At 38.6% G+C, this 72,089-nt stretch overlaps 3 protein-coding genes and 1 long non-coding RNA gene across 5 annotated transcripts in view; 2 read left to right on the top strand and 2 right to left on the bottom strand.

Annotated features, from left to right (window-relative positions):
* The first annotated feature begins 14,394 nt into the window (after positions 1–14,394).
* On the top strand, positions 14,395–16,228 carry LOC114321440 (uncharacterized). The gene is made up of 3 exons (XM_082904775.1): positions 14,395–15,004; positions 15,090–15,486; positions 15,586–16,228. The coding sequence occupies exons 1-3, from the start codon at positions 14,395–14,397 to the stop codon at positions 16,226–16,228; spliced, it is 1,650 nt and encodes a 549-aa protein (XP_082760901.1).
* A 21,515-nt stretch (positions 16,229–37,743) lies between these two features.
* On the bottom strand, positions 37,744–39,475 carry LOC114321486 (uncharacterized). The gene is made up of 2 exons (XM_028268642.2): positions 39,265–39,475; positions 37,744–39,097 (listed from the first exon to the last, which is right to left on the bottom strand). Exon 2 carries the CDS (start codon positions 38,925–38,927, stop codon positions 37,902–37,904), a length of 1,026 nt encoding a protein of 341 aa, XP_028124443.2. The 5' UTR covers positions 38,928–39,097; positions 39,265–39,475; the 3' UTR covers positions 37,744–37,901.
* Positions 39,476–40,118: 643 nt separating this feature from the next.
* LOC114316130 (uncharacterized) lies at positions 40,119–41,241 on the bottom strand. Of its 2 annotated transcripts, XR_014350638.1 has the most exons (3): positions 41,173–41,241; positions 40,971–41,012; positions 40,119–40,609 (listed from the first exon to the last, which is right to left on the bottom strand). It is a non-coding gene; the product is annotated as an uncharacterized LOC114316130 (long non-coding RNA). The 2 variants fall into 2 exon arrangements; XR_014350637.1 differs by lacking the exon at positions 41,173–41,241 and having other exon boundaries at positions 40,848–41,166.
* A 29,202-nt stretch (positions 41,242–70,443) lies between these two features.
* LOC145806919 (uncharacterized) overlaps positions 70,444–72,089 on the top strand; it is a 4,347-nt gene continuing 2,701 nt past the window's right edge. Inside the window, exon 1 of the mRNA XM_082904776.1 lies at positions 70,444–72,044. Coding sequence (XP_082760902.1) covers positions 70,444–72,044 — 1,601 coding nt within the window. The remainder of the gene's footprint in view (positions 72,045–72,089) is intronic.

A 72,089-nucleotide genomic window follows, 5' to 3' on the forward strand; every position in this document is an offset into this window, starting at 1 on the left:
CAGGTAATGAAATAATAATGCGGTCTACGTAATCAAAATATGCGGTCTACGCAAGTAATGAAATTGAACAATTATGCGGTCTACGCAAGCAATACATGTGGTCTACGTAGGTAAAGAAATTGAACAATAAATATGCGGTCTACGCAAGGAAAGAAATTGATCAATTATGCGGTCTACGCAAGCAATACATGCGGTCTACGCAGGTAAAGAAATTGAACAATAAATATGCGGTCTACGCAAGTAATAAAATTGAACAATTATGCGGTCTACGCAGGTAAAGAAATTGAACAATAAATATGCGGTCTACGCAAGGAAAGAAATTGAACAATTATGCGGTCTACGCAAGCAATACATGCGGTCTACGCAGGTAAAGAAATTGAACAATAAATATGCGGTCTACGCAAGGAAAGAAATTGAACAATTATACGGTCTACGCAAGCAATACATGCGGTCTACGCAGGTAAAGAAATTGAACAATAAATATGCGGTCTACGCAAGGAAAGAAATTGAACAATTATGCGGTCTACGCAAGCAATACATGCGGTCTACGCAGGTAAAGAAATTGAACAATAAATATGCGGTCTATGCAAGGAAAACATGCGGTCTACGCAAGTAAGAAATTGATAAATATGCATGACAATGCAAAAGTGGATGCAAAATGATATGCGATATACAAAACAATGTATGAACAATGCAAACGAGGCACGCATGCTAATGAAAATGAGGCACACGTGCCGATGCGGAATGAGGCACACGTGCCGATGTGGAATGAGGCACACGTGCCAATGAAAATGAGGCACACGTGCCGATGGAAATGAGGCACACGTGCCGATGGAAATGAGGCACACGTGCCGACGCAAATGAGGCACACATGCCGATGCAAATGGGAATGAGGCACACGTGCCAATGAAAATGAGGCACACGTGCCGACGGAAATGAGGCACACGTGCCGACGCAAATGAGGCACACATGCCGATGCGAATGGGGCACACGTGACGATGCGGAATGAGGCACGCGTGCCGATAGGAATGAGGCACGCGTGCCGATTAGGAATGAGGCACACGTGCCGATGAAAATGAGGCACACCTGCCGATGAAAATGAGGCACACGTGCTGATGGAAATGAGGCACACGTGCCGATGAAAATGAAGCACGCGTGCCGATGCGGAATGAGGCACACGTGCTAATGGAAATGAGGCACACGTGCCGATGCGGAATGAGGCACACGTGCCGATGCGGAATGAGGCACACGTGCCAATGGGAATGAGACACACGTGCCAATGGGAATGAGGCACACGTGCCGATGTAAAATGGGGCACGCATGCCGATGAAAATGAGGCACACGTGCCAATGAAAATGAGGCACATGTGCCAATGGGAATGAGGCACTCGTGCCGATGAAAATGAGGCACACGTGCCCATGGGAATGAGGCACACGTGCCGATGAAAATGGGGCACGCATGCCGATGCAAAATGGGGCACGCATGTCGATAAAAATGAGGCACACGTGCCAATGAAAATGAGGCACGCGTGCCAATGGGAATGAGGCACTCGTGCCGATGAAAATGGGGCACGCATGCCGATGCAAAATGGGGCACGCATGCCGATGAAAATGAGGCACACGTGCCAATGAAAAATGAGGCACACGTGCCAATGGGAATGAGGCACTCGTGCCGATGCAAAATAATATAAATGAAACAAATGAGACACGCATGCCTCACGAGATGCAAAATGATGCTCAGTGCGACACGTATGCCACACAGAATGTAAACGATGCTAAGTGTGACACGCATGCCACACGAAATGTAAAATGATGCTAAGTGTGACACGCGTGCCATACGGAATGTAAATGGACTTAAATGCGTAACAACGCACGTGTTTCGGAATGCATGACAATGCATGGAATGAAAATGCAATGACAATGCATGAGAAATGTGCATGATAATGCAAAGGGGTGCGTGTTACAACGCATGTAGTATGTGCATAACAATGCGAATGTGAGGCGCATGACAGCGCGATGTAATGTACCGAAGTAGTGCGATGAACGCGTGCAACGCACATAGGGCAACTTTTGAATTTAAAAGGATACAAAAAGGATACACCTTACACAAATTTGAGTGCCACGCACAGGAGACACGACCCGAAGTCAAAACGAAGGCCGGTTGAGCGTCGGGGATGCACTTTCTTACACTTTATTGAGCTATGAAGACCACAAACTACTCATATGGCCTAAACAAGGCTGTGGGAACACCACCGGCCGGAAGGGGAGGCCACCGGCTGTCCACCGGCTGCATAATAACTTCATCAGCACAAAATACTGCCGGCCGGCACAAAATATTGCCGATCGGCAGAAAGTTGCTGAGTCGGGGCAGATTCGACTTTTCACCTTGGGTGTTTTAAAATAGGGTTTCAAACCCTAATTTCTCACTTCCCCACCGCCGAAAACTCTCACTCACTCTCTCTAGAGCGTTTTCCTCTCCCCGTTTCTCCGTTTCTTCGCGTTCTACGCCCGTTTCGTCGTCGGATTCGCGATTTTCTTCGCTTTTCGGGCATTTTCAACCGATCACATCTTTGTTTCGGTGCCTCGTTTGGCGTTCCCGCCTTTTTGGGGTTTGTTCCCCTTACTTTCCTCTTCATTCCCGTGCCTTTTCAGATTTCGGCCTTTCCGGCCATTTCCGACCCTCTCGGGAGTTGACTTTTCGGTTGACTCTTCGCATTCCAGCCCGGTTTCCCTTCCTCTGGCCATTTTCACATCGTTCCTGACATAGCGGACGACATTTCACGTGGCGGGACTCCCCCGGACCACGAGATGGATCCCGGGGTCGAGCTCCTACCGTTGAGTGAGCGCCCGTTCGACCCGGCGACCTACCGACCGGCGATCCATGTTCTGCCCCTCGACGGCTTGCGTCAGTTCCGGAGCTTCGAGAGGCACGTGGTGCCTGAGTTACTACTGCGCGAGCCTACCTCCCACCTTTCCTTCAGCGTTTCCGAGGTAACTCTCTTTCTTCTGCTTTACTTTCCGCAATGTAGGATACAAAACTGTCATAGTTAGTTGTACTCTTTAACTGCTTGAATCTGACATGCTATACACCGTAGTTGACTGTAGACATACATACAACTGATATCTGCTTGAGACTGACACATGCACACACACTGCACTAGCCCCGAATCACTCAAACACACTGCACTCACTGTATTTCACTGCATACACACTGGCACCCAGTATTTGTCTGAATCTGTTAAATTTGCACACATGCTATATCTGTTCGGAACCACCCAAACACGCTGACACGTCATACGCTGTAGTTCACTGTAAGCACACCGGCACCCGATATTTGTCTGAATCTGTCAAACTTGCACGCATGCTGTATCTGTATGCTTTTCAAAACTGCATTTTGAATGTTGCCTTGCACTTGTTATTTTCTGTTTACAGGAGGATTCCCATACCATTCGCGGGTATGGGAACACTGGCGCTCGGGAGTGGTACAATGAGCTCCCTGACGCGGTCCGACGCATAGTGGACCGGGCGGGCTTCGGCGCCTTCTGCCGAGGACTCTCGCGACTCACTACTTGCAGACCTCTACTCGCCGTTCTGGCGGAGAGGTGGTGGGATACCACCGATTCGTTTCACTTCTCCGCGGCAGGGGACATGACGATGACCCCTTACGATTTCTCGATGCTCACAGGCATCGGGGTAGGAGGGGATTCGATCCCTTTTGACATAGCCATGGATGAGTGGACTGCCGCTCAGGTCCATTTGCTGGGGGAGGCCCCACCTCTTGCTCGTCCAGGCTTCGTGCGGTACTCCTGGTTCGAGGTACAGTTTAGGGTCCAGCCCGTGTTGGAGGAGGAGGCACAGATGACTCAGGAGGACGTGGAGAGGTACGCCCGCGGCTTCCTGATGTTCTTATTCGGGACGACCATCTTCGCCGACCGGGCGAACACCGTGCCTCTCTGCCTTCTCAGCGCACTGGTGGACGTCCGGGACATTTTGCATTACGACTGGGGTGGCGCCGCTCTGGCCACTCTCTATGGGTACATGAGCTCGGCTTCTCGCGGCAGCGGCCAGTTGCTCGGAGGCTATTGGCGGGCTTGGGAGGTACATTTCTTCTCCGCTTTTCATTTCTGTCCGATATTTCTGTACTCTGTACACTGCACACACTGTAGTCTGCTTTATACTTGCTGTATACTGTACACACGGCACACACATACATTCTACTTCACACTGACTGTACACTGCTCACACTGTACACTGCACACAATACACTGCACAACACACGGCTCTGCCATTTCTGCTTTATTCTGTATTCTGCTTTATCCGATAGTCATACTGACATCTGTTTTGCAGTTGTGGGTTTACGCCTACTTTCCTAGGCTTGCTCCCGTACCAGTCACGGAGACCCCCCTGGTTGTCCCCTTCTCACGACGCTTTGACGGGAGATGCACCCGGCGGCCGCGAGAGACTTTCGGCTTTTTCCGTCGATACTTCGACACTATTACCCCGGCCGAGGTATGTTTTACTTGCAGTTCATTTAAGTTTCGCTTTTCCACTGCATTTTTCAAAAATAGTAGATAACAAACTGTATGTCTCTTTCAGATCACTTGGCGGCCGTGGGCTCCATTGCCGGCGGTGACGCGGGACCGTTTTGCCGGTGCGGAGGAGACTTCGCGTTTCCGGATCTTGCTAGAGGGCCCGGTCTGTCGGGCTTGGTACCTGGGTGAGCGTTTCCTACGCCAGACCCTGGGGTTACCTGAGCAGATAGTCCCGATTCACCCTCCTGCGGACATGAGGGAGACCGAGAGGCTCACCACCGAGCAGATGGACGACTACACCATTGGCTGGGAGGAGGCCGGCTTCCGAGGCACCGGCGACTATCGGGAGTACGTGTAGACGTACCTGATGCGACCCCTGAGCGGTGGCCGTCGAGCGGAGGGAGCTAGGCCCGTGGCGCCAGCGGCCGGGGCAGGAGTAGGAGCGGGAGCTAGATCTTCGAGGAGGGTCCGAGTCCGTGGCAGGGGCGGAGCTCAGGGAGGACGGGGGGCTGGTTGCCCCGCCCTGCCTGCTGGATTAACCTTCCGGGGGCAGGGTGGGGCGACCTATCAGATCCCCTTCGCCCCTCCGCCAGCTGATCACGAGTTCATCGGTGTCCCCGACTTACCTCCGGTATGTATTACTACATTTCTGTACAGTCATTTCATTTCAGTTTATTTGATATTCCACAGAATACTGATGCATCTGATATTTTCGCAGGCCTCTTCTGCGTACACCCGGCAGTCATTGGAGAGGAATGCCTCCATGATGGGGATGCTCCAGCGGACCTTTGATCTCCTGGCCCTCTACAGCATTCCGGTATGTTCTTCTGATACTGGCCTCAAACCATTCATACACTGCTTCATATAATCTAATGCATGGCACAACACCGGATACACTGATCTCACAGCATCTGACACACTGCATACACTGCATTCTGCACTGTACTCTGCATTCTGGACTGACAAACTGCTCACGGCATTCACTCACTGTACTCACACACTGCATTCTGCACTGTTAAACTGCCCACGGCATACACACACTGTACTCATATACTGCATTCTGCACCGTTAAACTATCCACAGTATACTGATGCATTTCCCTTTTGTGTACCTTTTCAGCCTCCTTTCCAGATTCCTATGGCAGGAGGTGCTCCGGCTGGACCTTCCGTCCCTGCCCGAGGGAGAGATGAGGAGGGCCGAGTATTCCCCCGCTCCAAGGCGGGGCGCGTTCATGTCGGAAGCAGCTCGCGAGCTCCGGTCCCGGATGATGATGATGACGAGGAGGCCGAGGCGGAGTCTGAGTCATCGGAGGAGGAGACCGGAGACGGTTCTAGCTCGGGCTCTGACGACGACGCTGATGATGCTCCTGGACCCTCGTCTAGGAAGAGGACTAGGACAGACTGATGGCCCCCCGGAGTGTTTGACACAGATGCGGATTTTTGTTATTTTTCTTCTTTCTTGTACTTTTCTCTTTTGTTGGTAGTTAGATTACCTTGTACTGCCGCAGGCAGATTTTTCTTTTCTCAAAACTTTGTACTTGAAAAAGATTATGAAATGAACAGATTTTTGCTTAAAAAAGTGTTACATTTACATATCTCATGTATTGCATTGCATCCCATCATGTTACACCTCAATGTAGATGAAATTGATTGGTTGTCTGAAAATTGAACACTTGCACTGTAATAATCAGATAACTAAACAACCAACAGCAAAACAGCCCACTGCCTGATTCTGGACACACAGCCCTTACTCTGTTGGGGATTAATCTGCATACAGCCCATAACACAGCATTCGGTTCATTCTGCACACAACAAATTCTGAACAAACGGCCCAATCTGACAAGACGGACTACAGCGGTGAAACCAGCTGGAATTGAAATACAATCGGATATAGAGAATGGCACAACATTCTGAGCGTAAACGATTAACTTTCGGAAAAGGGGTTTTCTTAACCGAGGTATCAAGCCTACGACTGAACACAGCAGGGAGGACTCAAATATAGGTACACGACCTAAACATAACGAGACACGCTCGGGAAAGACTAAAAACAAAAGACGAGACCATCAAATCAAAAAGACACGACACACAGACGCGTCAATGAAGACGGGGGATCTCTGATCACGAAGAGCCAGTTTCTTTGGGTATTGCTCCCCACCCTTTCTGATTTGTGATTCTCGCATCACTCGACTCTCAAGCTCGGATTTTCTCTCAAACCCTTTTCCTCGCTTTTCCCTCAACTCACACCTCTCTATTCTTCATTCTCTCGTTTTTCGTCCCTCCCCGGGGTGATTGATGGATAAATAGAAAGGTGTGGGTTCATGCTCAACACCGTTAACTCACAGCTATTTCTTCTGGCGGGTAGAGTGCCCTTCTGGCAAGTATGTTGACGACCCGGGGAGACAGAGCGCCTGGCTCAACTGTGCCCTTAGTTCATCATTTTAACCATTCTTTGTTTTTGCTTTCTACTAAAACAGTTTTGATCAAGATGAGAGTCGGGTTAACGTACTTGTTCGATTTTTGATTCGAAAACCGTGCAAGTCAGGCTATAAGCACTGAAAAATTTCCTTTTTGGGTCCAAGAAAATGGTCCAGTTTTGGAAAATGGAATAGTTTTCAAGAAAATAGTCAACCTCAGTAAAAATTTTCAAAAACTATTTTGCAAACAGTCAATGCTCGACGAGCACGGAACTTACTCTTCGAGATGCGCAACCTCGGATCGGAGGCAATGGAAAATTGCCCCTGGTTTGAAAAGGGGGGGAGGCAACGGAAAGTTGCCCCTGGTTTGAATGGCGTCTCGCGACGATTCGTGGCAACGGAAAGTTGCCCCTTGTTTGGATGGTGCCGCAGCAGTCCGCAAACTCTCGGACACAGAGATGACGAAGACGGTCACAACAAATATATGGACACAGTCACCTTGGAAGGTGTTGACGACTGGACTTTGAGATGAAATTGAAACCATTGCATGGACTGAGACGCTATGAAAGCGTTAGGGGCTAGACTTCATGATGAAGTTGCCTACGTATCCCAAACATGGGAATCAAGCCTCGCGTAGTTCCGGTTAAGGTACACTCGGGTATTTTAACCTTCACTTTTTTAGGCTCTCACTTTTGCCAAGGTGCCCAATGCGGGTTTTCGACCTTGCGAGTTTCTTTTATTCATTTTCTTTTGTTCATTTCTTTTCCTTTCTTTTTTCGCATTTTTTGCTTTTCTTTTCTTTTTTTATTTTTTTGCTCTTTTCTTGTATTTTTCTCTTGCTCTAACTTTTGCCTGGGCCGCCCTTCCGAGTTTTCGGCCCAGCGAGCCTCTCAAAGGGTAAAAGTGTAACAAGTCCATACCAAATGGTTTTTGAAGTTGAAGCCTCTCTGTATTCAGGAGAACGGCTGTTGCAATGATTTGTAGAAGACTCCGTCATGGCTACTCCACGAGCTTCTTCTGGTGAGATCTACTCGTTTTGATTCGGCTTTGATGCCTCTTGCTCGAGGGCTGCTTCTGATCTGGCCATGCGGGCCTTGCATGACGTTTGACCGTTGAACTTTCTGAACGTTCTGGACGGGTTCAAAGTTTGAAAACGAACGGGTTGAATCTTGAGGCTGAGAGCGATCCTAGGCTGCGCAATCTCAAGAGCGATTCCACACAGGTCTTCACAGGGCCGCGTAAAATATTTGTTTTTGAAAGTTTTTAAGAAAACGACAAATCGCTCGCGCTGAAGATAGTGTGGAACCAATCTGGATCAAGCCAGGATCCTTCTCAGTACTCACGCCGACAAGCATGATTTCATTCACTAAAAGGCTTAGCACGACTCTCTTTCTCTCAAAATGATCAAAATTTTGCAAAACCCGAGGAGTTCCTTCCTCTTCGTTTTCATCACCGCAGTGTTCAAAACGTTTTTTTTTTTTTTTTTTTTTGAAAAAACTTAGGTTAATGCAATGAGTTTGGCGCACAGGAGAGCAGGCGAGATGTACTGTCAGCCCAATCAAATTCTCTGGCACTTAAACTGAAAGCAGGCATGGAAGTGAGATAGCAACAGCTGTTTCATTCAAATTTGTTGGTGCAACTGGCCCCTCGGCAGAAACAGACTAAAAAACGAAAACGGGTAATTACAAGACAAAACGGTGTTCGAGGCAACAACCCCAGAATCACCTGGTATTATATACAAAGGGGACTGACTCGATACAACAAGACAGACCCTTAAGCAAAAAGACTGACTCAAGACAAAGAGACAGACTCAAAACAAAAGACTGACTCGATACCCAAGCCAGGATTTACAAAGTTAGCGTTCACAGCCACTCAAAAATGCGTGCCAGACGCCATATTCATCCAGATGCTGCCCGCAGGTGGTTCACCTTCTGATTACATACTTGCAGTATCTGTGTCCTCAAAATCCAATAACTGGGTGGTAACGGATTTGGCTGAGGTGGGCGGGAGGATAACCTCGTTATCAATCAAATCTTGGACCTCATGACGGAGGCGGAAGCAATTGTCGGTCGCATGGCCCGTCTGCTGGTGGTACGCGCAGTACTGAGCAGCATCATGCGTAGCGGGGAGATTCTTCGGGAGAGGCCGAAGCTCCAAGGGTTTAAGGTGCCCTCTCTCGGCAAGGATCTGAAGTGCCTTGGACAAAGGCATGTAGAGAGCATGGAAGGTCCTGCGCCCCCGGGGCAAGTACTTTTGAGCGCCCTTACTAGCTGCACAGGCGAAAGGGTCGGCAGGCGCCACTTTAGCTTTCGGATCTTTCCCGGGTGCAGGGACGGGAATAGGGGGAACTGCCTTGGCATGACGGGGCCTATCCCGATTTTCTGGCTGACTCGAACTACCCTCAGGTGGAGTGGGGAAAGCATCCTCCACAGTTTTTGCCATAACTGCGGATATCTGTTGCTTGTTCATCCCCCCGGCTTTCAAAGCCTCGACTGCCCACAGCAGTTGTTCGATAGGATCGGCATCTGCCTTCATTTTGTCTTTTCCTCTGGCCTCAGCTTGATCGAGGGTTTGAGTTGATACGTCATTGCCATAGTTGGAGGCCATCTCCGGTTGGCTAAGTTCAATCACAATTCGCCCCAACAGCGGGGGCTCTTGGGGTACAAAACTCCCGGCATACGGTGCGGCTGGAGGTGAAGCTGACATTCCATAGGCGAGATCCGCCACAGACCTTTGGAGATCACCTATCATCCCCATCAGTTCAAATGTAGTAGGCTCGCGAGCCTGGTATAACTGGGGAGCCCAAACCGGGTGCACAACAGGCGACCTGGGCGGATGTGACATATCAATGTTGGCCTCACCTTGCGGGGTGATCCCTTGCTCTAATGCGGTTGTCATAACCACGATCTCTTCTGAATTCTGCGTCATCATAAGCCTTGTCGCGGCAAAGGGGACACTGGCTATTCTGTACTGGTTCTGGACACTTTGAACTGAAAGGAGAAACAAACAGCATTTCAGCCCAAACAGATCAAACACTGGTGTAGCTAAACAACTGTACTCTACTGCTGATCACTGTTCCCAGAAATTACTGTCCCCAAAAACTGAACCCGATACCCGCAGATAACTGATTCTCATAACTGACACTGATACCGGTGTCCTCAGTTCTGATACTCAAACTTGCAAACTGATATATACTTTCCCTGTAGAAATACATTCTAGAAGCACATAGCAAGTAAAGAGGACCAAAACACCCCTATGTTGGGGTAGGGTTTCCCTATCCTATTTCGTCAGGAGCTAGGGTTTCACTATGCACGCAGCAGTTTTCAAACAACCTAACATCGGGTAAGCAGCCTGTCCTAATTTGGAATGGTCACTATGGATCCGAATATGCACTAGGTCGAATGGTCGAAAAGGGTGCCCCGGTAAACCGGGGTTTGTGTTCCCATGCTGTCAGAGCCCATAACCGGTCAGCCTTATGGTCATGCCTTGACAAGACAAGCCTCCGGTAAACCGTTCAGAAATGGCAGATGGCAAACACTGTGTTCCTAGGCGCACCAATGCACATGCAATGCAAAGAAACACATAAGCGAAAACAAGACAGGATATCACGAGTTCGAGTCAAGCTCTCTAAAATCCCCAGCAGAGTCGCCAGAAACTGTAGACGCGTCCCGCGAGGGGCCCTTCGCTACTACAGTTCGGACTCGTGATTTTGTTGTCGCGGTTCTTAATCTTGAACCAAAGAGTCCAAATTTGGCAAATCGTTTTGAGAAAAAGATTTTTGAAAAAGTAGTGCCAAACATGGACTGCTTTGCCAGATACAGAGTCGCCACCTAAATATTTTTTAATGGGGAAATTTAGGAAACCCTGACTCAGTGCCGAAGGCCACATGTCCGTCATCACCGGAGTTGTCTCGGCTCGGAAGCTTGGGTACGATCAGGGAAAGTCAGCTATGAGCACCCCCTTTCGCCCGGTCTGAAGACCGGCCTCTACTAACCATGATATCCGATTTTGAAGACGTTATGTGTTCTTATACCAATTATTAGCCTAGCATTACTATGTTATGCGCGCAGCAAACAAGTATAAACTAGTTTGTCTAATTTGGAAATAAGCATTGCATATCCGTTCGGTTTTGAAAAGCGCTTTGGAATTTGCTACTCGTAAGTAGGCTAAAATACGGATTTCAACGAGTTTTTCCAACTCAAACAATCCAGCCTCCACCCACAGGCATTAAAACAATTTAACACATAAGCACTTAGCCGCATGGCAGGCATACTGTCATGGCAACACTCACACGCATGCGGGATGCTAAAGCATAAATACTTACATCGTACTCCGTGCCAAAACAATAAACTAGTTAGCAAACATGCATGTCCTAGTTCATGTTAAAAAAATGGCTAATGCATCACATGCAAAAATGTAATCTAGACAGGCTCGGCTAACCTAAACATGGCATGTGAAATACGATTAATCGATGCACGCATTCAAATTGGAATTGAAGTACTAATGCAGTTAGCATGATGTACCGAGCCTAATGTATGCAATACAAATGCATGATGCACGCATGCATTGCATAAGGTATGCTAAATTAAACGTGCCCTAATACTAACCATCAAAGCAGGTAAGTAAAAAGGAAGAAAGAAGTGAGGGTTGGAAGACATACACACCACCCACACACACGTATTACATATTTGCCCTCGCTCGGAGGGACCGAATAAATATTAAAAATTAATTAACTACGCAAGCTAATTAAATATTACAATTGCCTAATCAGCTAAGCGAATTAACTTAAGCTAAGAAAACAGTAAATCGCCTCGGGAAATGCGCCACCATGCATGGGCTGCCTCTGTTTTCCTTCCTTCACTCCTCTGGAGGTTGTCAAAACCTTAGGACTACTTCTCTGGACATTGAGGAGTACCACCGGCTGAGTAGAATTGCCACCGGCAGTGTGGTGTGGCCACCGGCACAAAGTGAAGCTGTCGGCAGAGAAATGATTACCGGTCGGCACTTTGCACTGCCGGTCGGCAGAGTGTTCCTGCAGAATCTGCAAATGACAGCAACAGAGGGCAAGGCAAAGCATGGCAGCACAATTTAAGGCATATATGCACCAACCATGTCCCTTACCATGGTAATGACTCAAAGGGGCATGTGCCTCGATTCTCGGACCACCAATCACGCATTTCCATGCATGATGGCCCAAGGAATCAAGTATGCAACTTTCATGTCAAATGAAATGCAAACCAATCAAACAAAGGCCCAATTCCTATCATCAAGTCAAGGAACAAGGCGTGCATGCAAGATGCAATGCAACCTAGGCATGCAAGCTAAGGATGCAACATGGCATGGCAACAAACTTATGCAAGCATACACGCAAACATGAGGTAATGCTAACCAATGAAAAGGTGGTCTTAAACATGGTTTGGGCAGCTCTAATAAGGCCCAAAACAGTGGCCAAAATGACCAAAACAAGGGACCAAAACACACATACATGCATGCACATGTTAAGGCCAACACTTAGGCACAAAAGAGGGATTCTCAAGCACACTTGAAAAAGGATAGCATGGACTAATTAGCATACATTATAAGCCTTGAAAACATGTAGGAAATGATGCCAAATTAACCTACTCATGCAAGCTATACATACAATGAGGCCCAAGGACCTAAAGCATGATCATATGACTTATGAAGCAAATGACCGAATTGGGTCAAAACAGTCCCAAATCATGCAAAAACAAACCTCAAGAATCACTTAGATGGCATCTAGGCAACCTAATCCTATAGGTATACATCATGGCACAAATATGAAGCATGGGGCATCAACTCTTGAAGCAACAAAAGGGCCACAAAATGCAAACATTTAGGCATGCTAGAAGGACTGAAATAACACGTGGGGTGGTTCCAAACCACCAAAATGATGCAAGCAACGCATACTACACATCCACATACTTGAGGCCAACAAGCCCGAATACAAAGGAGCTATACTAAGCATGCCAAAGTCAACCCAAACACTTATGGACAGACCTAAAACACGTCAAAATAAGCACAAAATCTTCACAAATGTAAGCCTAAAACATGCTAGAAACAAAGGCACACAACCTAAGACATGTTAAGGGATCACAAGGCATTACATGGCAACTATGCTAAGCATGCATGGAGTACCAAAACCAAGTAAAAACAGAGGCATAACATGACATATTAAGCATAAAAAGCAGCCAAGTCATGGTCAATACACACTCTAACATGGTGCTCCCTCAAGAGACCAAAAATGGTCCATTTTAAGGACAACAAGGAGAGGGGGTGGCCCTCTCCTTTTAGAGACTTAAAGGCACCATCTCCACCACTAAAATCCCTCAAGATTTCAGTGGTGAAGAGGCCCAAACACCAAATTCCCGAAACTAGCACAAAATAGCACAAAATGAGGCCTTTCAAGGCCTAAGAGGGGTCAAACGCCCTCAAATCACAAAACACCCTTAATAAACAATCAAGAGGGTCTAAAAACAGAATTTTTTTGTATTATACGCCAAGCTCAAAAACGAATTTAAGATAGGTAGAAATAAGGTGCAAAAATGGGGAATAAAGGGGTGAGATTCTTACCCTTGAAGACCCCTTCACAAATAGTGCTCCAATGACCCTCCTTGGCTTGAATCCAACACCAAAACTTCAAAATCAGTCCCTTAGAACCTCAGTGGCTAGACAAAGGAGAAACACTAGGTGTTTATGTGCAATAGTAAGACACAAAACACCTAGAGCACAAAAGAGAGGAAAAGAGAGATAGGATGTGTATCTAACCCTAACCCTAGAACTCAAACCCTAACAATGGCTGTCTAAGCTCTCCAAAAATATCTCAAGTGTCTCAAGTGTCTAACCCTTGCAACAAGAGAGAGAGCCTCCCTTTATGGAACTTCTTGTCTTGTAAAGCTTACAAGACAAGCTTCATAAGAAAGAGATCCCTCCATACACGTGTATGGAGGGCAGCAAAAAGTAAGACAGCTGTCTTAAAATATCTGCAAAAGCAGATGCACAGTAGTCGGCCGGCCAAAAATGCCATTTTTGCAAAAAAGAGTGCCGGCCGGCAACAAAAGGTGCCGACCTGCAACAAAAAGTGCCGACCGGCAACAAATAGTGCCGATGGCAGCAAAAACCAGCCGGTGACCTCTAGTCACTGCCGGTGATGTGTGGGGATGCCTCACAAGGCATTCCCTACCCCTCCAAGGCAAAACACAATTGTTTGGTGTGAAACCAGACACTAAACGGTCGAGTTCGGAGATCCTGAGGCAAGGCGCGCGAGCCGAGGCCTCCGGGAACTCCAAACGAACACAAACATGGATAATCACCGAGTGTTCAAACGGTGATGTCCAAGTCTTGAGGACGATCAAAAATGGGGTGTCTACAACGTCGCACAATGCTTTGAGGGGAGGCACACGAATTTCGTACGGTTTTGTACAAGTATGTCATGGAGTTTGGGTTTAATTTCAGGTATGTTAAGAACGATTCTGTACGGGTCACAGCAGTGTGCTCCATGGTGGAGGATAAGGGCTGCACGTGGTTTGTACATGCTCGGGTGTTGAAAGCGAATCAATTTTTCTACCTTCGCAAATGGAACAGTGTACATAGTTGTGGTGTATCCGTCCGGACATCAAATCATCCAAGGGTTGGATCTGATATGGTTGTTGATATTTTGGCAACTCGTGTTCGGGACAGACCACTCACACGTCCAACTGATGTCGTCTTAGATTTGAAAGATGATTATGGGTTGGACGTCAATTACCAGGTTGCGTGGTTAGGGGTTGAGAAGGCAAGGGGGGAATTGTTTGGCGCCTATTCCGTATTATTTGACCAATTGCGTTGGTATCATGAAGCCATCATGCAATACAATCCTGGGAATTATGTTGACATCGATTACGATGAACACAACTACCGGTTCCGGCGTTTTTTTATTTCATTCAAAGCATACATTGATGGGTTTCGTCATTGTCGTCCATTACTTTTCCTGGACGGAACCTTCTTGAAAGGCAGGTTCAAAGGGTTTTTGCTAGCTGCCACCGCGAAGGATGGTAATCAAGGTGTGCCCCATTTCATTTGAAAACATTGTATTGTTATGGTTTGATATATTGCACACGCTAATCATGTTGTCCTCATTTATAATAGGGTTGTTCCCGCTTGCTTATGCCATTGTGGACTCTGAAAACCACACGAATTGGGGTTGGTTCTTACAACATCTTGCCAACGTGGTACCCAATGATAGGACACTGACGTTTGTGTCTGATCGAAACGTGAGACTTATGGAAGCAATGCCTACATTTTTTCCCACATCTCACCATGCATTCTCCCTCCAACATTTACAGAGAAATCTGCGGGACAAACTACGATATGTGAACAGCATGCATCGAATTGGGCTTGTCAGCAAATTTCAAAAGTGCGCATACGCACCCACCATAACAACATTTAATCAAAAGGCCGACGAATTTCAACAATCTGGAAAAGCAGTTGCTACGAAATTCCTTGTGAATGCATATCCACAACACTGGGCGAATGCATTTTTCAGGTACGAATATTTTCCGTTACGCAACGTAAACATGAACATACCCAATAACAAACGAGCATGCTTTATTGTTTATGTTTTTTTCCCCCTTGGGTTTTGCAGAGGTAGACGATACGGCGAAATGAGCTCTAACGCCGCCGAGTCATTCAACTTTTGGATTCGCGAAGCACGGAATCTACCAATCACCAGAATGGTTGACAGCATCAGAGGTCAGATTATGCGACAAATGGCGAAGCGGAGGGTGTCGGCCCACACATGGACTGGCACAATTTGTCCCAAAATGGAATCCCGGCTGGAAGATGCTTACAACAAAAGTCGGGCATGGAAAGTGAGTCAGGCGAATAACGACGTGTACGAGGTCCATTCATTCCCATCTGTTATAGTGGACATCGACAGACGTACATGTTCATGTTTCCAGTGGCAAATAAATAAGTTTCCATGTGCGCATGCTATTGTTGCAATGCGAAAAAGTGGGAAAAACCTTGACGACATAGTCGTACCTTGGTACTATGTGTCCGAATATCGTTTGACGTATGCGCCCACCATCTACCCAATACCAACAGTTGAAAAACCACCATTCAACCCCACCGACTACGTCATTTACCCACCAAACGTCAAACGTCCGCCCGGGAGGCCGAAGAAGAAGAGAATACCGTCTAAAGGTGAGAATGTGCAACAAATACGCTGTGGAAGATGTGGTCATATGGGGAACCACAACAGGAAGACCTGTAAAGAACCTATTTAGATGTAATCCTAATACGTCGATATCCCAATTTATATTACTACGTTTTCAAGTGGTTGTGTACTTCATGCATACCATTAAATAAGAACGTGATAGTCACATACAGTTCAGTATTTAAATAACTTGTTATGTCAATGTTTTTGTTTGCCTATAAGTACAATTGGCTTACGAATTTTGTTATGTTCTATCCGTTACACAAATATATTTTGTGTACCTTTGCTTAAGCCGTATTTTAATTTTATCATAGTTTTGTTTTGAACACATGAATTCAGACCATGCCTACATGTACGTTGCGTGTACATTCACTATAAGTATTCGTGAACTCTGTTAGTTTACTTACGTATAGCCGTACACACAACAACAAAATAATGAACCTCGTGGAAAACCTCCTTCATTTACAATCACAACACTTACACTGTGACATGCAACTGCACACATACGATTGACACCTCACATCTCACGATTTTTCATAAACCGCTAGACCTTCGCATCACACTCAACTTTCTGTACCGTACATGGCCCCCCGTAATGCAAAAAACACACACCTGTGTACCTTACATGTATGTACGTAACATAAAAACGCTACCTCCCTATCCTAACTTAACAGTTACTAAAACACCCATTTACACCACACTCCCCCACGTCACCATCAGTACCGTCTCCAAAAATTCATTGCAATGTACTAACCACATACTCAACGTCGAACTACATACATACTGACACAAAAAATAACAACCCACATCACACTAAAACACTGTCACGCATATTGTCGACCCCTTGCACACATTCACACCTAACTGTTGTTCACGCACCACAATGGGCTGAAACGTGTGCCTTTTTTAAAATAGTAAACCAATGTCAGTCTGATTGGGTTTACACATTATCCATCAACCGGTAACATTACACATGAATGAATGTCCCAATGCATAACTAAGGGAAAACAACTACACAACATACTTGCAAACAACCACATTAGTCATCACAATACGCATACTTTCCACAGACTTGCAACCAAAACATATCATAATATTATCCAAAAAAAATGCCAGCTAACTGCAGTCATAATGCTGTACACGCCCGTTATGCGTTAATTCAAGACAAACCATCCAACACACTAACCTAACAATATGAACAAACCATAATCTGTGCTAATAACCAAAAACGTAAATATTTGCGCATCATAGCGCACACAATCTGAAAAACCCATATTCGATACTAATATTGTAACCATATAGTACTATGTGCACCCCTACACACCCGCAACGTTACGCACAACGCGTCAGATGTGCGTACCCTCATTCAGTCCAGATCGTTCTTCAAACTCTGTCGTGGGTCATTCACAAAAGACCTCACCATGATCGCCCGCAACACACTGCAGTTGCCCCCATGCAGTGATCTCCTAACTTCCACATGGCACACATACTGGCGCATCACAACACACACAATGATAGCGCAATCAAGCCTATCCAATAATATCACATCGCATGTTATTAATGTCGTAAGTATAAATTAAGACAATTCATGTTCTGTACCAGCTTACGTCGTTAGGGAAAAAAATGTGCTTACGATTCGGGACGTTGTTGGGGACAGTCCACCACTGATTCTAACGGCGGTTCATGCTCTTGAGTATCAATCGCGTCATTTCCCATGGTCTGCCTCTACACCTCTGACACAATGTTTTTCTACAACAACGCATACATACGTCAGCCAACACAGTTTCTATGTGGACACACACCCATACATTTTAAAATGTACACATCTTACCAGGGAAAGTGCCTCCATGTAGTGTACGTCCACAATCCCGCTCCTCGTCCTCATCGAGTTAAAATGCTTCCAACTCTCATCCTCAGTGTCATACACGACCAGCGTCTAGTGTGAGTCTTTGCACAGTGGGAAATGTACGTAACGGAAGAGCTTTGCAACATGCAGGTTGTCCAGCAAATACCTATTCCTCTACCGTACGTTGTTGTTCTTCATCATGTCCTACATCACCATGCAAACAAGTTACACATTGTGAAATCCCAAAACCAAACATAACATTTACAGCCACAAACTTACTAGACATATACTACTGAAGAAATAAGATTTGTCTACAGCATCGACGCCCTCATTTATCCTCTTCTGCTCAGCATTAAGCAGCATAGCATATGCATCGATCACCTGTGACATTTTTACATGTTGGATTCTTGCATGGTTGGAAAAAAAAAAAAAAAAACCAAACAAACACATTGCATAAATACCCATCTACGCGACTTACATTCCCCCGTATCTCAGATTGGCGCACAAGTGATTTCACATCGGTGAAATACACAGCAACACCATGACCCTGCCCGTCCCACATCACAGCATTGCATATAACACATAACCCACGTCATCTAAAAACCATATGACAGCAACCCAGCTAAACCTAAACACTTTATTTCTACATACCTATCACCATCCTTGTTATATGCATCGGTGATCTTCTTTTTCTCCGCAGCTGTCATCATTTTCCACACCGCGTGTCTGTTGTTAATGTCAAAGCCCGACTTCTTCTTTGTTTGTACGTCAACATCGTCCACATCAATTACATCCGTGCACCCACTATTTCTGGCATTACAGTCTACATTGCTCTTGAATGACGGAACATGCACCACGTTCGATGTGCTCGTCTGCCCAGTTACACCCAGGCACTCAACCCTCGTCAGTGTTAACCCCTTTCTCACTTTGCATTTGACATCCCAGACAAATGAATTTTTCCCAAAATTTAACCTACCACCTTCTGCCATGTTTGGACTGATAACCACCACCTCTATGCCAGCCATTACACCATGCTGCATTTCATTGACACTGATTATTTGGTCCGGTACCGGCGTGACATCCCATACCAGAACTGTATCCCCAGTTACTGTAAACACTCTGTTAGGGGTGCTATTGATTGTTAGGTCTGTAACATGTTCGTTCCCACTCAACCCGTGTTTCACACCTTCTACATTCACGTCTACACCACCAAATGCTTGTGTCACGTTATGGACTTCGCGCTCAGCAACCTGATCCTCCAAAACATTAACTGCCCTTTGCAATTCAACATTTTCAGCGGTGAGTTTTTTCACCTCATCGTCCTTAGCTTGCATCAAACTACCAAAACCTTCAACAAGATGCAACGTTTGCACCTCATTCGTCTGCCTCAGTCTGTCCACTTCTGTACATAACTCTGAAATCACTTTGTCTTTCTCGTTGATTTATAGTTCAAACTCCGAAATTTTCTCCGTAGCGTGGCAAACGTGTGGCACAACGTCCATTACGTACTTCCCTACGTTTCGTGAAACATTCCTACTTGGTGTCCTAAAAAGAACCGAAGTTGAACCCCGTTCCACATTTCTATCACAAATTCCTCTGTCCCCACCCGTCACATTACCACCCACTCCTATATCAACGAAATCATTATCATGCACACTACCACCGAATTCCTCAATTGCATTTCCCGCACTCCTTGCGCCGTTTACCCCATTCACCTCAAAAATCTTAACCTCATAGTCTTTCGTAAGCAATCGTCCAGTTGTCACCTGTAAACGCAACATAACAAATGCATGAACAATTTTCAAACGATGTCCCGTATAATACAATCATAAATACCATTTAATATTACCTCAAAATCCACATGCCTTGACAGATTGACCTACGTACAGCTGTTACTAATGTGGCAACATCTCACTTCAGAAACCTGAGGAATGCGACTGCAGATACGGGCAATATGATCATTGAATATTCACAGAGCCAATACTGTACCCCACATGACACACAACAAATAATAACTTCCAAATTAGCTACATGACTACACCACATATAACATAAATAAATCACTTGCAATTAATGGCACACCCAACAAATAAATTTGAATCAAACGTACCATCAATGCGACGACACATCCAGTGACTTTTTCAGGTGTTCGATAGAAGTCCCTTACCGAACTCATCAATGAGCTACGGATTGCCCCCTTCCAATCGTACGTTTTCATTACATCCAAATTATCCACATATTGAATTAGAGCCCAGCTAATTGTTTCCCCAGAATTTGAGAAGAATAATTTTCCACAAGCATATAAGCACAGCAACTTCACAGTGTCTTCCACATCACGAGCAGTACTACCCTCCGCAGTTTCGAGTAGTAGGGTCCGTATCAGTTTTGAGGTTATGCGACTAGTGTTAAGACACCTACGTTGAACGAAGTCGGACGGTGGCTTAGGTCGGGGGGATCAAATCAATGCAACCAAACCCACATTGAATCCCAAAGATTAACTTGATGTCATCATCGCTTACGCACACGCTTCATCCTCCAACGCGAAACGTCCCGTCCCGTGCATTGTAAGCCCGAATGATATTTACCACCAAGTCGTCCCCTTTGCGGAACTCCGCGTGGTCAAGTTGATTTATCAAAATCGCTTCAAACATCAACCAGAACGGTGTTTTTTTAAGGTGAACAAGGTGTTCGTCTCGCAGATTCAGCATGTACACTAACTTCACAATGCCTGCAATGTTCGACCGGAAGTTGAGCCTCGTACGGTTAAGCTTCGGTGTGACACTAGAACGATTAACAATTTTCGTCTGTTTGAACAAGATCCGTCCTTACCTATATACCCCAAGTTCGTTTGCCATATTTTTGCTGGCTGCATCTTGGCGTTTACGCTCACATGAATGCGTCCATGGACTATTTGTCCTCCTAACCTCTGCATTTCGAACATCACATCAAATATCAGTTTCATAAGCGTACCGTTACAAAAACAATATCTTCGAAACTATATTACAATATTATAACATGTCAACACCACACACACACAGTTTACAACAATAAGACTCTTCACAGTAGCACATACTTATTAAAACAAAACATTGGAGTGAACCACGTCCCACCAGCAACAAGAACAACATTACGATATTGGCACATAACATTTTATATTAAAGTTTGACTTTCTAATGTACGCAAAGTACATATCACACAGTTATAACGGAATGGACATACCAACATCCACCTAACGTAACACATCATCATTCAAAGATGCCCACATGCAACCCATGGCGGAACCCCACAAAAATTTCCCATTCACGTCACTGCGAATTTATATGCGTGACAACACTCGCGTACCGTTCCACCCAACGTAACATTGACACCCATACTACGCAACAGATTGATACCCTACACACATCTCACACACAAGTTAACAAATTAGTGTCAACCACATCAAACAACATGGATGCCCCACAAACACACACAAACCACATTAAAAACACACCCCACCACACTCAGCGTACTAATAGGAAATTCAGTTGGTCTTTATGACAGCGACACCACACACCAACCTACCAAAACAACCACGCACTACAACCTACTGATTCGTCCAACATACTAAGCACTTACACATGTCATACGCAACCAGTATCAACAACCACAACGGTGGAATCCAGTCATTGTCGATGAGTGTCAATAATTTTTGTAAACAAGAATCGAATCATAAATTCTGTAAAGAAAATCAGGTAATTAAGTTTACCAGTCATCGTAGACGAGTGTGAATAAGATATTCCTCTGACGTAATCTTCCAGTAAACGTCATAACGTCATCACGTCGCACCACTCATTAGGTTTATCCCAAACCAAAAGTGCAGAAACACAAAAGGGAATCCAGAAGCAACGTTTTGAAGCACCAAATCTTTGTAAAGCCACACCAAATCTCTACCGTGGGGAACGACTGAATGAATTTGAATTTTGAACCACCGATTCTCACCCCTTAATTTTAGGGCAACATTCATTGACATACCAATTAGGTGGTGTTTCCAATTTGGGGATTTCAAACGCTAACGAGTCGGGGCTCCGTGGGTGTCGTTCCCATATTTCAAATCCAATCAACGTGATACAAAACCACATTCATACGTTACATTTGTCAACCCCCCATACGTTTTTTCACTAAATGGCATTACAGTCATTCAATGTACATAAGGACCAAGTGGTGCATAAGAAAACATTTGGGACTATCCAGACCATAAGTTCAAAAAAGGGGATTTACTAGTCAATACCCCTTTAATTTTTTAAGTTTTTATATAGAAGTAAAAAAATATGATTAGGAAAAAAAAAAATTTCTTAATTTAGTTATAAATTCTGCCCTTACATTATTTTTAAATTTTGAATAAAAACAAACATAAAATAATTGATTGAAAATATGTTGCATTTGTTATTTTCCTTTTTTTGTGTGCAAAAAAACTTAAAAATTACAATTTACATATATATAAATAATTGTAAATACAACCCGTGTATAGCACCGGTGGAACACTAGTTTAATTATAATAAAAAATATATATATAATTGTTCCATTATTTATGATTTTTAAAAATATATATTTTTCATTTCAAGATTTAAAATTATGTGTCATTAAATATGATAAACAATTCAATAGAATCTAAAATTTATAAAAATCTTTCAAATGGTCACGTTAACTGTGCTAGAACTAATATAGAAATTCTTTTCAAAATTTATAATAATGCTCCTTTCAAAATTCAATATAGTAACCTTTCAAAATTACATTTAAAAAAAATCAAAAGAAAATTTATTTTTATTTATTTCTGAACCCACATACTAAATTTTTTGATTAATTTTTATTTATTATTGAGAAAATTTAAAAAAATTCTATTGGGTAACTCTTTTTTAACAATAAAAATATAACTATCTAATGATTTATGAAATTTAAAAAGAAAATATACTAACCTATTTCAAATTTCAAAAGTGTGCCATCTAACCCTTTAATAATAATAATAATAATAATAATAATAATAATAATAATAATAATAATAATAATCTAATTTTCTCATAATTTATGACTTTTAAAAGGAAAGAACACTAAATCAAATTTAAAATTTTAAAATTGTGTATCACAAATTATGAGAAACAATTCACATCTCCCATAAATTTTCTTTCTTGCACTAATTGGATTGGTGTTCATCAAGTGTTATAACTGTTGGTAATGGGAGCAATTGTGAAAAATTCAATTGATAAATTTTTTCACTGTAAGTTTATTTTATTTTATTTTTTTTATGAAGATCAATTTCTAATCTTCCCACATCCTTATTTCTATTATGCATCTAATAATTATGTTAATTTCTAAAGATTTATTGGATGCTTATTTAACCTAAATTTTTATAAAATAAATCTCCAATCTCTTCGGTCGTAGTTCAATGGTTTAAAATCTATATTTATCAAGTGCATAAATATGGATGACAGAGGCTATTGAGAAAATGTACATATTTATTTGCAATATAACCAATAACAAATTTTCATTTTAAGTTTTTTCTTCTTCTGGAGAATGCATATGGTTATAATATTACATATGCATTATATAATATTTGCTTTCAATTCTCAGATTCTATAGTTGGTGCATTTTTTCTTGAATAATGTTATACCTATTATATTTTTATATTACATTATATTTTATTGTGTAACTAAGTTTATTTAGTTGTAATTTTAAATTATGATGTATTTGATATTTTTATAGTTTATTTGGCTAAAAAATAAAGGTTTTTTAAACTACAATTTGCAACCTCCTTTTTTTAAAACTTATTTGAAACCCTTGAATACATATGAACATAAGAGTCTCATATTTTTCGTCTTAGTAATAACTTTTGAGGCATTATGAATATTTACACAATAAAAATGTTATATATATAGATTACTAAAAGGTACACTACACCAAGTAAATTTACAACTTATTTTAAATTAATAATTTAAAATTTTACTTACAATTTATAACCATTATATGGGTCATGCCAAACATTAAACAAAGTTTAAGAAATACAAGGTGCATTTAGGTTAGGGCTTAAGTTACATAACCTTAATAATGATCGTGAACATGGTGCACTAACATGTGGATAGTTTCACTAAATAAATATTTGCCAAAATTTTGAATGAGAAAATTTTGCTTAAAAAATAGGTTGATGATTAGGTTTAGAACATATTTGATAAAACTTAATTATTAATTTTGTAATGTTAAAAGTTTAATAAAGTATAAAAAATTTAAAATACATAAATTTATTCATAAATATTAAATTTTCATATGCTAGAATAATTATTTGATTAATTATAGAATTTTTTAATAAAAATAGTTTATTAATAAGGTTACATATTTATAATCACTACAAAAAAAAATTGTTTTTTGCAACGGCAAAACGCCGTCGCAAATACCCCAAATGCCGTCTCAAAAGGTTTTTGCGACGGTAAAATGACTTTTTGCGATGGCAAGTGGGGGTCGCAACAAAAGGGGTTGCAAAAGGGTTTTAGCGATGGCAAGTGCCGTCGCCTTTGCTTTTGCGACGGGAAAATTCTTTTTTTGCGACGGTAAATTTCTGTCGCCAATAATGGATGAAAATCTAAGTTTTTTGCGACGACACAATATTATCGTCGCTAAAAGGGTTTTTTGCGACGGCAAAAATACTGTCGCTAAAAGTGCATTTGAGACAACAACCTAAACCGTCACTAATGACTATTATCGATGGGTATGATACCGTCGCTAAAGACCTTAATTTTCAATTATATTCCCTACCTTTTGCGACAGTATAAGTGCCGTCGCAAAAAGCCTGTTTCAATTTTCTTTTTGAGACGGGGTGTTCTGCCGTCTCAAAAAAAATTTAAAAAAAAAAAAACTGTAATAAAATTATTAAAAATATGAAAATGACCTATATTAAATAAAAATTAACTATAAAAAAAAACCAATAATTATATAATAATATAAAAAGTCCAATATATAAATAAAAATTCATCCATAATTAAAAAGCAAATTATATTCTAACTTTAACAATTCCATCTTCTAATCAAATGTAAAGTACCACTGAAACACTAACATAAAAACAAAGCCAAGGGCAAAAAAAAAAAAAAAAAAAAAAAGATGTACATAAGATGGTCACTAGCTACATTAATACTAGAATTGCTTTAATTACATATCAAATAAGATTAACCCAATCTATGCCATGATTGTAATTGGAAGGGTTTCCTCGGAAAGATTAGAGAAAGTTGTTCCTTGCTTGAAACACCATCGCATCTCTCCAGTAGCCTCTGTATCAAAAGCCAAGAACATTACCTTCTGAATATCTTCCCTCAAAACAGGTTCCAAGTTTTCCAACGGCGTCTACACAAAAAAAAAAATTTTAAAAAAAAATAAGAAGAAAGGTTAAATGCACTATTAAGATTCAGTTCAATTCAACAAAGCCAAATAAATAAAAGAATATCAATGTAGAAATGCAACATGAAATAAGAAGAGGGAAACATACCCTTGTTTTGTCTCGTATTACAAACATTAATGTTGTTTTACGTGGACTAAATAATCGCATCATGACCTGCACAAGGACCATCATAAATTTTAACTGATTGCAGTGCATGTAACTTAAAATAAGAACGAACTTACATATTGATTAGCATTATATCTGAAACAGCAAGAGCAAAAAGGGCACTTTGCTTTTCAAACGCAGTATCATCCTGAAAGGACAATTTGAAAAACCAAAATGAGGGACAGAAAGCCAAAATAAAAAATAATAACTCAACTAAATAAAAATAAAAACCAACATGTGCATGCCTAGTTGCTACATCCTATGTTTCGAATCAAAATCCTACACCAACTGGATTCTCAGATCATTGCATTAGAATCATGCATACTGATACAATTTGCAAGCCTAAACCACGAATCTCAATCGAATCATGCAATCGCACGTGCGGAGAAGAGAAAGAGATGATGCTACAAAAAAATTCAGAAGCACTTATAATTGTGTTTTTCATCTTTCTTCGATTGCTTCAACAGCAACAAAATTATAAAATCCCGCATGATTTAAATTCTTTGTCCAGTTAAATTTCAGCCCTGGATGGTTATAGTGAAACCCAATACAATTGAATTTATTTTGGGAAATAAAATTACAACTTTAACTTGAATTTTACACTTCGTATATAGATTTTATTTAATTTTATAACTATGCTACAACTTTAACTTGAATTTTTGGATCTCTGTCAAATTTTATTTTATTTTTTGCTGGTCAACTGCTTCTTCTAATTGTATATGACTTGCACAGAATCATCTATTAGCATTTGAAAGTAGCATTTTTTTTTCCCTTTCTTTTTTAGTTACTAAGAAATAATACAATATATAAAATGCCCTTCCTAGTAGCTACATTCATGTTCAAAAGTATATATTAATTTTAATTAGGTTAGTCTTTTGTGATCAATTTCTTTGTGTATCCTTGCTAATTGTCAAAACCCAACAATGTATATTATTAGAGACTTGAATGTAAACTTTATTTATAAAGAAGGTGACAACAGTTTCGCTTGATTAAAACAATAGGTGATCATTGAGAAGAGGTTTTATATGTTTAGATCTTATATATACTAATTCAAAGGGAGTACAAACTATATTTACTCACCCCAAAAGAAGGGGAAAAAAAAAATTGTCAAGCACACAAACTCTATACTAACAACCCAAGTGGACTTTGACTTTATGTAATTGTTTATGATGAAACTCTCTAGTGGAAATTGATGAGGTACTTAAGAGCAATGCTATATAAATAAACAAAATTTACACGTTTATTTTACAAACTGATGTGGAAAGTTATCAAGTTATAATTTAATCACTAGAATTACAATGGGTTTGTTTGGTGCAGCTCATCAAAATTGCTTATATATATATATATATATATATTATTCTGGGAGTCTGAGCCACACTGTTTGGTGCATTTTTACTTACATCTTATTAGACATAAGTAGTTTAAATAATTGGAAAAAAATTGATTAGTTGGAAGATTGGTACTTTTGATTTCTATTTCCTAATTATTAACTTTTCATTTATAATAAGCTACACCAAATACTAGACAATCATATTACTCCAACAATACATATAAACCTAAAAACTAACACAAATAATCAACAAGTCCCATTTTACACACAACAGTTTTATTTTGCATGCAATATAAGTTTGTAAAAAAATTAATATCTACCAAAGTTTTAGTTAATTATTGTTCTCTCTCCATGACCAAGTAGTTGCTTTGAGTTTAATTGCAAAAATAAACATACAAATGTCAACTGCTATTAAAGATTTGTGTACGATGAACCATCTTCTTCAAAGACCCAATTACGCCAGAAACGGACTACATTTCTCTATGGGTTTTGCAGAATAAACAAGAAAGCACATAATTCTCAGACAAATTCATAGAGGAAAGAAACAGGGTTGAAATGTACCTGTACAGAACCCCTCCATTAACTGAATCACAGTACCGCTTCATCCAATGCATAAACTCCAGATTATCCAAGGGCCTTCCTTTCACTAATTTGTTCACCTCAATGTGTTGTACCCACATTACACAAGCAATCAAAAAAATAATAATAATAATTAAATTAAAGATATGAAACCCTAGTATAAAAACAAAGAGAAATTGGGGGTGAACAAAATGAAACCTTGGTAATCTTCATTTTGTTAAAGACATCTTGAAGAACTTTGTAGTTCTGAATCATCTCGTACTCGTTCTTGGCATCGAAGTTGACTTTGTGCATTGGCACGATTCTGGGATGAGCCGCATCCATCAACTGGCAGTGAACCGCACCGGAACATGCCTAAAATCAACATATCCAAACCAAACAGTAGTTCATTTTACAAAAATAAACCATAAAAAATGAAAAGATTAGGGTTTTGGAAGAGAGAGAGAGAGAGAGAGAGAGAGAGAGAGAGAGAGAGACGTACCCATTTGTGAGAGTTTAAGAAGGTCGTGGATTTGGTAGCTGAAGAAGGAAGGGGCGGATGAGAAACGTATGGGTTCGGCGAGAACCCGATTGGGGATTTTGGTTGAACAGATTGAGGATTTGGAGGGGAGGGGGGAGCGGGAATGGAAAACAAGAAACAGATTGGGGATTTTGGGTTTTTGCGGAGGGAGGGAGCGGGAATGGAAAGAGGGAGGGGGGGAACCGGGCGGGAATGAAAAGAGGGGGGGAACCGGGCGGGAATGAAAAGAGGAGGGGGAGGTTGGAAATTTTTTTGGATTTTTTTATTTTTATTTTCATTACAAATAAATATTTAAATAATAAAATGATTTTTTTTTTTTTGCAGCAGAGGATGTCATTGCTTAAAAAAATTATTTTTTATTAAAATAATTTTTTTATAGTTAATGAATTTTTATTTTTATTTTTTCATTTAGTAAGGTTGAAAATTTATTTGTTTCATATTTATTTTAATGAATAAAAAATTATTTTTTTTTTTATTTGGTAGAAGTAGGGATAATATTTTCCATTCAAATAAAGTTAATTTTTTGTGGTCAATGTGGCATTTGCAGTGGTAGTAGTGGTAATAATGGAATGGCATTTGCAGTAGTGGTGAATGTGGTAGAGAAGATGGGTGGTGAGAGAGAGATGAGTGAGAGACAGATAGAGAAGAGAGATAGAGAGAGAGAAAGAGAGACAGACAGATAGACAGAGACAAAGTGATGAGTGAGAGAGAGACAAAGTGGTCGCTAAAAGTGCATTTTCTTGTAGTGGAGAGCTCGGTAAATAGAGAAGAGATGAGGGAGAGAGTGAGCAATGTGAACACAATGGGAGAGAGACAAGCAGACAGACAGACACATGGAGAGAAAGAAAGAGAGAGAGAAGAGCGAAAGACAGACAAACAGACATAGAGAGAGAAAGAGAGAGAGAGAGAGAGAGAAGAGTGATAAGTGAGAGAGAGACAATGAGAGAAAGAGATATAGAGAAAGATATAGGGAGACAAAGAGAGAAACAGATAGAGAGAGACATATAGAAAAATAAGAGAAACAATAGATGAGTGAGGGATAGACAGAGTGAGAGAGAAAGAGAGCAAAAAAAGATGATTGAGAGAAAGACATAGAAAAAGAGAGAGACGAAGAGAGAAGAAAGATGAGCGAGAGAGACGGATAGAGAGATAGAGAGAAGATAAATGAGCAAGAGAGATAGAGAGATGAGAGAGATAGAGAGAAGAGAGATGAGCGAGAGACAAAAAGAGAGAGAGAGAGAGAGAGAAAGAGAAAGAGACAAAGACAAAGACTGACAGACAGAGAAGAGTGATGAGTGAAAGAGAGAAGAGAGGTAATATTTTGTGGTAGAGAAGAGGAACCAACAGTAGTGGTGAAGGTGGTGGATAAGAGATGATGGTGGTGGTGGTGGTGGTGGTGGTGATGACAAAGGAGATTAGTGGTAAATTTGTGGTAGTAGTAGAGTAGATGGAGTAGTAGGGGTGAAAGAGAGGTAAAGGTAGTAGTAGTAGTGGTCGTGGTGGTAGTGAAGTGGTGGCGATGGTAGTAGTAATGGTAGTCGCAGAGGTGAAATGGCGACCGTGGTGGTAGTGGTAGTAGTGAAATGGCGTTTGCAGTAGTGGTGAAGGTGGTAGAGGAGATGAGTGGTGAGAGAGAGAGATGAGTGAGAGACACACACAGAGAGAGAGAGAGAGAAAAGAGATGAGAGAAGAGATAGATGAATGAAAGACAGAGAGAGAGAGAGAGAGACAAATAGACAGACAGAGAGAGGAGAGTAATGAATGAGAGAGAGAAAGAAAATAGAGAGAAAAAGATAAAAAAAAATTGGTGAAAAGATATAGACAAATAGAGAGACAGAAAGAGAAAAAAAAAGAGCGAAAAGAGATAAACGAGAGAGAGACAGAAAGAGATGAGCGAGAGAGAAAAAAAAAGAGAGAGAGACAGAGAGACAGAGAGAGAAGATAGATGAAAGAGATAGAGAGAAGAGAGATGGACGAGAGACACAGAGAAAAAGAGAGACAGACAGACAGACAGATAGAGAAGAGTGATGAGTAAGAGAGAGAAAGAGAAGAGAGACAAAGACACAGAGAGAAAGAGAGAGACGAACAGACAGAGAAGAGTGATGAGTGAGAGAGAGACAGAGAAGAGAGACAGAGACACATAGAGAAAGGGAGAGATAGACAGACAGAGAAGAGTAATGAGTAAGAGAGGAAAAGAGAAGAGAGACAGAGACAGAGAGATAGGAAGATGAAAAATGGGTGAAAAGAGAAATGTTCAAAAGAGTAAGACGACGTCATTTATAGTGGATCGATAAATCGAGAAGGAGCTCGATAAATAGAGAAGATGGGAGTAAGAGAGTGAGCAAGGCAAACATAGTGAGGGAGAAATAGACAAATAGACAAGTAGAGAGAGAGAGAGAGAAGAGTGACGAGTGAGAGAGAGATAGACAGAAAAAGAGATAGAGAGAGAGAGATAGAGATAGAGGGAAAGATAGAAAAAGAGAGAAAAACAACAGATGAGCGAGAGATAGACAAAAAGAGAGAGAAATAGAGCGAAAAGAAATGAGCGAGAGAGAGACACAGAAAAAGAGAAAGACAGAGAGAGAAGAGAAATGGACGAGAAAGATAGAAAGATAAGAGAGAGAGAAAAGAAATGAGAGAGATAGAGAGATGAGAGATGAGCGAGAGAGACAGAGAGAGAAAACAGATGAGAGAGATAGAGAGAAGAGAGATAGGCGAGAGACACAGAGAGAAAATGAGAGAGAGAAACAGACAGACAGAGAAAAAAGAGTGATGAGTGAAAGAGATAAAGAGAAGAGAGAGAGATAGAGACAGAGAGACATGAAGATGAAAAAATGAATGAAAAGAGAAATGTTATATCAAAAGAGTAAGAAGACATTGTTTTTTTAAATTTTTTTTGCGACAGAAAAAAGTACTAGAATTTATTCAAACCATTTTGTGACTGTATATATATGAAGCTGTCTCAAAACAACAATCACTATGCTAGGTTAGAGTTTTCCAAAAACTATTTTGAGAAAATTATACTTTCTTGTGTTTCCGTGTTATATTATTTTTACTGAATTTTTTTAATATTTTAAGTATTTTTTTTTAATTTTTAGACACATCTAACATAAATACACCTAAAAATTTTAAAATTTGTAAAAAAAATCTTTTAAAAATTCACTAAATACCAAAAATATAATAATTCAATACATTTTTTTTTTGTATTTTTATGTATTTATTAATTTTTAAAAATATTTTTTCATAATTTTTTTTTTAGATACATCTAAGGTGCATCTAAAAAAAATATTCAAAATTTTAAAAATACTCACTAAAAATTAACAAAAAACACGAGAGTCACTTTTTGCGACGGCAGAATATGTCATCTCAAAAAAGTAGAGCATTTGCGACGGCACAATTTGCCGTCTCAAAAAAGTAGAGTATTTGCGACGGCAGAAAATACCGTCGCAAATGCTCTTATTTTTTGAGACAGCAAATTGTGCCGTCGCAAATGCTCTGCTCTTTTGAGACGGCAAATGGTGCCGTCGCAAATATTCTGCTTTTTTGAGACGGCATTTTCTACCGTCGCAAAAAGTGACTTTTTGAGACAGCAAGTGGTTGCAAATAGTCCCGTCTCATATACCCACTTTTCTTGTAGTGAATGTACCATGTCCAATTTTTTTTTTTAAAGTTTGTGATTAACCCTTAAACTTTTATAAAATTCTTATTTGAAATGTGGATTATGTATAAATCTATTAATAAACGAGAAAAACAATTATAAATTTACATATACTACATACATTACTTTTTATTTAAACCATGCTAACTATAGGTTAAGTAGTCATTTTGTCTCAAGCTACCCACTGTATAAATATCGAGATTTAGGTACTAGCTATTAAAATGTTTTAACACATTATTAATCAAATACACAATAAAAAACTGTAATGACTCCGACCTCCGATTAATGCTAATTCATGATTAATTATGCTTACTAGTAATTTAGGAAGGATTTGGGATTTATTTGCATGTGTATTGCATTATTTATGTGTTTCTATCTGTTTGCAATAAAATGATCTGTTCATGTCTTTGACTTTAAATTTCGAATTGAAAGCCTTATCAGCGTCCGAATCAGAAATCGACTTGATTTATGTGCTAGTTAGGATTTATAGAATTTTATGGTAGGTTTAATTAAAATTCAGTTCGGAGCGATTAAATTAGATTAAATAACGTTAAATTATATTAGTTCAATTATTTACGACATTGCCATTAGTGGGCTACTTAGGTACCATTGCTTAGAACTCAATTGCATACACCTCATAACATTTCCTCAGCCATTTTTTGTGACCAAACGTAGGAAAGAGTGAGAGAAGAGAAAATTTACCTTCCATTGAGATTTGGCTTTGAGGAATTGGTAGAAGATTTGCAAAATTGAGCTTCCTCACCTATAATTCAAGACTTAAGGTAGGAGACTCATCCTCTCACTTATGTATTTGAGTTGTTCTAGCATGGTCCATGGTGATATTAGTGATAGAAGTCTAATTGTGACTTGAAATGTTGAATTTAGAGCTTGTATCATGCATGCATGTTCATATCATAATATTTTGAAGTATTTTCATGGAAATTCTTGCATGCAAGACCATATTCTAGTTATAGTCCATGAGTTCATCATGATTTTGAGTTCAATCTGACATTTGGTCATGTTTTAGAGCATTGGATTTAAAATGAACACTTGCATGTAAGCTCTTGTTTTGTTCTTGAAGTTTTCCTTGAAATTGTGTTTAATTGAACTACCTTTGGGCTTTGATTTAGCAAATTGATCTTCAAAACATGTCATACTATGAGTTTACAAGAGTTTTCTAGAAAATTAGCCCAAAAGGATCGAATTTGATGCATTGTAGTTGAGTTTTGAACTTGAGGTTCAAATCTGGAAATTCCAGATTTTGGACTCACGCTCAAGTGGGGAAACTCCACGCTCGAGCGTACATACTGAGTTCGTGGAGTGCGCTCGAGCGGGTAAAATGACGCTCAAGCGGGAATTTCGTGTATCCAGTACTTTGCCTATGTTTTCAATCTGCTCGAGCGGGGTAATGCACGCTCAAGCAAGGACTTGTGTCTCACGCTCGAGCGGGTATCAAGCACCCATCGAGGGTGAATTTTGTGCATCCAGTACTTTTACTGTAGCTTGTAGTCCGCTCGAGCAGAGTACTCCATGCTCGAGCGGGACCCCTGTTTCAGCAAAGTTTTGAATTTTTTTTTAAAATGCATCTTTGCATCCTCATTCCATCCTAGGCATTCTTGGGCCATATTTAAGACTCTATAGTGAGGATTTAAGGCTTGAAACACACTAAGAACTATCGACATAAGTTTTGTACAATTAGAATGTGTGTTTCAAGTGTGTATCTGTATGTGTCGTGTAAGTCACACACCACGTCCTGTCTGATCGATCTGCTCTGTCTGTCTGTCTCCAAGCCCACTGTGAGTAATAACTCTGTAAAGTTATGTTCAATTTAAGTATTTTTTGACTGGTATTGTATGATCTGTTTTTTGAAATGCTATCTTACGAATTATGAATGAATGTCCAATTTTCTGAAAAGTATTTGTGGCACCCTTAGTTCACGTGGCCCTCGCCTGGGGGTAACAATACCGCGGCTAATCTGCACGTAGCTCTTGCCTGGGGGTAACAATACCATGGCTACTTGCGCGCAAGCTATGGACCTTTATGGTCGCTGGTACCAACTATGTATGTGGGTCTCTGGACCAATCTGTTTTGATAGCTAATGGGTGTATCACATATGATCTTATGTAAAATCTGAATATGTAAATGTATATGAATCTGTTTCTGTTGAAGTCTGATTATGCTCTGATTTAAATGTTGGATTCTAACTTGTGCTGGACATCATTCATATAACCCCTTTACTCTGTTATTATTCACTGGGCTTCCGCTCACAGTTTATATTATGTATGTAAGTGAGCCGGCACATGACCAGGGCCAAAGTTGATGGCCTTCTGTACCGTTTTGTCAGCCAACCTTTGTGCCTCCCGAGGAGGTTCCGATCAAAGTTTAACGCCGAGGCTGTTTTGTATTTCATGCTAGTCTTTGTATATGTTCTGTAAGGTCAGGTCTTGGGAAGTACAATCTGTGTATACCTTGTAAATATTGTGTATCTGGACTGGCATGCTTATATATATAAATCAATTTTGAAATGTTCTGTCCTATGTACGTTATCACAGCTCATTGGACCTTGTCTATTTTGTATTATTGCTTTCGCAGCCCCTTATTATTTGTTAATCTGTTTAGAGGCCTTTGATAATCCACAGATTACTGGCCGGTTACGATGCTAAATTCATAGGGGCGGGTTTGGGTCGTGACAAAAAAATTTAGGTTTATGGGCTAGAGTTAAGTTGTTTTATATACATACTCAGTTTAATTTATTTGTTTAGTGTATTAGTTCTAAATTTTTTTAACATAAAATAATTAAAATATATACAAAAAATCAAAAATTAAAAATGATCTACAGAGGTGATCAAATTAAGAAAATGACTTCAGGATTTGCAAAATGTTCAATTGGTCTAATTTCTAAAAAATTAGTAGATATAATTAATTAATATTTAATGAGACTGTTTTAGAGGTTATACCTGGTAGGATTGAAGTCATCAAAGTTTTATTTGAGGAGTGAGTTGAATATTGGGATCACTGATACTTTATTTTTTTAATTTTTTATTTATTCTTTAATTTTGATTGATTGAATTCTACAAAATAGATGGGGTAATTGGTTTTATATAATAGATATGATATAATTGGTAAATTAAAAAATTAAAATTATGAAATTCATCACAACGAAATATATTTATATTTTATCAGAAATATAATTATTATATAAAAACTAATTAATGTTAAATAAATTTTCTTTTATATTACAAACAAAGTTTCCGTTATAATTTAATTTTCATTCGTACCTAGCACGGATATTATGCTAATTAACCTTATATTTGAATAAAGAATTCAGTGATAGAGACATTTTTGTATTGCCATTGCAGTCCAGTGCTCTCCACGTCGCACCTGGTGTCAAGGATTCTTTCATCTAGGCACCATGAGAAAGCTTATCGGTCATCTCTTTAATCGTGTATATATTGTTGTGGATAATTTTTGTGTCTACACGTCTTCTATTAACGAGTTTGACTTCTCTTCAATTCTTTTAAAATTGATTTTTTTTTTTAAATATTTCATGATAATGCGATACATCGATAGTTAAAATATTTAACGGTCAAGATCTCCACAAACTAACCAGCTCATTTATATTAGGTTCGAACATTGCCTTTTCAATAAATTCAAAAAAAAAAAATGTTTGGTTTAAATTTTTTAGATTAAGTTTTTTAAAAATTGAATTTTTTATTTTCATATTTTTTTATTTGTAGTAAATATTTTTAAAATTTTAAACAATTTTTTTAAAATGCGCCCTACTTAGATGCATCTAAAAAGTAAAAAATTTGTGAAAAAATATTTTAAAAATTAATAAATACAAAAAATGTACTGAATTCTCCTTTTTTTGTATTTTTGGTATTTAGTGAATTTTTAAAAGGTTTTTCTCACAAATTTTTTACTTTTTAAATATATTTATGTTAGGTATGTCTAAAAATTAAAAAAAATATTTAAATATTAAAAAAATTTAGTAAAAATAAAAAAAAAAACACAAAAAACAGAAGAGTAAAATTTTTTAAAAAGTTTTTTTTGAATAACTCTCACCAAGCAAAGTTTTCAAGCTAAATTAACACTAACGGAGCATTCAGAATCCCGATACCACAAAAGACAAATAAAAAATAGCTTCGTTATATTATAAAAATAATCAACTTGCTTGGTTTTGATTTTTAAAAAACAATTTTCAAGAAAATTTATTTTTTATTTTTCATATTTTAATATTTTCAATAAATTATTTTAATAGTTTAATAAATTTTATTTAACTTTTAGACTTAAAAAGTATAATATTTGTAAAAAAAATATTTAAAAAATACACTAAATATAAAAAAAATTAAAAATACGAAAATTTAGTACATTTTTCATATTTTTGTATATTTATTAATTTTTTAAAATATTTTTCCATAAATATTTTACTATTTAGATACATCTAAGTAAGGTGCATCTAAAAAAGTAAAAAAATTGCTTAAAATTTAAAAAATATTCGCTAAAAATAAAAAAATACGAAAAACAAAAACTTAATTTTCAGAAAACTGAAACCAAACACACTGAATATTACTATAAATAAAAATCCTATTTTTAGAAATATATTATATTCATTTTTACTTATATCAATAACTCGATTAAAATGTAATTATTTTCAAAAAAAAAAAAGTTTATTATACTTAATATTTTTAATTTGATATGTATTAATTCTGCCATTTATTCTAGTAGTTTTTTCTTTGCCAAATTATCCAAGGCCTATGCTTTTCTGAATCCAATTGTGGATATTATGCCAACAGTTAAAGATTTTTGCTAAGATCTTTAATGCCAACATGGACAAATCATCGATAGAGGTGGTAAGATATTTATTTTTTTTAATGTTCAAATTAACTTATTGTTGATGTTAATTTTATGAGAAAGGCTTTGATACACACCCATAAGAAAAACTATAATTATAAATTTTCATGATATTAGTTACAAATCATTGTAATTATATGAAAATCTTTAACATCCATTAGTGTCAATTTAGCTTGAACATGCACCGTTCAAGCCTAATAAATGAGTTGCCTAATTTGTGAAGATCTTGACAGTTAAATATTTCTAGTGTTGATGTGTGTTTATCGTGAAAGATCAAAACTCATTCCTCTCACATTTAATAAAACATAATATTCATGCAATTTGAAACTCCTTACCGAGACTCTGTGCACCCCTGCAGATTCGTCGAGTTTTGATCCTGACAACTCAATGCCAATCACAATATATATATATATATATATTCATGCAGTTTGTGAAAGTGGAGATTTAAACAGCATACAAATGTATATCAGTTCAATATTACAGAACCTCAATCAGTATAACAGCATACATTCAAACCCAAAGTAAGCAAGCCCCTTCATTCTTCAATTAAACTTAATCAAAATCAGTTGTCAAGCAAAACGGAGACATTCAATTGATCATAAAAATGCAATCCCTCTAAAACATCAAATAATAATAAGTAGTTCTACATTCTTTTTTTCTCATTCAAGCCATATATATCCATAACTTCCCTAATCAAACTATACCATCTAAACACACAAACATCCATACACAATATAACTATCATTAAAACTTATTTGAAAGACAACAAAAGTGTCGAATTGACATGAAACTGCTATTTGTTGATTGATTCAACCAAGCATTTAGAAATTTCAGTAGGGTATGCACAGATGCAATCTTAGACCGCAAATAAAATATTCCCAGAATTCAAGGTCAAAATGATAAAATATTTTCAACATGCCTACTTCATTCTCTTAAAATCCCAATCTAAGTTGGCATTTTACAGTGAGATCAGTAGGCCTCCAATAAAACCATCCAAATTCCGAATAATAGAGAAAAAAGCCCAGAAGGAAGTCCTTTGTTCAGTTTTTTTCATTTAACAAATGAAATTATTCTCCTTTCAATCCAAAATTATCCAATAAAAAATAAAAATAAACAATAAGAGATGGTACTGACAGGATATGAAGTTCGAACCACACTGGTGCTGGCTCAAGAAATCCTTTTGGGCTTCTAGTGAATTGAATGTAACTATCCAATAACAAATATATCAATCAAGATCAACAAGCAAACAACTACCAATGGGTCTATAACTTAAACAAAGAACAGAATACTAATCCATCAGCTACAATACAGCCCATATTTAAAATCAGAAAAAACAAAAGTTTCAAAGTATTGACAAAGCTGTATTTTCAGGATACAAACTTAAAATGCATTAAATTAACTAATTATCGGAAATGGCTTGCCAGAGCTTTCAATAGTAGCAATCTCAGCAAGAGCCAGTGCTGTAATATTTCTGACCTCCTGATTCTCATCCTTGCAACCATGTTCAATGTTTTCTAGCAGAGCCCTCAAGCGCGGATAAATAGCACAGCCCATTGAATAAGCAATCTCCTGAACAATTTTGATGCCAGTGCAACGAACTTGCCAAAGTTTATTACTCTGACACACATATTTCAAGAATGGCAGGAGTGCAGGCATACCAATTTCCATCAAGAATGGCAAGAGTGCAGGTACACCAAGTGCCGAAGCAACAACACTCAAGGTTATTGCAGTTACATTCTTCACATGCTCGTCGGCATAGCGGCTATCAATACCTGAACGCATCAAAGTAACCATAGTTTCCGGGCCAACTGCCTTGCTGATATTGTAAATGATCATTGTCCCTGCTTCACGGATCTTATAATCTTGACGAATCAACGAGGGCTGAACTAACACAAAAATTGAGCTTACATGAGGATAAACCAACGGACCAAATTCAGACAGCACACTAACAATAACCCCAACCAAAAAGTTTCTCTCCCCCTCATCTTCCCATGTGAGTTGCCTAAGCAACCGCAGAATAGGATTCATTAATGTCATGCTATCAAACTCACGAGCCTCCTGGGCGAGCACTCTCCAAGCAGTTTCCTTTTGCGGGTTTGTCCCATACTTGATATTGAACAAAAGTTTTATATATTTTCTCTCTTTCTGGCCTTGAGGAGACATATCCACATTGACATCATTAGATAATACACTAAATAATAATTCAGAATCCTCTAGCTTTATGAATGACTGCCTAACAGGCAACTCCATTAGAACAACATCAAACTGTTGATCCTTATTTTCCTCGGGAATTGCATAACCAATAGCTCCTAATGGAGTTTGGGTTGTTTCCATGTAACAATTCTCCTCCACCTCAGTCTTAACCGATATTGATTGCTTGTTACGGCCATAGATATCAAGGGATGCAAATTGTTGCTCCATCTTTTTACTCCCTCCTTGGATTTTTCCAATCTCAGAATGGTGTCAATTTTGCTTGAATTCGAACTACAATTCCTCTTCCTTCAAAACCCTAACTTTTTTTTTTATTTTTTTTATTTTCAAAAGTTTCAGTCTTTATCTCTCTTTCAGTATCAAATAGATTCACACAAAACCTAAAACACAGAAATCATAGTCTAAAAATCAATTGAAAAAAAGGAAACAAAACAATACTGCAAATTCTAAAAAGAAGCCAAAAAAAAAAAAAAACAATTAAAAGGAAAAACAATCCAAACAATGAAACTAGGGTTTACAAGGAAGAAGAAAGAAGGATTTTACTGACCTGTTCTGCTTTGTTCTGTTCTTCAGCTTCGTAGGGGTGCGAATGAGAACCGAAATCTGATATAGTTTCTACTTTTTACTAGATTATTACATTGCGAAACGAAGAAGGAAACTGGTTTTGCTTCTCATATCGATGTCTTTCTATTGAGAAAGGAGTATTGTTTTATAGGTTTGCTCGTCAAGTGAATTTATGTAATTAACTTTCCTTTTTTTCTTTTTTGGTAAATTATAATAACTCTCCTTAAATTATTGACATATTTCCATTTTGGAAAATTCTAACATAATGTATTTTTAATTATATCATTTTCTTATTTAATTATGATCAATTTTCTTTTTTAGTTATAATTCATAAATTTTTTAATTAAAGATATAACATTTTTTTTTTAAAAAAAATTTAGTTAAGACTTAAAAGGCATAAAATTATGTTATTTTTTTCTTTAGTTATAAGATATATATTTTCTTCTTTAATTATAAAGTGTATATAGTACACATTTTTTTCCATTAAATTTTGCACTCTTAAATTTCAAAATTTAACAATTAATTACTTCAAATGACAGTGTTCATGAACACCCGACTAACTCGGCAAAATCGATCTGCAAAAGCCGAGATTCTATGGTTTCAAATTAGTTAGCAATCGACTACGAATGTTCATGTTATAAATTTCAATTTCACAGTCAGTTTGCAAGTTTAAAATCACTCCACCCGCAACACCCAAAATAATCACACAAAAAAAAATGGTGATTCTACAGTTTATAAATATTATGATAGCTCTTGTCATATTTATAAACTAGCGTATGCCCGTGCCTGAAGGCACGGTATAAATAATTGTTATCGCAACACTATTTAAATTTAAGATTAAAATGCAATTATAAAAATCTATTTAATAGACTACACTTTACAATTTCAAACACATCAAATATAAAAAAAAATTAAATATCTATATCTATTATAGATATATAGACATATATATATTTCAAATCAAAGTGCTTCCCTTCCTCATCTTGTTAGTGAAACCCAATAAATAAATAAAGAAATAAATAAGAGTTGATCAATTGGTATACAATCAGATTGCAATTACTATGGATCTTGGCAATTCCACTCCTCCCACAACCACACTTGTCTGTTACTGCAGTTCCTTTCTTTCATTTTCTTGTTCTAGTTGTTTCACTTTCCTTGATTTCTGGAAGGGTTTCTTGGTCCCCAAACACACGGCCTCATCAAAACCCACATTTGAAACCCATGTCCTCTTCTGCTCCTAAACATGACTCATGATTCTCTAATCCTCCATTTTTATTCCCCTTTTGTTCTCGCATCTTCTTTCTCTACAATGTCTTGTGAATTGCTGACTGGTTCAACTCAAGAAAACCACCAAGAAAACCAGTAATGATTACAGAATTCAACTGATTACAGATGAAAAATATCCAGATTCAAAACTCAGTTAAAAATCAACCCAACCAAACAAAACCCACAAAAAAATTCAGCAAAAGAATATTATGAATTGCAACTTTGCAACCAAACCCACAAAAAAATTCTAATTCAAGCAAAAAATAAGCAATAAATAAAAAATGGAACACCCTCTCATACCCATTCAAACAAACACTTGATGGGTGTGAAGCCCTGGACTGAAATGGGTTGGGGAAAGATTCAGAACTATGAAATTCTGATTCTAAAGGGTGAGAAGAACAGTTGTGATAGAGATTGCCATACCTGAGCGATGAAATCGCAACCTCTGAAATTGCAACCTCTGAACTATGATCACCAAAAAACCGTAAAGCATAAATTTCATTGACCCACACACAAACTCAATTCATTGACCCACACACACCAAATCTACAGATTGATTCACTTAAAATCTGATTGTATTCCGGGGAAAAAAATACAACAGAGAGAGGGAGAAGGACAGGAATACCTTGTGATGAAGAGGAGCGTCGGTGATGAAGAGGAGCGTCGGTTACAAACTGATGAGAACAGAGAAGGGTGTGAAGCCCTGGACTGAAATGGGTTGGGGAAAGATTCAGAACTATGAAATTCTGATTCTAAAGGGTGAGAAGAACAGTTGTGATAGAGATTGCCATACCTGAGCGATGAAATCGTAACCTCTGAAATTGCAACCTCTGAACTATGATCACCAAAAAACCGTAAAGCATAAATTTCATTGACCCACACACAAACTCAATTCATTGACCCACACACACCAAATCTACAGATTGATTCACTTAAAATCTGATTGTATTTCGGGGAAAAAAATACAACAGAGAGAGGGAGAAGGACAGGAATACCTTGTGATGAAGAGGAGCGTCGGTGATGAAGAGGAGCGTCGGTGATGAAGAGGAGCGTCGGTTACAAACTGATGAGAACAGAGAAGGGAGAGGGATAAAGATAGAATAGAGGGGAGACGTGGGCAAGCGGGAAGGGGAGTAGAGAGAGATAAGGATAGAATAGAGGGGAGACGTGGGAGAGGAGGAAGTTCACTCTTTCTTTGGGCGGGAAGTATGTGTAGGTATATATTTAGGGATAATCTCAGCCATCTATATAAATAAACAAATAAATCTTTACCATTCAAATGTCCTAGTAGGACAATTGTTTCTACTATAAATTCAAAAACTCTCTTCCCATATTATATAGATATTATGATAGCTCTGGTCTTATTTAAGATTTTTTTTGAACCAATAAGTACTATTTAGTAAAACTGATAACATTATCAGTTTTTTTTCAATTTTTAAAACTAAGAATACTATCAATTTTGCATTGTAATATTCCAGATAATTGTTTCACTAAGTGATAAAAAAAACAGAGTATGAGATTAAACGTTTTTGCCCTTCTACTTATTGGTTTGATTCAACTATCTAATAAAACCAAGAATATTAACAATTTTTTCTAGTTTTAAAACTGAGAACATTATCAGTTTTTTCATTTTTAAAGGTTTTTTTTTTTCAGTTTTGCACATCAATGTTTCATCATCATGTTTCTTTATAGACACAAAATTTTCAATTTTGCACAAAAATAATTTAGTTTTTTTTATTTTTTTAATATATATATTTGCACATAATTTATTTATTTTTTTAGATTTTTCAATTTGAAAATTGATATTTTAAAGTTTTGAAAATCAAAATAAATATCAAATTATCATATTTCTTTTTAGATAATTATAAATGATGAACAATCATTGTTTAAAGGGTAATTCCGACTATTAAAAATTTAATAGGACTTAAAGGTCTAAAATATCTTAATTAGGAGTATAAATTCATAAATTAGGACTTGTATGTAAATGCCCTTTAATATATATATATATATATAGGTGGTGTCTTCTTATTCTGCCAACCAATTGCATTTATACCTGTAGACACTCCATTTTTTATCGTCCTCAAGATTTGGACGTCATCGTTTGAACACTCGGTGATCATCCATGTTCGTGTTCGTTTTGAGTTCTCGGAGGTCTCGGCTACACGTCTTGCCTCAAGATCTCTCAACTTGGCTGTTTTGTGCTTGGTCATGGACCAAACACTTGTGTTTTTGCTTCTGAGGGCAGAAAATGGCTTGTTGGTCATCCCAACACCTCACCGGCCAAGGCTTGAAGCCATCGGCCCACCTTTTTATTGCCACCGGCCAAATATTTGGCCAGTCGGCACTGTTTTTAGTCGGCCGGCCACCTTTGTTGGTTAATCGGCCATTTTTGCTGGCCGAACCCTGTTCATCTACTTTTGTAGATATTTTTATGCCAGCTGGAACAGTTGGCATCCACAATTGCCCCCTTCCATACACGTATATGAAGGGATTTGCCTCTTGTTTAGCTTCTCTTGGAAGCCTTAGAAATTGGATTTCTATAAGAGGGGAGGCCTTCATCCCTTCTCAGGGGTTCTGGAATTTAGGGGTAAAGTTCATATATATCTCTCTCTATATATATTTGTGTGTGTATTTGTGACCAAAAGTGTGTTTTGTTCACATTTTTGCACTAAGACACCTAGTGTTACACCATCCTTGAATTGCTAAGGTGCTAAGGAGTTGGTTTTGGAGTTCTTGGGTTGTTTTGAACTCAGAAAAAGTGCTGGAGTGTTGTTCTTGAAGAAGGTCTACAAGGGTGAGAAACTTACCCTTTTATTCCCCATTTTTGCACAAACTTTTAACCTATCTTGCATCCGTTTTTAAGCTTAGTGTATAACTGAGAAAAGTTCTGTTTTTACTTGCTTTTGAACTTTGTTTAAGGTCATTTTGAGGTTTGGGGTTGTCTCCCCCCTCCATGGCCTTGTTAGGCCTTGCTTTAGGCCATACCTTTTGGCCATTGTTCTTAGCTTTGCATGACCTCTCTACCACTGAAATCCAGAGGATTTTCAGTGGTGGAGAGGTGGTTTTGAGGTCCTAAATGGGAGAGGGTTGTCCCCTCTCCATGTTGCCTTTGATGCTAGCATAAGTGGCTTGTGTTGTAACTTGTATGCCTAGCTTGCTTTAGCTTCATTTCAGTAGGTATTAGGCTTTGTTTTGCCACGTTATACCTCTGTTTCAAGTTAGTTTTGACATGCCATGTATGCTTCATAAACTTGTCTTGTAATCCCATGTTTTGGCCTTAACATGCATCATGTTGTAACATGTCTTTCTAGCATGATTTTGGCTTGACTCCTCGAAGTTTTTATGCATGTTTTGGCATGCTTTAGGTCTGATTTTGGTTGTTTGGGTCATCCATGGCTTGCTTTGTATAGCTACCATGCATCCTAACTTGTATGCTTTTAGTGTTGGCTCCTCTACCATGCTCTATTTGCATCATTTCAGTGGTATGGCACTATTAGTTATGATATTTCAGTCCTTGTTTCATGCTCACATGCTCGCATCTTATCACTCCTTTAATGCTTTAAAAGGTTGGTGTTTTATGCTCCATGATTGTGTCATTGTGTATGCCATCATGTCTAGGCATTTGGGATGCCATCTACGTGGATTTTTGGGCTCATTTTAGCATGTAATATCTTTGATTTTGGTCGCCTAAATCATGCCATGTTTGGTCGTCTTGGGTGTAGTGTAACACCTCTTTGGTAGCCTTGTATGCCTCATGCCTTGCCCCTTTTGTTTTAGCTTGTTTTAGCTTTAGCCATTGCATGTTTTAGGCTTACTTTGGCATTGATTTGGAACTGTTTTGGTCCACTTTGGTCATTTGCTTCATGTGTCACATGATCATGGTTTGAGCCTTTCGGCTAGGTTCAAGCTTTTTGTGCATGACTTGTTTGCATTATTAGGTTGATTTGGCATCATCCTTTGCATGTTTTCAGAGCATTAAAATGCTTACCATATGTCCATGCTTGTCCCTTTTAAGTGTCCTTAAAAGTTTCCCTTTCATGCTTAAGTGTTGGACCATTATACTGTAATATTTAATTAGCTTGTTAGTTAATTAATTTGTATTATTCATTCGGACCCTCTGAGAGAGGGCAATTTTGTAATAAGCGTGCGTATGTGTGATGCATGTCTTCCAACCACCATTTCTTTCTCCCTTTTACTTAACCGCTTATGATGGTTAGTTCTAGGGCACGTTTCAATTACCATCCTTATGCTATGCATGTTTTCATCATTCATCTGTATTGCATGCACCGGGCTCGGCGCATCATACTAACTACATAGTATTTCAAATTCCAAGTTGAATACGTGTATCGGGTTGTTGCATTTCACATGTCATCCTTAGATTAGCCGAGCCTATTCTAGTTGCGTTTTGTATGCGATGCATTAGCCATCTTAACATGGACTTGGATCATACATTTGATTACTAACATGTTCCTTGTTTCGGCTCGAAGTACACTGTGAGTATTTATGCTTTTGCATCTTGTATGTGTGTAAGTGTTAACATGACAGCATGCTTACCATGAGGCTATGTGCGTATGCGATATAACTGCCTGAATGCCTGTGGGTGAAGGTTGGATTACTTGAATTGGATAAATTCATTGAAATCCGTGTTTTTGCCTGCTCGAGAGTAGCAAACCCTAAACCATTTTTCAAAATAAACGGATATGCGATGCTTTGTTCCAAATTAGGCGATTTAGTCTATACTTGTGTGTTGTGCGCATCACATAGTAAATTCTAGCTAATTAACCGGAATAAAAACACATATATTTTCAAAACAAGATATCATGTTTAGTAGTGGCCGATCTTTGATCGGGCGAGCGGGGGTGCTCATAGCTGACCTTCCCCAATCGTACCCAAGTTCCCGAGCCGAGGCAACTTTGGTGATGACGGACATATGGCCTTAGGCAATGAGTCAGGGTTTCCTAAATTTTTCAAAAATAAAGCATTTAGGTGGCAACTCTGTATCTAGCAAAGCAGCCCATGTTTGGCACTTCTTCCTCAAAATCTGTTTTTCAAAACGATTTGCCAAATTTGGACTCTTTGGTGATTTATCAATCTCACGTCGCACATTGTGAGATCAGATTCAGAACCGTGACAATTTGAGTCCGAACTGTAGTGAGCCCCAAATGAACAAAACAGGATTCCTTCCCGGGACGTTCAGGGACGGCTACAAGACCTCACTTTATTATTAACGCTCTACTCGCTACTCCATTTATTACTCTGTTAAGAAAATCAACAATTAATCACTTCAAATGGGGATGTTTATGAACTCGATATACCCGACTAACTCGGTGAAATTGATCCAAAAAAATCGAGATTTTACGGTTTCAAATTAGTAAGCGGTTGAATATGAATGTGAATGTGAATGTGAATGTGAATGTGAATGTTATAAAATTTAAATTTCATGGTCACCTTGCGGGTTTAAAGTTACTCCACCCACAATACCCAAACCGACCTTAAAAAATAAATAATTAATATATATACAGGTGGTGTCTCCTTATTCTGCCAACCAATTATATTTATACATCACTTTATTACCAACGCTGCACTCTCTCTCTCTGCTCCATTTATTTCTCTCTTAAAAAAATCAACAATTAACCACTTCAAATGGGGATGTTCATGAACCCGATTTACCCGACTAATCTAGTGAAACCGATCCAAAAAAATCAAAATTCTATAGCTTCAAATTAATAAGCGGTCGACTATGGATATTCATGTTATAAAATTTTAATTTCACGGTCACTTCATGAGTTCAAAGTCACTCCACCCATAACACCTGAACTGTCACGACCCAAACCCGCCCCTAAGGGTTTAGTATCGTGCTTGGCCAGTAATCCATGATTACCAAAGACCTTCTTAACAGTAATAACAATTGTACAATAAGAGGGGCCGACGGAAACCTGTAAATATTAAAACATAATGTCCAAAGAGCTGTGAGGAATTAAATGAACAACACAAGTTTCATATACTTAAATATGCATAAACACTTAAGTCTATAAGACGTTTATATACAAAAACAAAACAAACGTTAGGGAATTAAATCCCAAAGCCAAAACAAATTATACAACATTCACTTGACTTTATATAACATTCAAAAATGGTGGATTTAGATTACCCCAAAAAGCCTTGACATAAACGATTTGGAACCTCGCGGTGAGGCACAATAGGTTGGCTTGACAAAACGGAATCAGGTTGACGCCGTTAACTTTGCTCTGGTGCCTGACCACCTACATATATATAATAAACTGTGAGTTAAGCCCAATGAATAACAAATGTGCAAAAGAGTTAAGAATGAATGTCCTTTCAGCAATTAAAACAGTCCATTGCATCTGTAGATCATTTATTTAATCAATGTCTCATATCTCATGTCATATCAGCCATTTAGAAATCATAGCAGTCATACATGGTACATCCAATAGCAGAACAGTATAGTAGGTCTTACAAGACCGAACAGTTAGTTGATGGCCATCAAAACAGTAAACAGTAGTTCCAAACATTGGAACTGATAGAGATCTCTATAACAGTAACAGTAACGGTAGCAGTAACAATCAGGTGCTATGGATGCCACCAATACAGTTCTCAAAACAGGACAATCATTCATTCAGTAAACAATATCATTTCAGTAAACAGTACAGTGGTATCGATCGAAAAATAATTGTATATGAACATAACTTTACAACATTGTTACTCACAGTGGGCTCATCGCTATACGTGCTTAGATGCACTAAAGAAGCGGCGTCTGACCTAACTAAACAAATTCAAGCACAATGATTCAATTACATTCATATCTTTAGCCAATTCTATTTGATTTGATTGTTTACTTATTCAATTATCATGCATCATTACTCGATCGGGTCTAATGTTTCATTTATTTATTCTAATGCACTCATGAGATGCAAATGGTCATGAAAACACTTTAAAACCATGCAAACGGAGGCCCGGAAGATGAAAAGGAGGAGCGGAAACAAAACTGACTCTGCCCAAAGGACCGCATGTGCGGGGGCTCCGGCAGCACGTATGGAACCTCCACTGCAGGTACGCCCCGCAGGTGTGATTATTTCAGTATGTTCACTCACCACATCCCTATTTTCTGCACGTGCGGGGCCCAAGCCGCACGTGCAGCACTGGAAAAATTTCAATTCGAAAATTGCTATGTTTTTGGGTTCTATTCTGTCAACATCTGACTTTATTTTTTGCACAATTCAAGATCCAAAACCTATCATAAACATAGTAAATAAACAATCTCTACTCCATTTGAAATCAAAAATTCCATTTAAAACTCAAAGCCATGCAATGAAGTCAAGTTCTTGAATTTGCAATTTATGTTCATTAAACATACAAGTTGAGCTCTAAACCTCATTAAACATACAAGTTGAGCTCTAAACCTCAATTCTCATAGAATTTCCTTTTGTTTTGGAGAAATATGCAAAATACCAACTGAAGGATCATGAATTGTATAAAAACTAGGCCGTGCATGGTAAGTTAAAAAAATTAATTCATCTAAGTTCTTATTTCTTTGGTCAACAATTCTCACCTCCAATTTTACTTCAAGAAGTGAAATGTATACTCATAAACCTTGCCATTAAGCTTCAGATTATCAATTCCCATGGAGTTTTCTCTTCAATTTGGAGGTTTATGCAAGAACATGAACGTATGATCATGATTATGTAAGAATCTTTCCATGCATGTATCGATATGAACTAAACTTGCCATTAAACTTATATTCTTCTTGCTTAATCTTAAATTCTTTACCTTATGAGCATAATTCTTCAAATACATGAGATTAGAGAGGAGAATTCTTACCTAAAGTAAGTGAATTGTGAAGAAAAGAGTGTAGTTGCAAAGGTTTCTCATGCTCCTCTTTCCCTTTCTTTTTCTTCTCTTCTTTCTCTATGTTAAGTTCTTCTCTAGCACACTCTCTTTCTCTCTCTCTCTCTACGTGTGGTTTACCAAGGCCACTGACTCATACTTCCAATTCAATTGATGAATAAAAACTAAGTCTTTGATTATACATGAATTCCTAATTAAATTAAGTTAAACTAATGAAATCAAATTCACTCAATTACGTTAATCCTCATCATCTAATAATCTTAGTTACACTAAATTAAATTATACTACAGTGAATTAGGCTCTAATTCATATCTAATTTCTTAATTCTAATTGTTAAAATTAACAAATCAGACAAGTCTAATTCATACATATCCGCATCTGTTTACAATAACAATACAATACCAAATAATCACATGGCAAATCAATAACACCTCATAACACATAATCACATAATTAACAATAAGCATATAATTAATATAATTAATTTGCTTAATTAAGGAGGTGGTTGTCATATCCTTTCCCCCTTAGGACGTTTGGTCCTCTAAATTCAATTACCTTCCTCCAAGAAGAATATAGGATTAAGTGGGCAAAGGTCCGGATATTTTCTCTTCATATCATCTTCTCTTTCCCAAGTTGCATAGATACCACCATGATTTTGCCAGTCCACTTTCATTAACGAAATTTCTTTGTTTCTTAACTTCTTGATCCATTTGTTTACAATCTGAATGGGCCTTTCTTCATATATGTAGTCATCACTCAATACTACGTGAGTAGGCTCAATAACATGAAAAGGATCCCGGAGATAATCCCACAACATTGAAACATGAAAGACATTATGCATATGTTCTATTTCGGGAGGAAGTGCTTCCTGATATGCCACTGGATTAATCTTTTCAATGATTTCATACGGCCCAACATACCTCGGTACTAACTTGCCCTTGGTTCCAAAGCAAGTCTGCCCTTTCATTGGTGTCACTTTAATAAAAACATGATTGCCCACTTCATATTTCCTGTCTTGCCTTCGGACATCCGCGTAACTTTTCTATTGGCTTTGCGTAGTTTTCAATCTTTGTTGAATTAATTTCACATTTTCCATTGTTTCATGTACAATCTCAGGCCCAAGTAAAGGCCCATCTCCAACTTCTGCCCAACAAATAAGAGACCAAAATTTCCTGCCATATAAAGCCTCAAAAGGCGCCGTACCAATACTCGAATGAAAATTGCTATTGTAGGCGAATTCGGTTAAAGGCAAGTGAGTTTTCCAATTCCCTTGAAAATCAAGCACACACATACGCAACATGTCCTCCAGAGTTTGGATTGTTCTTTTTGACTGGCCATCGGTCTGTGTTTGGTATGCACTGCCCAATCTCAATTCAATACCCAATTCCTGTTGCAAACTCTGTCGAAATCTCGATGTGAATTGTGAGTCCCTATCTGAAACAATTGACACAGGCACTCCATGCAATCCAACAATCTCATTAATGTAAATTGTAGCCAACTTATCCGCATTATAAATTATTTTAACAAGTAAGAAGTGAGCAGATTTAGTCAAACAGTCAACAATAACCCAAATTGAATCCATATCTCTATTGGAGCGAGGTAGTCCAACAATAAAATCCATAGTGATATGCTCTCATTTCCACTCAGGTATCGGCAGTGGTTGGAGCAATCCTGCGGGTCATTGATGCTCAGCTTTGACTTGTTGGCATTGTAAACATTTAGATACAAATTCGGTGATTTCTTTCTTCATTCTCGGCCATTAGAAATTAAGCTTCAAGTTTTGGTACATTTTTGTATTCCTTGGATGGATAAAAAATTTTGAACTGTGAGCTTCTTGCATAACTCGCTTCTTCAAATCAACATCATTTGGTACACATAATCGACCTTGGAATTTCAATACATCATTATCAAAAATAAAGTCCAGCCTTTGCTTGGATTCCCGTTCATCAATAATCTTTCTCAAAAATTCATCTTGTTGCTATTTCTGTTTAATTTCTTCAAGAATCGTCGGTTGAGCAGAAATAGTAGTCAATGTCCCTCCTTGTTCTCGCAAAACAATTTCAACTTCCAATTTCTCAAGGTCTTGTGGCAATTCTCTTTGTCCAGTAGGTAAGCAAGCCAAATTCCCAATTGATTTCCAACTAAGTGCATCGACAACAATGTTAGCTTTCTCCAGACAGTATAAGATTTACAAGTCATAATCTTTTATCAGTTCTAGCCATCTCCGTTGTCTCATATTCAGCTCTTTTTGGGTAAAGAAATACTTTAAACTTTTACGATCCGTATAAACTTCACATGTCACTCCATATAGGTAGTGGCGCCAAATTTTCAGTGCAAACACTACTGCGGCGAGCACCAAATCATGAGTCGAATAATTCTTTTCATGTGGCCTCAATTGTCAGAAAGCATATGCAATTACTTTACCATTTTGCATCAATACACACCCCAAACCGTTATAAGAAGTATCACTAAAAATATTAAATCCATCCGTACTTGAGGGTAAGGTGAGAATCGGTGCAGTCACGAGTCGAGTCTTTAACTCTTGAAAGGCTAATTCTCTCTGATCGGTCCAGTCAAATGGTACCTCTTTCCGAGTCAATTGAGTCAAAGGCAAAGCAATTTTAGAGAAGTCTTTCACGAATCTTCGGTAGTATCCGACCAAACCCAAGAAACTTCAAACTTCGGTAACAGTAGTCGGTCTAGGTCAATTCACAACTGCTTCTATTTTCTATTGGCCGACAGAAAGGCCATCTTTACTAATCACATGTCCCAAAAACATAACACTATCAAGCCAGAATTCACACTTTGTCAGTTTTGCATATAATTTCTCCTCTCTCAAGATTTGCAAAGCAATTCTTAAATGATGTTCATGTTTCTCCTTACTTTTGGAATAAATCAAAATGTCATCTATAAAAACAACCACAAATTCATTGAGGAATGGCTTGAAAATTCTGTTCATAAAATCCATACATGTAGCAGGCACATTGGTAACTTCGAAAGGCATGACAAGAAATTAATAATGTTCGTACCTTGTTCGGAAGGCAGTCTTTTCTATATCTTCGGCTTTGAATTTTAATTGGTGGTAACCTAATCTAAGATCAATTTTGGAAAAGACTTGAGCACCTTGCAATTGTTCAAATAAATCATCAATGCGAGGCAACGGATACTTGTTCTTCGCTGTCACCTTGTTCAGCTCACGATAGTCTATGCAAAGTCTCAATGAACCATCCTTCTTTTTCACAAATAAAACTTGAGCACCCCACGGTGATGTACTAGGCCTGATAAACTTTTTATCCAACAAATCCTGCAACTGGATTTTCAATTCTTTCATTTTAGTAGGTGCCATTTGATACGGAGCTTTGGAAATTGGCTGCGTACCTGATATCACCTCAATAGTGAACTCAATCTCCCTGTCAATCGAATCCCCTGGAAAATCATCTAGAAAAACATTTGGGAATTCTCTGACTATAGGAATACTGTCCACATTAGCTTTAGTATCATCTGGGAATTCTTTGACAATAGGAATACTATCCACATTAGCTTTAGTATCAGTAAGCACAATCAATACACAACACAAATACCTTTTACACCTCTTTTTAATCAATTTGTATGCTTTCATAGATAAAATCAAGTATGAGAGAGGTACGACACCAACTCCGATAAAATATAAATTTAGGCAACCCGAATGGACGAAAAACAACTTGTTTTGTTACGCAAACAATAGAGGCATGATATTTGTTAACCAGTTCATCCCCAAAATTACATCAAAGTGATCAGGATTTAGAGGCAATAAATCAACATATAAAACAACATCCCCAATAACAATCTCACATGCAAGATATACATAAGCACAAGTTATAGAACCCCTAGTAGGTGAAGATGCAACCAATAAATAGTTCATGGGTTCCAATGGTCTAGACAATTTTTTCGAAAAAGCATGCGACACAAATAAATGCGTAGACCTCGAGTCAATCAAAATATAAGCATTTTGAGCACAAATAGGGAGTATACCTGACACCACTGTCTTAGTATTCTGCACATCCCTTGGTACAAGTGCAAACACCTGGCCTTGCCTCAAGGTTTCTCTCCCGATAGCTTTAGGATTAGGTTTTGGTGTAGCTGTTAATGCTGCAACACTTGCTACGGGTCTACTAGTGCCTTGCGATGCGAGAGGACAATCTTTGACTATATGGCCCACCTTGCCACACATGTAATATGCCCCATAAATTTTGTAACAAACCCCTCTATGTTTTTTGCCACATTCTGGATAAGGTGGCATAGAATTATTCCCCTGACTGGAACTACTGGTTGACCCTGTATTCTGTTTCTTACTCTATGAGTTATTCTGACCCTTTTTGAAATTAAAACTTTGTCTCTTACCCTGCCATTCAGTCACCGACGTCTTAGCTTGCTTCAAGGCTGCAATGTTCGCCTCGGCCATGATAGCTCGATCAAGGACATTCACATACTTGATTAATTTCAGAACATTGATCCAGTCAAGTATCTCCACATTAAGTCCTCCCTCAAATTTTCAAGCCTTTTTATAGTCAGTATCTACCATGTGTGGTGCATAACATGCAAGCTCAGTAAATTTTGCTTCATATTCGGCCACAGACATAGTACTCTGCTTTAATTCCCCAAACTCGGATACTTTGTGGTCACGGACACATTGAGGAAAGTATTTATCATAGAATGCTTCCTCAAATTGAGCCCGAATCATAGTATTATTACTTTCACGCACAAGCATCCACCATCGCCTTGCTTCCTCTTGTAAAGTAAAAGTAGCCAACAACACTTTATGTGCCTCTGAACACGGAAACACTTCAAACAGTATTTCAATTTCTAGGATCCATGCCTCAGCTTTCAGTGGTTCCAGTCCTCCCTGGAATGTCGGTGGCTTCATTTTGTAAAAATTTTGCGTTAAAGCAATAACATCATCATTGGCATTTGGTTCAAGTTGCACTGGTAGCGGAAGAGGAAGTGGAGGCTGTTGATTCTGTCGTTGTCTTAGAGCTTCAGTCAAGAGTTCAACCATTCTTTGTAGTCTTGCAATTCTTGCTTTGGATGATTCATTTTCATTTACATTTCTTGCATTCTCCATTGCACTATATAAAACATGGTAATAATAAACATAGGAAAGATGGTTTACTTATTCATGTTAGCACATATACACATAACATGTCCACACACACTCATTTATGCTCATGCAATGCCCTAATTGCTTTTCTAGGACATCCTATAGCTCATTTGGACATGTGTGTGCGGTATAACTCGTGCTCTGATACCACTCTTGTAACAACCCCGACCTCTGATTAGCCGATAAACTATGATTGATTATGCCTAATGAGTAATCAAGATGAAATTATGAATTAATTGCATGTGTGTTACATTATTTGTATTTCTATCTATTTATCGAAGAAAGATATGTTTGTGTTTCTGTTTTGTTCTGCGAATTGAAGGCCTTATCGGCATCTGATCACGAAATTGACTTAGGTTATGTCTTACTTGGAATTTTTGGAATATTATGGTAGGTTCAATTAAAATTTGATTCAAAATGAAATAATTGGAATAATTAATGTTCATTTGTTTAGTGGTAAGCTTAATTAATTAATTTTTTTAATCAAGCCTATAAAAGGCTTCTACACAAACGTGAGAGAGGGAGAGAAAGGCGAAGACTTGAGCTCAAGCTACGGGATTTGCTAGGAAAAAGAAGAAATGAACTTAGAGACTCAATAATTAAGCCTCTAGCTCTCACCTTGGAAAGTCTAGGTAAGATAGATTGTACAATTTTGACGCCTAAGCCATGAATTCAAGAGAATTTAGTTGAATTATACAAGAATGGAGCTAGTGAGATACGAATGAAGAACATATCATGCATGCATGCATATTTTCTTTCATTTTGAGCTTAATTACTAAGAATTCTCACATGCATGCACCAAGTCTACCATAATTTTGAGAATTCATCATGTTTTCCATCAATTTGCCTTCTTTGATAATGATTTGGAAGCTTTGTGTAACAATCCCAACCCATGATTAACTGCTAAACCATGATTAAGGATGCCTAATAAGTAATTAAGGTGAAATTTTGCATTAATTGCATGTGTATGACATTAGTTGTGTTTATATTTGTCTGCGGTAGAAATATATGTTTGTCTTTTTGTTCTATTCTGCGAATTAAAGGCCTTATCAACATCCATCACGAAATTGACTTGGTTTCTGTGTTATTTAGAATTTTTAGAATTTTAAGGTAGGTTTAATTAGAAATCGATTCGAAATGAATTAAATTAGAATAATTAATAGCAATTAATTAGCCACTAATGATATTCCCTAATTAAGCCTATATAAGGCATAAGTAAGCTCTTGATTTCATTTTTACACTCTCATCCCCTCATCCTTGAGCTAAAAAAATGAGAGAGAGAGAGAGAGAGAGAGAGAGAGAGAGAGAGAGACCAAGAGAGAAGTGATCAATAAGGGAATTGCTAGAGAACTTGGAGGTTTTGGCTTGGGACTTCAAACAAGTAACCAATTAGAGTGTAATTGATCATCTACGGTAAGAATTCAACCTTCTACCTTTGGGATTGAGTCACTTAGCACATGAATTCAAAGAATTAAGTTGTGTAATTCTAGAATTGAGCTTAGATAGGTGAAAATGAGAGTGAATTATACATGTATGCATAATTCTCATGCTTTTGAAGTTGAAGTCAAAGAATTTTTCCACATGCATGAAGCTTTACTTGCATACTTTGAATAATTTTTAACTTGGTTTCACCTGTATTCCTTCAAGTGTTCATGTTTTAGAAACGTTGGACTTGCATCATCACATGCACGTTATGTTTTTACACTATTAAGTTTAATTTTAAAGAATTGGCATGCTTTGGGCCTTGATTTTTGCAAAATGATTTTGAATTCATGACGTTTGAAAAGTTTACACAAGTTTCCTTAAGCTTTGGGCCCAAAAGGATGTGAATTATAGCTTTGAATTTGTGAGTTGGACTTGGGAGTGCAATTTGAAAATTCCAGAATTTGACCTATTCGCTCAAGCGACCGATCTTATGCTCAAATGACCACCTTTGTTTTTGCACCCCCACTCGAGCGACCAAAAGTTGGCTCGAGCGTAAAATACATGCTTCCAGAAGTTCACAGGTTTTGCAGACCGCTCGAGCGACAAGAGTTTCGCTCAAGCAAAGACAATAGTCTCACGCTCGAGCTATCGTCGAGCATGTGTCGAGCAGAAAAAATCACACAATCAGTACTTTTGCAGAGTTTACAAACGGCTCGAGCGACCACTCATATGTTTGGACGTCTGCTCAAGTGAAGGAAGTTGCGCTCGAGCGAGACCCTTGTTTTCAACATATTTGCCTAAGTGTTGAATAGCGTGTTTTGGCATCCTCATTGTAACCTAGGCATTCCAAAGCCCTAGTTAAGACATAATAATGAGGATAAAGATTAAAAACATACTAAGAAAAAAACAAAATGAACTAAGGATTATCTGGGTGTGTGTTTCAAGTATGTATTTGTTATGTTCGTGTAGGTCACGCGCCATGAGCTATTTCATTTGCCTACTTTATCTACCAACTCTGGAGCCATCTGTGAGTAATAACTTAGTAAAGCTATATTCAACTTTATTTATTTTCTGTATATGGAATAAGATCTAATTATGAAATGTTATGCTCTGTACAATGAATGATTGTCCAGTTTCTGACAAGCACTCGTAGCGATAATTCTGTGGTTCAAGTATGTGATATGTTTCCAGTACTGGAGGTTCCTTTGTAGAACTAGCAAGTATGTGATCTGTTCACAGTACTAGAGGTTCCTGTGTGAAACTGGAAAGTATATTATCTATTTCTAGTACTGGAGGTTCCTTTTTGGAACTGGCAAGTATATTATCTATTCCCAGTACTGGAGGTTCCTTTATGGAACTGACAAGTACAACCCTTAATGTTCCGTATTTGATCTGTTAACGCTATGGATGTACCATATATGAACAAGCATGAATCATGATTTCTGTATATAATCTAAACAAGAATATGAATATGAATCTGTTTCTATTTCTGAATTTGTTGGGACATCATTCATTAAACCTCTTTAGTCTGTTATTATTCACTGGGCTTCCACTCACTGTTTATATTATGTATGTAGTGAGCAGGCGCGTGACCAGGCTTAAGCTGCTGCCTAGAGTTTTGGGTCAGCCAGCCACTGTGCCTCCTAGGGAGGTTCCCGTTTAAGAAGTCAAGGTTCATGGACCGTGCTTTGAGTTTGTCTTATGAAGAACATTTATTTTGTTTTCTTCATCCGTATACCTTGTACGGTGTTGCAAGACTTATATGGATATAACATCATATATGTATATATTTTATACAAGTTTTAAATTTATGTTCCATGTATGTCAGCACAGCTCAATGGACTACGTATATTTATATATTTGCTTCCCCAGCCCCTAAATTATATGTTATTCTGTTCAGAGGCCTTTGGTAATCCAAGGATTACTGGCTGATTACAATGTTAAACCTATAGGGGCGAGTTTGGGTCGTGACACTTTGAACTCACTCCATTGCATATATGATACGTTTCAAAGTTTTGAGTTTGAATTGGCACAATTGTCATGCTTTTGGACTTTGATTTTGCGTTGATTTTAGATTCTCAATGTTTTACAAGTTTGAGCTTGTTTTCTCAAGTTTTGGGGCACAAAAGTTGCATTTTGAGACTTTGTGTAGACCGCCCGGAACTCCGACTCCGCACGCGAGGGCGCGAATCGTTGTTCTTAGCTACTACAGTTCAAACTCGTGTCACGATTCAGAATCTAATCTCACAAAGTGCAATGTGAGACCGATAAATCACCAAAGAGTCCAAATCCGACAAATCATTTTGGAAAATCAATTTTAATAAAGAAGTGTCAAACATGGACTGCTTTGCCAGATACAGAGTCGCCAACTAAATGTTTTATTTTGGAAAATTTAGGAAATCCTGACTCGTGCCTAAGGCCACGTGTCTGTCATCACCAAAGTTGCCTCGGTTCAGGAACTTGGATACGAGAGGGGAAGGTCATGTAATGAGCACCCCCGCTCGCCCGATCAAAGATTGACCTTTACTAACATGATATTTTATTTTTGAAAACACATGTGTTCTTATTCCGGTTATTAACCTAGAATTACTATGTGATGTGCACAGCATACAAGTATAAACTAGATCGCCTAAGTTGGAACAAAACATTTCATGTTCGTTTGTTTGAAAACGGTTTAGAGGTGCTACTCGCAAGTAGACTAAGTCGGGGATTTTGCCACTCTCAAGTGGGCTTAAAACTCGCATTTCGATGAATTGTTCTAATGCAAACAATCCAACCTTCACCCACACGCATTCAGGCAGTTAATCACTTAAGCAGTTAATCACCTAATATGGCAACATACACATCTCATGCAGTATGCTAAAGTGTAAACACTCACAGTGTACTCCGAGCCAAAATAGAGAACTAGTTAGAAATCATGTATGATCCTAGTTCATGTTAAGATGGCTAATGCAACACATGCAAAAATGCAACTAAAATAGGCTCGGCTATCTAGAATGGCATATGAAATGCAACTTGATAACATGTTGTTAAACACATATTCAAGTAAATGTATTGAAATACAATACGGTTAGTATGATGCGCCGAGCCCGGTGCATGCAAGATAGATGAATGATGCACGCATGCAAGCATAAGGATGCTAATCAAAATATGCCCTAAAACTAACCATCGTAAGCGGTTAAGTAAAAGGAGAAAGAAATGGAGATTGGAAAACATGCATCGCACACACGCACGGTTATTACAACATTGTGCCCTCTTGACGGAGTGTCCGAATAAGAAGCTAACTAGCTAATCTAAGCTAATTAAACTAATTATTACATCACAAAACTAATTAACTAACAAGTTAACTAATTAAGTACAAAACAAAACTAATTAACTAACAAGTTAACTAACTAGTTATTACAACACAAATAAGCAGCTAAACGCATTAACTGCTTAAATACAGAACCAAAGCATAAACTAGCTAAGGAAAGCAGTAAAGAGAGGTCCTTGGGATGAGGAGTGCATGCATGCCCGGTCGCCTCGTTCGAAAATCCGTCGCGATGCCCCAATTTGCCTCTGTTTTCAATTGTTCTCAGGACCTTGCATCAAGCTCCATATAGCTTCTAACTCATTTTGGGGACCCTCAGGAGGGCTGCCGACCAGTTATTGGTATTGCCAACCACTTGCCGACCACCTATGTTTGCTGCAAACCAGAAAAAGTGGTCGGCCAACCACTTTTACTGGTTGGCCGACCAGTTTTTGCTGCACTTCTCTAGTTTGCTGCAACAGAGGACAAGAAGGGGCATGGCAATGTATTTGCAACATATGTCTGCACAACCACCCTCCCTATCATTTCTTAGGCTCAAGGGAGTGTAGTTCTCGACCCACGGGCCACCAATCACGCATCTCGATGCATGATGGCCGAGAAGCCATGATTGCACGAATCAATGTGAAATGAGTGTACACATAACACATAAAGCCTTAACCTCTATCATGCATGATCAAGAGGATCGGCGATCGAGAATTTAGGCACGTTTCATCACTTCAAGTATAAAACGTCCCTCGTTTCTCGTGCTCGGATTAACACTTAATCCAAACAAATGCAATGCAACTCAAGCATACAAACATGATGTAAGGCATGCATACACAATGCAATGCAACATAAGCAACCTAACAATGCTAATGGCATGCATACACAATGCAAAGCAACATAAGCATTTCAACACAAAGCAAACAACAATGCAAGTGTAATGAAATGCAACATAAGTATGCATCAACAATGCAAACACCAAGCATGCAAAACACAATGCAACTTAAGCATGCAACACATGATGTAATGTAACAACATTTGAACAACATGCTCAATGGACTTAAACTAAAAATGGACAGACCTCAATCATGCCCAAATCAGTTGCCATAATGCTAAAATAAAGGCATGAAAGCAAGAGAAATGCATGCACATGTATTGGCCTATCAACTAGACCTAAGAGCACAACTCTCAAGGGTGCTCAAGGAGTGACAATCATGGAAGTGTAACAAAACTATATGCACTGAAATCAAGTATCAAATGATGCCAAATCACTCAAACAATACAAGCATAGCATGCTAGGGTCCTTAAAGCATTAAAGCTAGCAAAGAGGATTATACAAGGGACATGCAATACATGGCACAAATGCAAGAACCAACCATGGACAGAGCTCAAATGGGTCAAAACAAAGACCAAAGCATGCTGAGTTGGGGCTCAAATGTCTAGGCATGCATGCATGCACACTAAGCCACAAACAAGGCAACAATGCACAACCCCTAGAGGCACTCAAAGGGTGAAAGAAGTGGGAACATGGCAGTCCTATATGCTCTGAAATGTCATGGTAAATGATGTCAAATCATCCAAACAACATAAACATAGCATGCTAGAAGGCTCAAAGCTTGAAACTAGCATAGACACTTGCACTATAGCTATGCAATACATGAAGCATATGGAAAATACAACCCAAAACAGTCCTAGAGCATGTTAAAATGATGCTAAAATATGTATGGAAGGAAACCAAAATAAGCTAGCATGGTGACCATAAAGCATGAAATATGAAAGGCCAAAAGGGAGAATTACACTACACCTACTAAGACCAAGCATGAGATGGCTTCGCCAACAAAAATCAGAGTTATATCATGGAAAAATAACCCCAAATACACACTGAAATGATAGCTCACAAGCTTAGGCATAAAGGCATATGTAATGGCTCATGTTTAAACCATAAAGCGTGAACTTTCCAAAGCATGGAAGGAGTGGCAAAAGAAAGTGTATGACCACACTACATGTACTGAAATCACATTTCAAATGATGGCAAAATCATGAAAATAGTCCAAGTAATGCATGCTAATGGACTCAATACACAAAGGCAGTGAGCTAGATTGAACCATGGCTATACAAAAAAATGCATGCATGACCACAACAACACAAATCAAAGCTTAAGCATGGTAAAACATGGCCAAAAACTTCTCGGAGTTAAGCCAAAATCATGCTAGAATGATGAGCTCAAACATGATGCACATTAGGCCAATGAATGAAATTGCACTACAAGTGCATGGAGCATGCAAGATGCTAAAAAACTAACCCAAAGCAGATCTAAGGCATGTTAAAATAGCACCAAAAACCTACTGATATGGACTCAAAACATGCTAGAAAGACATGCTACTTCATGAGGCACACAAAGCTAGTTTGTAAGGATTTACACTACAAGTGTATAAAGCATGTAAGGAATGACCAAAACAAGCCAAAAAAGTCGCATGCCATGTCAAAAATAGGGTGTCTACACTTTGGATTTGAGTTTTGAGCTTGAGAGCAAATCTGGAAATTCCAGCGTTTTGCTCCTGCGCTTGAGCGAAAAAACCTGCGCTCGAGCGACCATTTATGCATTTGTACTTCCGCTCGAGCAACAAATAGTTGGCTCGATGGTGAAATACACGCTTCCAGAAGTTTGCATATTTTGCAGACCACTCGAGCGACAAGAGTTGGGTTTGAGCGAATACCCCAGTCTCACACTCGAGCAACCGTCGAGCGAAAAATTCAAGCAACCAATATTTTTGAAAAGTTTACATACTGCTCGAGCGAAGGAAATTGCGCTTGAGCGAGGCCCCTATTTTCAGCATATTTGCCTAAGTGTTTTCAAGTGCATTTTAGTATCCTCATTGCATCCTAAGCATTTCTAGGCCAAGATTAAGACATAATAATGAGGATAAGAAGCAAAAACACATCAAGATAAACAAGAACTAATTTAATGAGTTCAGGTGTGTAATTCAATATGTATTCGTTCTGTATCTGTGTAGGTCACGCGCCACAAGTTATCTGATTTTTCTACTCTGCTTGTTCTACAAGTGGAGCCCTCTGTGAGTAATAACTTTCTAAAGCTATGTTTACGTTTAAGTAATTTCTTATATGATATGATATGATAAGAAATGTTCCGTTTTCTGACATGTTATGTTCTAAATCAATGAATGATTGTCCATATATTGAAAAGTATTTGTGGCATTCTTAGCACAAGACCCAAGCCCGGAGATAACAATACCGTGGTCTATGAGCACAAGGCCCTTGCCTGGGGATAATAATACCGTAGTCTCATGGTCCTTGCTCGGGGGTAATAATACCATGGTTTCATGGCCCTCGTCCGGGGTAATAATACCATGGCTTGTGTATGTTATTTGTTCCCGGTACCGGAGGTTACTTTATGGAACTGACAAGTATGATCCTTAATGCTCTGTATTTGATCTGTTAGCACTATTGGATGGACCACATATGATTAAACATGAACTCTGATTTCTGTATATGATTCGAATAAGAATATGAATATCAATCTGTTTCTATTTTCTGAATTATTATGGGACATCATTCATTCAACCCTTTACTTTGTTATTATTCACTTGGCTTTCGCTCACTATTTATATTATGTATGTAGATGAGCAGGCGCGTGGCCAGGCCTAAGCTGTTGCCTGGGAAGTTTTGCTTTGTCAGCCAGCCACCATGCCTCCCGGGGAGGTTCCCGTCTAAGAAGTTAATTTTGTGAATCGTGTGAAAGATGTTTTGTTTTGTTTTTGTCTATCTGTGCATAGGGCTAAGTCCCTTATGATACTATCTGTATGGTGATGCATGACGTATGAAAGTTAACACTATCTGTATATATATATATATATATATGTTTTAAATTTTATGTCCCATGTACGTTTACACAGCTCTATGCACATTATATTTTGTATATTTGCTTCCGTAGCCCCTTATATTTTGTGATTCTGTTCTGAGGCCTTTGGTAATCCAAGGATTATTGGCCGGTTACGATCCTAAACCTATAGAGGCGGGTTTGGGTTGTGAAGGATTTAGCATCGTACCTGGTCAGTAATCCGTGATCACCAAAGGCCTACTTAACAGTAATAACAATTGTACAATAAGAGGGGCCGGTGGAAACTTGTAAATATTAAAACATAATATCCAAAGAGCTGTGAGGACTTAAATGAACAACACAAGTTTCATATACTTAAATATGCACAAACACTTAAGTCCATAAGACGTTTATATACAAAAACAAAACAAATGTTAGGGAATTAAATCCCAAAGCCAAAACAAATTATACAACATTCACTTGACTTTATATAACATTCAAAAAGGGTGGATTTAGATCACCCCAAAAAGCCTTGACATAAACGGTTCGAAACCTCGCAGTGAGACACAATAGGTTGGCTTGACAAAACGGAATCAGGTTAGCACCGCTAACTTTGCTCCGGTGCCTGACCACTTATATATATATATATAATAAACTGTGAGCTAAGCCTAGTGAATAACTATGGGAACCAGAAAAATATAGATACTAAACTTATTGGGGCTAATTCAAACAAGGCCTACAATGGATACAACCTAAACAAATATCACATCCCTCTATCTATATAAGGGAGAGGGCATCCCAAGTGAAGGTAAGTCTCATCTCTCTCCACAAAACACACACACCCCCCTGCATTTTTACTACTTCTTTCCTTGATTCGACGACTAACTTTATCATCGGAGTGTCTTCGGCCGGCAACCTCGGTTGGGTGGCGTCGACTATGTTTATCATTGCAGATCTATAGGGGTGAAGCTTTTCTTTTCATTGGATCTCTTCAACAATCCACGTGAGAGGGTTTTTCTGGGTCTCACAATTGGCGCCGTCTGTGGGAAGCGTTTGAAAGAGTTCAATGAAGTAAATAGTAAACATGTGACTGTAAGTAAAAATTCAACAACACTTTGATGGTGATCTATGTTCTCTTTGATTAAACTTATTTTAAAATTATTTGAAAATCGGTTCTTGAATTATATATACATATGTGTGTGCTTACAAACTCTGGCAAAACCTTTGTTTATGGTGCATGTTAATGAAAAAGTTTTAAACCAGAATAAAATTCATAGGTCTACTTTTACATCTCTGTTTTCTCTCTCTAAAAATGGGTTTCACACTTTTCTTGATGCAAACATCTTTTCGGTAATTCAATACAGTTGCTCGGCTAAATTTATACATGGGTCTGTCCATTTATTTATTTATTCTTATTTCTCAAAACTTATTTAAAGTTAATTCTTAAGATGTATGCACGTATACCTATGTTAAAAATTTATGTAGAATCCAAGGCTGGGTCTTCAGGTTTTCTTTCTCTAGAATTATTCCCATCAAGAGACATTGCCATAGAATGGACTATGAGTTATGATAAAAAAATTATTATTATTTAATTAATTGTGGTAGTTGGCAAACTGTATACATATATATATATATATATATGCATGTAAATTCAAACAGTCTAATCTGGAGGCAACTTCAATTGTCATGAATAGCTCATGTTGATATTGACCAAAATCTCGACAAAACCGAAGATCCAAGATGTATTGCATACGTAAGGACGTCTTTGTTTGGTTTTCTTTGTGAGCAGCTTTGATCGGCCAAATTCACCCCTGGTCTTTATTTATTTATTTATCTCTCGGCTAAAATAAATTTAACAGATCTCTCGACTTCAAATTTTTTCGACTCCGCGTATATAGGTAAAAAAAAAATACTTCATGCATAAAGAACTTTATTAATGACCTGTTGGGTTCAAGAACTACATATTGCAATTATACCATCTTCACTTTCTCTCTCTAGAAGTATCCTCAGCAAGAAAAATGGGCAACGTTAAAACCACTTCAATTACCATAAAGGCTCATAATATTTCCTTTCCTTAAACTTCTAACTCTATATCTCTATGTATAATTTCACCAATTTATTGTTTATATAAAACTATGATCTTTACTAAAGTTTTTGCATAGTTTGAGTTGGATTAGGTCAACATTATTGTTCGGCCAAAACAAAGCCAAAAGGAGATGATCAAGTATTCTTGGCCAAAGAGGAGTTGTGAAAGAAGTATTTCGGCAAACCAACGTTGCCAACTTGCCAACCAAGCGATCTTGGCAAGCCGACACTCAAGATGCGTCGCCGACCAAAAGTCTCGGCCAATCACGAACCAAAGGTATCTAGACCCAACTAACAATCCCACTAAAGTGTTGCTCCACCTAAAGTTTTGCGATGTCAATCCAACGATTGTTCCGCAATACCATTCTCTCGGAGGTGCTGGCGCACTGTCACGGTCATTTTGGCACGGCCAATTTGCCAAACTCGGCAACACCAAAGGCCAAAGTGTTGCTAACCAAGTTCTCGGCGAAGTCAAAATTATAAATGAGGCCCCGTGTTTTGGCACTAGTTACCGACTAAATGCTAACACACTGCAAAGGACTTGACAACTTGATATTTTGCGATGTCCCACTAACCATACACCACAATTCCGATTGCCGACCACGTATTCGGCAAGCCAAGAATAAAAGGGAATTGTTGCACAAGTGTTCTCGGCAAGACAAACCCAAAGCGAAGGCCGACCATTAGCTTTCGGCAAACGAGAAAGTTGACTTACTTTCAATGTAGAAATGATGCCACCCAGCCAACAGTTCTGCTCAAGATGAACACTCAACTTAATAACATTCAGCCAAACGGCTCAAGTTCTTCGATAAACCAACAATGGAGCTGTTTGGCAACCCAACAAGGCTATTCAATAGCTTTCCATTTATATTCGGCGTTCGAGCCCATGCATGTGCATTTCGGCAGTGCCATAACTCATAGCCAATTGCTCGGCAAAGCTCCAAAGCTACCCTGCATGTTATCAACTCGGCTTCGATAACTTATTCGGCTTGTTCGGCAACTTATTTGGAATATTAGCAACTGCAAATCCGTATATTATCAATTCACTACTTATTTGGTATGTTACCGCTGCCATTCGGCATATTATCAAGAGCATATTATTATCATCAACGCTGCATTTTATCTAGCATTGACAACTTAGTTAGCACTAATATCTTGACTTCAGTAACAATATTCCTCGGCACTAATCTCGACATCGGCATAGAACTAGCATCTCGACTTGCCGAAATCCACACCGAACAATACCAGAGGATTTGCTTCAACTCAATGAGTCCAAAGCCACTAACCACATAAGCAAAAAATTAACCAGCGCTTGCCAATAGTTGCGCAACAACCCATATTTTCAACAACATTGTTGAAATCAAGTTTTGATTATACCAGTGTGAAGTACGCATTAAGACTAGTCCAACTCAACAAACAGCGTCAAAACCAGAGTTGACAATGACAAACATAAGATATTATCATATGCTTCGCGGTTGAAGTATAACCTGTTGATCTGAGCCCTCTGATCCATTTTGGCTACAACGATGCCATCATCCGTCCGATTACAACGAGCGAATAATTGTTTCCAACTGTTTGGAGCCTTTTGAACACATCCGTATGGTCTGATTTTGCAAATTCCACACCCAAAATTATGCAGTGCCACATATCATAACTCAAACAACACTTTTGCCACCAAGCCTGGTGTAGACACCCCAATTTTGACTGCTCGTAAGACTTAGGCGCTTTATTCCGAACACCCGATGATGAAAGTTACACTGTGCAATCTTTTGAATTCTCAGCGAAGAAATTTGGATTCAAGCTCTAATCCCAAACCTTGCACCCCATTTTGGCCAAACTATTTTATACCAAAACCTACTTTCAAAATATTTGTCCAAATGCTTCTACGATGTTCTAAGGCTCGCATTTCATTTAAAACTACACTTGTCAGTAAACCGAGTAAGGATGAAATGGAAATAAATGATAGGGAGGTGAACTCTTTGAAAACAAAAAAATCTTTAAAACATCTTGGTTAAAGGTTTGGAGTTGAAGAAAATGGGAGGAAAGGGAAGAAAACTAGTTGGGGAGAAGTTGGGTATAAAACCGTTAAGAGAAAACTAAGCAGCCTTCATTAAATCAGGCTTATCTCTTTCTACACTTAGACTTTAGCTGTGATGCCACCACCATTGGAAATAGGACTTCTGGGGCTTCAGTTTAGACTTAAGAATCTCCTAAAACCGAGTCCGGATGAGGGAGATATGACTGTTTGAAGTTAGGCATAAATCTGATAAGGTCAAAACTGAGCAACCTTCACTAAAATAGGAATATATCTTAGCACACTTAGAATTTAGATGTGAGGCCACCTCCATTGGAAAGAGGACTTCCGGGGTTTCATTTTAGACTTAAGAATCACCTGAAACGGAGTCCAGATAATAGAGATATGCCTATTTGAAGTCAGGCCTGAATGCAGATTTTGAAGTCCGATCAGACCTCACCGAGGTCATGCCACCCCTTTTGACTTTTCAAACCTGCCTAAATGTGCTGATATTTTGAGGAGTAGCAGCTCAAGGCCTATACATACAAGGCTCAAAGTGATGTTTTAAGGGAGACAAAAAAACATTATCAAGAGTTAAGAAAACAATATCAAGTTAGAAATATCATATATCAAAGAGAAATATCAAGTTAGAAACATCAACAAAGAGAAATATCAAGGTGTTAGGCAATATCCAAGAGTTGAAACCATCTTTGTTCTTCCTTGTTCTTCCATCCATCCATACCATACAAGAGCTTGAACTTGGATCTTGATTTGAGAATTGAAAATCACACTCAAACTTAATGGTGCTTTGGAATCAAGTTTGATTTACAACAAGAACACTTCTCTACAAGAGGCAAAGCCTCCTTACTTTCATTTCAATCTTTGTTCATCTCTTTCTTGTGTTTTCTTATTATTTTGGGACTGTTTTGAGGGCTGAAACTTGTGATTAAAAGCTACCCAAAGGTGGAGGGGTTAATCACCCTTCTTTGAACCTTATTCCAAGCTTGAATCTTTGTGTTTCCCACTTGTTTTCGCTAATTTTTCCCACTGTTTTGGGGCTGATTTGGGATTGTTTTGGGGCTGTTTTTCAACATCTAAACTATGTGATTTGAAGTTGTAAAAGTGGAGGGGTTAGTCACCACTCCTTCTACTTGTTTACTAACTTGATCCTATTTAATTTTGTTCGCTTTCTATAGCTTAATTTCAGCATCATTGTATGCTATTAGGGGGCTGCTTAATTTATTTCAATGATTTATGTTTTAAATATCAAGTTTGTTTGTACTAACCAATTAATCAACTTCACATAATCATCTCTGCAACCTCCTTCCATTCTTTGCTTATTTCGATTAAAAAGTTGTGAAAAATTAAGATTGTGGTTCAAGTATAAGAAAGGAACTCTTCCATGCTTAATCGTTTAATCTCTTCAGAGGTTCATTACCAAAGGTATAAAACGCTCTATGCTTAATGGTTTAATCTCTTTGTAGATTCACTACCAAAGGCATAAAACGTTTTATGCTTAGGAGGTTCATTACCAAAGGTATAAAACATTCTATGCTTAATGGTTTAATCTCTTTGGAGATTCACTACCAAAAGCATAAAACGTTTCATGCTTAGGAGGTTCATTATCAAAAGTATACAATGTTCTATGCTTACTGATTTAATCTCTTAAGGGATTTACTACCAAAGGCATAAAACGTTCTATACTTAACGGTTTAAATTCTTTGGAGGTTCACTACCCCAAATGTATACATGTTCTTATACTAAATGTAACAACCTCGACCCTTAATTAACGTTAATTCATGCTTAAGTGTGCCTAACAAGTGATTAAGAAGAAATCATGAGTTAATGACATGTGTGTTGCATTATTAATGTGTCCATACATGTTTAGCGTAGAAAGACATGTTTATGTTTTAGTTTCGATTTCCGAATTGAAGGCCTTATTGGCATCCGATACAGAAATTGATTTGATTTATGTGTTAATTAGAACTTTTAGGATTTTATAGTAGGTTCAATTGAAAATTCATTTCGGAACGATTAAATAAGATTAAATTAATCCCACTTAATTGCCTATGACTTTAGCCAATTAAACACCATTTCTTTTATGAGTCCACTCACCTCTTCTCATCCACTTACATACACCTTTGAGCCTATTCTACAAAAGAAAAACGTGAGAGGGAGAGAGAGAGAAGGAGGATTGAAATCAAAAGCAAGAGGAAACAAGAATTGCTAGGGAATTCAAGGAGATTGGGGTGGGACCTTAGAGAATTCACCAATTAGAGCTTCATTGAGAGGTTGAGGTATGAATTCAACACATAGATTATGTAATTGTGTTGTTAAGACATGAATTCTTGAGGATTAAGTTGAGTAATTTAGGATGGACAAAAAGAATGAGAGAACATAGATCATATCATGCATGCATGCATGCATGTTTCATAGCATTTTGAAGTTGATTTTCAAGAATTCCCTCATGCATGTCTTGAATTCACCTCAATTTTGGGAAATCATTGAGTTTCATGTTGTTTTGTAACATTTGACCATGTTTTGAGGAGCTTTGATTCAAAGAATTGCATGCATGTTACGTTCATGGGTTATTCTTGAGTTTCAAGTTGAATTTTGTACAATTGGCATGCCTTTGGGCCATGGTTTCTTGAAATATCTTTAATTCACGTTGCTTTAGGGTCTTCATGTATTTTCTTAAGTTTTGGCCCAGAAAAAAATTGAGTTTGAAGCTTTAAAGGTTGAGTTTTGTGCTTGAGGATCAATCTGGAAATTCCAGATTTTTGATCCACGCTCGAGCGGAAGACTTCACGCTCGAGCGTACACTCTGAGTACATGCACTTCTGCTCGAGCGTCGAGAGTCACGCTCGAGCGTGAAATGCATATACCCATAAGTTCATGTGTTTTGTAGTCCGCTCGAGCGAGGGAATCCGCGCTCGAGCGAGGGTCTGAGTCTCACGCTTGAGCATGGGTCGAGCGTCCATCGAGCGTGAAAAACATACAACCAGTACTTTTTCAAAAGTTTACAGTCTACTCGAGCGAGGGAATTCACGCTCGAGCGGAGCTTCATTGTCTGCATGTCCGCTCGAGCGGGAAAAGACACGCTCGAGCGTGGACCCTATTTTCAGCAAGTTTTGAAAAATGTTTTCCAACACATTTTTGCATCCTCATTCCATCCTAGGCATTCCTAGGCCATGTTAAGACTCCATAATGAGGATTAAAGACTAGAAACACACTAAGAACAAACGAAATAAGTTATGTACAATTCGAACGTGTGTTTCAAGTGTGTATTCGTATGTGTGTTCATGTAGGTCACGTGCCTCAGGACAAGTGAAGTGCCACTTTACCATCTAATTAGAGCTATCAATCATCTGTGAGTAATGACTTTGTAAAGTTATGTTCAATGTTAAGTATTTTCCGAATATTAGGATATGAAGTAATTAGTTTTCTGAAATGAAATGCTGTGCTTGAAACGAATGAATGATTGTCCAAGATTCTGAAAGTTATTCGTGGCATCCTAAGCATCATATGATAGGCGTCCCTTCATGGGTCATCAGGTCCTTTTATGGGTCATCAGAAACGTCTCTGTGCACATGAGTCATCAGTAAGCCTTCATGGCAGTCCCTTTGTGGGTCATCAGATTTGTTAATGCTAATGGATGTGTCACATATTATGATATGATACATGTACAAGTTTTGACTACGAATGTAAAAATACCTATGAATCTACTCTGTTATGGTAACTAAATATGTACAAAGCTTTGTTTCTGTATGGACATCATTCAATAAAATCTTTACTCTATTTTTATTAACTGGGCTTTAGCTACTGTTTATATTATGTATGTAGGTGAGCAAGCATGTGATCAGGCCTAGAGTTGATGGCCTATGCTTCAGTTTTGTCAGCCAACCCTTGTGCCTCCCGAGGAGGTTCCGATTGAAGTCAAGTTTCATGGCTGCTTTTGTAAACACTTTATACTATGTGATGTTTAGTCAGGATGTCTTTTGGCATGTACTTGGTGTGCGTGTAAATATTACATCTTGTTATAAAGAAATTTTAAGTTGTCTGTTCCATGTATGTCAGCACGGCTCAATGGACTGTTTATGTTTTGTATATTGCTTCCGCAGCCCCTCATTATATGCTATTATGTCATGAGGCCTTTGGTAATCCGAGGATTACTGGCCGGTCTCGACGCTAAACCTATGTGGTAATGCAACAACAGAGGCAACCTTAACCGAAGTGGTAATGCAACAACAGAGGCAACAACATTTACCACCTCCACCCTTGCCGGCTCAAGTTGAAACGGGCAACAGTGACATAATTAACCTGACTCATAAATTCATGAAGATGAAGCCGCCAACGTTCCTGGGTGGCATTGAACCACTACAGGCAGAAACTTGGCTACTGGAGATGGAAAAATTGTTTGAAGAGTCTCCCTGTTCTGAGGTCCAGAAGGTCTTATTAGCCACCTATACTCTAAAGGATGAATCTCGGAGATGGTGGTTACTAGTTCAAAATGGCAACGAGAATATGACATGGACTCAATTCAATACAATTTTCTATGACAAGTACTTTTCCCAGTGCTTCCGAGACCGGAAGGTTTCAGAATTCCAGGAACTCAAACAAGGTAGAATGTATGTGGCTGAGTACGAGGCTAAGTTTACTGAATTAGCTAGGTTTGCTCCTCATATGGTGGACACCGACTACAAGAAGGCCCGCAAATTTGATGGTGGACTGGATCTGGACATACTGGATCAGGTGGGAGTCCTGAACCTACCCACGTATGTGAATATTTTGGATAGGGCATTAATGGCAGAGTCCATTCTAGCAGCGAAGAAACAAACTCTCGTCTCACGAACTGATTGGACGGGAAAAAGATCTGGGAGCAGTTTCAAAAAGGGTCGTTCATTTCCTGGGAATAAGAGGCAAAACACAGGATCTTACAGTAGCTCAAGCCAAAGTAGTGGCACTATACCGACTTGCCCAGAATGTGGTAGGAAACACAAGGGAGTTTGTTATCAAACTTCAGGCGCCTGTTTCAGATGTGGAAAAACTGGTCATGTGATGAAGGATTGTCCTATCAGGTTCAAAAATACCAACCATCCAGCGACAAGCTCAGCCGGATCCGCTTCTGCATCCAAGATCAATACGAAAGCTAATACCGGGAAAGAGATGTTGAGACAAGGGCAGGTATTCGCTTTAGTGCCTAGAGATGTACAAAACACTGAATCAGTAAGGTCAGGTATCATTTCTATTTGTGCTCAGAATGCATATGTGCTGATTGATTCCGGTTCTACACATTCATTCGTATCGCATGCTTTTTCTCAGAAATTAACTAGACCATTAGAATCTATGAACTGTGTGTTATTTGTAACTACACCGTCTGGGGGTTCCATGATATGTGCTTATGTCTACCCGGCATGTGATGTTGTGATTGGCGAAATGACATTGTATGTTGATTTATTACCCTTGAACATCGATTATTTTGATTGTATTCTGGGTATGGATTGGTTGACTAAATACTGTGCCACCATTGATTGGGTAAATAAATCCGTCACATTTCATCCACCTGGTATGCCCGAGTTTACTTTCACAGGAAATGGGGTAGTCCCTCCGCAATACTTGATTTCTTTTATGAAAGCCAAAAGGCTGTTAAGAAAAGGGTGTCGGGGCTATTTGTGTAGCGTGTTGACTGTGTCGTCGGATAGTGCCAGTATTGAAACTATTCTTGTAGTTTGTGACTTTCCTGATGTGTTTCCCAATGATCTACCCGGGGATTTAATTGATAGGGAAATTGAGTTTACCATTGATGTAATGCCTGGAACACAACCTATCTCCAAGACTCCGTATAGGATGTCGACTTCGGAAATGAAGGAACTAAAAGTCCAACT

This window comes from Camellia sinensis, chromosome 14, assembly GCF_055761805.1.
Source record: "Camellia sinensis isolate YWXY chromosome 14, ASM5576180v1, whole genome shotgun sequence".
Lineage (NCBI taxonomy): Eukaryota > Viridiplantae > Streptophyta > Magnoliopsida > Ericales > Theaceae > Camellia > Camellia sinensis.

Bases quoted from the DNA above. Each gene is read 5' to 3' on its own strand.
- LOC114321440 (XM_082904775.1), top strand. From the start codon at position 14,395: ATGGAGTTTGGGTTTAATTTCAGGTATGTTAAGAACGATTCTGTACGG. The intron at 15,005-15,089 runs GTGTGCCCCATT...CATTTATAATAG, and splicing joins CGCGAAGGATGGTAATCAAG to GGTTGTTCCCGCTTGCTTAT. The intron at 15,487-15,585 runs GTACGAATATTT...TGGGTTTTGCAG, and splicing joins TGGGCGAATGCATTTTTCAG to AGGTAGACGATACGGCGAAA.
- LOC114321486 (XM_028268642.2), bottom strand. From the start codon at position 38,927: ATGGAGCAACAATTTGCATCCCTTGATATCTATGGCCGTAACAAGCAA.